This window comes from Durio zibethinus, chromosome 22 (genome assembly GCF_047325235.1).
Source record: "Durio zibethinus cultivar Kanyao isolate XHJ-2024 chromosome 22, ASM4732523v1, whole genome shotgun sequence".
Classification (NCBI taxonomy): Eukaryota; Viridiplantae; Streptophyta; class Magnoliopsida; order Malvales; family Malvaceae; genus Durio; species Durio zibethinus.
The window spans coordinates 19,502,478-19,574,566 of NC_143183.1; the positions used below are offsets into that span (position 1 = coordinate 19,502,478).

The window sequence follows — 72,089 nt, forward strand, 5'->3', positions numbered from 1 at the left end:
TATCCTTAAATCTCCTTATTAGGATGAAGATAATTTCTTTTGGTGATCTGTGTCACATCTTTCTTCCGATTATCTGTTTTCATCAGAATAAGGATTATCTTTCTTAACCTAATGTAATGCGTGTAAAACACAAAACACATTTTTTTTTCCATGTCACTTTTGTTTTTTGTTTTGTTTTCATGTTGCCACGTGTTCAAAATTGCCAGGGGCCTTAAAGAAGCAATTCCACTCTGTCCTAGAGTCTAGAGATTGAACTTTGCTGGGATATATCAAACATCTAACTGATTTGTATCGCCCTGTACATTTTTACCGGCCAATTTTGAGCTGTTTAATTTCTATACAGTACAAATTTGAGAAGACACATTGTTTCTATTCGTATCGATAAATCAGCCATACATTTGCGATTTATTTGTAAAAAAGTTTCTGTATATATACACTAACCTTATATCTAATTACTACTTTCTCTATGATCTTTGAGCAAGTTCCTATATTTCATAACTTGTAAAACCATTGCTACAAAGTGAATAAGCAAGAAAGTTCCTATACCTCAAGTTGTGCAACAAAGTCTGCAGGAAAAGATTCATACTGTCTTACTCGCAGGTTATCTACAATTGTACTAATCATTGTGCAGGGTCCATGCCCAAAATTTTCAAATCCAGTACAAAAAACTATCTAAAATACCTTCCTATTACCCTTGTAATCTTTCTTAGTATCGAATTATACATTCAAATTGATTTCTAATAAAAAAAATTTTCTTGGTACTCTTGTTGTTTCAGATAAGAAGCAGCAGCAGGCAATGTGAATTACTGCTACCAAAAGTGCATCAAGAAATTTTAAGCTGCATTGCTATTAGATTTCCTATAATGTCTGAAATTTGTAGCAAAATAAAATAATCCTGAGATTGATCTTCTCATTGGTTTATTGACTATTTCCACCAATCAGTAAAATATATGAGATTAATAATGTTCATTGACAAGTGAGTACATCAGCCAGGACTAATGGATTTATCTTGATTTTTATCTGTTATCTACAGCAGTTTTGATTTTCTCTTGAAGCCTTAAAGCTCCATTGAGGTTGTTACTAACTTTAAGAGATCTTTCAATTCGTGCGTGAAAGCTGCCATTAATCTGAGAAATGTGGATTGACAGGTCTACGGCATTCCCTTAACAGAAGGGATCACAAAACAAATGACCTGCTAAGCTAAACCATTCTAAAACTTAGAAAAATTAAAAATTAAAAAACCCTTAGCTTAGCTTAATTGATTCATGCAATCACTTTAAGAGGTGTCATCCATCAAGTCTGGGTTTAAATTCCAACAACTACAATCTCTTTCCCTATACATAGGTTGCGGCCTCTTTTATTAAGAAAAAAAAAAAAAAAGAAAAAAGCTTAAACATCTGCATTGAATGACGTATCAGATTCCTATTCGTAACGGATCCGAGCCTATAAACTAGTTTTGATTGTGTTTAGCTTCCCAAACAGAGAAAAAAAATTGTGAACGCGAGAATAAGAGAAAAACAACAATAATGAAAACAATTAGTTTGAAGAAGCGATTAATTGTGTTAACCAAGGCAGTCTCCATTATGTTTCTGCTCATTGCTGTCCAAGCTCAAGATATCTTCCCCCCTAATGACTTTCCTATGGTTCCTGATGCTCCTGAAGGACCCATTTTGCATCTGGATACAGAATCTCATCCTGAAACGCTTTTACCAACTTCAGAAACTTATGTTAAATGTTATATCTCAGAAACTAATGTTGTATGTAATTGTTATCATTCAGATGGTTCTGTTGAATGTTATAGAACAACTCTGCCTTCACCTTTGGATACCTCATCAAAACCAGATGATGAACATTTGCTCGTAAAAGCCCTGCGGCCTCCGAAAGTTCCTTCTTCTCCTAAAAGTCCTTTGAACAGTCCTTGGTAAAGAAAGGCTCTATCCTTGGTAATTTGTGCAACAACATCTGTAAGCAAAAATGCTTGATTTCCTACTCTTATCACTCCATCTACATTTGCACTCACCATTGTGCAAGGTTATGCTCCATGGTTCCAAATCTGGTATATGAACCTTCCCTTCACTGATCTCCATCATTGCAAAATTTTCATTTTTTTTTTCATTTTAATGTCTGAAAATTTTTTTTATGTGATGTTAATCCTGCTTTTGCAGATAAAGAAGAAAGCAGCAAGCTATGTGAAAGACTGCTACAAAAAGTGCAGCAGGAAATCCTAGTTTACCTATATAATTTGCTCCTATTTTCATGTGATGGAAAAATGCTCTTGGCTTTATGTGAGAATAAAAGATCAATGAGATTGATCTTAACTTGATGTTCATTTCAGACTTATGATCTGTTACTTTTAAAAAACTTTGACTTCATCTAAATTATATTAAACGTCTCTAGTTAGAGAGTCTACCATGAAAATTTGCATCCAAAGACACTCCTCAAAGAAGCAAAAACGCATCAGTAAGAGGATTTTTTTTCCCCCCCTTAAATACGCTGTACGCACCAGTTAGAGTCATAGGTCTCATGAGCCAACGTTTTTGGACTCCTAATATAGTCAGGAAACTTTGCTAAGTTTTTGTAAGGATTTGGTTTTTACTTAAAAAGATATATTATCTAATTCACTTTTAATAGAGTTCTTAAGATTTACAAGTAAAATTAGCATCGCAGCATAAATTTTACTAATTAAAATAAATAAAACATGTGATAATTTTTTAATTTGTGGAATTAAAAAAAAATAGTGTTCGATTTTTCAAAACATTTACCATTTTTTATTTTTTTAAAATACTTTTCATTTTTTATTTTTTTTATTTCATTGAAAACATGTTTGGTTAATACAAATAAATAAGTTTTATTATTTTTAATATAAGTCAAATTATAAGTTTGTGAAAGTAGTAAAAATTTACATATACGAGATCTTATTTTCAATAAAAATTCAAAGATAAATATGATCAGATGAGCTAACCTATATCTGAAACACTCACAAGAAATTAAAAATGACTAAATTTTAAAGATACACCAAATAGCATATTAAAAAAAAGAATAAAAGAATAATACTTTTTTATTATCACTCTCAATAGCGTAACCATTGCTCAAGCACATACCCTCTGTCATATTTATAACTATAATATATATTTATTAAGTTAAAAAAAATCATACAAATTTTAACTTAAATCGCTTGATTAATATAAAAATCAACCATAAAAATAGAAAAAGCAAAGTTAATATCCACTTATATGTAAATGCTAAGTCATATGTAAATAAAAATGATTAATACCAACTCCTACATCAACATAATCCGAATTTAAATCCTATACCAAGACGTTTTAAACATTGGAACAACCATATTTTTTGTATTTAAAAGTCACTTTTGGAATATTTGAATTTTAGGATTATGCTAATACTTATTTAAAATTCAAATAATTCTACACATATAAGAATGTGTTGGCATTTAAAAGTCTCTCTTGGAGTATTGAGACATTCTTTTACTTGTATAAGAAACATGGTTTAGGATTATCCTACTCCCAATCTCAGCAAACACCCAGCATAGAGATATAATATATTATCTAAGTCTGACTATTTCTAAAAATATTAATAAAATATGCAGCAATTGAACCTAAAGTCTATTTCAATATTAAGTTTCCTCTAAATTAAGTGTTAACCATAATGGTCAGATACAGTCTGCATATGTATGTAGGGCTGCACTGTTATGATCAAAGATAACATTTTTCAAATAACTTAGTATTTAAATTTAAAGCGATTGCACTCATCAATATTAAAGTGGAAAGAAAATAACTATAAAATCAACCCACTGACTTTGAGGATAGAAAAAATGAACTATATAAAATCAAATCTATCGACATTTTAAGACAACATATATAAATAATGTCTTCTCAAAAAAGGACCAATGAAACAAAATAGAAGCTGCTTAACAATAACAAACTAAGTCTTGTATTCCATTACTCTGAAGTCGGCTATTAACAACAACCGGTATAAAAAACAAAGCTGGATCTGCCTTTAGATTTATTGTAAAAAAGCAACCTCAATTCCCATTATATGGTCAAGCTTGCACCAAAGAAACATGCAAGCTTTAGAAAAAAATTATTATCATTTTCACCAATCACAAATCACAAAAGCAAAATCTCAAAAGATCACCTAAAATTAAGAATACCAAGATTTTTCAACATATATCAAAGACAAATAGGTTAAAACAACCTAATAATCTGTCCTACTTTTTCTCTTTTCTACAGTTATGGAGTTAGTAAAATCATACTAAGTAGCAAAGGTTTCAGTAAAATCATGCTAACTAGAACAGATACTCCTTACCCTCCACACGCATGGCTTCCAACTTTCTCAGCTTATGTTTAATAATCAGCGCATCCTACAAAAGCCCATTGTAATACATAATTTCCTCCATTTTTTTTAAATGAATACAACTTCCGATCGTTAAACAAAAGCAAGACCTGAAAATAATAAAAATCAGCTCAAAGTACTAACTCTTAATAGAATAGGGTAATCATGACTCATACTTTGTTTTACTTAGGTAGAATAATTTCCTACATCGAGAGTTATTCTTTTCTTCATAAACGCAAGAAAATAGAAGAAAACAACTAAAAAACATCTTATCCTAAGTATATTAACTCCGAATCTTTCTATCATTTTAAACCTATTCTACCTATAAGTCTACTTTTTAGGAAATTCAATAAACCACAAACAACATTCAAGATACAACCACATAGAGAATCATCACACGAAAGGTCAATCATTGGCTTCTTTAATACAACTTTCATTGAAAATTGAAAAGAAACAGGCATGTAAGATTTTTTTTTTTTTTTTCAAATTGTATACAACTCATAAAGTCAAACCTTGGCTTTTTTTATACAATTTTCATTGAAAATTGAAGAGCAACAAGCATGAAAATTTTCTTTTCAAATTGTATACAACTCATAATCATCACCAAAAATAAAATTACCCATCACACCTTAACCATTGTTCAAATTGCAATCTAATCTACCTAATGCTAGCTCTTCCCTAGCACTTACATTAGATGCAAAAACATCAACACATCTCACTCTAATTTTGGACTTGCTAAAAACGGTCTTCAAAGAGATAAAACCAATGTATCAAATCATGTGATTGGTAATGGTTAGTAAGCTTTAACAAAGAGGAGATGCTTGTTTAAGTTTGCCACTTACCCCTACCTTCTCTGTTTTATATCCCATCAACTTTATCCTTAACAATTAGAAGGTGTGCAAGGTAGCTTTTTAGCCTTGTTTGTGCACAAACTGTATGTTTTTTCTTTGCATTCAGTAACATGCAATATCTCTCTTTATTGTGGATAAACAGGATTCTATAGTTATTTCTACAAATATAACTCTCAAAATGGAAGTTAAAAATGAATGTTCCACGACTTTTTTAATTAATCTTTTGAATAGATTTCTATTAGTTTTTACCCTTTCTTTTACCTATGACAAATGAATGTTTAAATTTATGAAGCATGTTTCGATGCTTTCCAACAAATGATATGAGTATGAGACACTTGGGCACATGCTAGACTTAGTAGAGCGTAGGTTTTCTTCTTCCTTTGGTCTCATTCTCAAATCTATGATTATTATTGGGTTCTCTATATCTTAACTTTTCTAGGGGCCACTGTTGAGTGCAGTAGTAAAAATTTAAAGGTTGCAAGTGTAACTTTGTGTATTCAAATCCTTACCTCTTTGAGATAGACTATTAAAAAAATTTTGGAAACTTTGTTCTCGATGCAGATACCTTTTGCAATATCTTGCTTTGGTTGATGAACACCAAACTATTTTGCTATATAACTGCTAGTAGAATGCCTTTGCACCCTCTTTAAATGGAATCACAGGCTGCAGGTATTCTGTTTAATAAAAAGAAAAAAAAATTAAACACTTACCCTTTACATAAACAAAGAGAGCAAAATTGCACAAGCTCCTATTGATCTCAAAGTTAAGTACTTTACTGTTGATAGACTTGACAATTTATGTATTCGTATGATGTAAAATATTAAAATTCGCATATTTATATCATGTTTAATATGAAAATTATGTATTACAATTCGTATTTATATGAAAATATAAAATACATTTTTTTATTGTCTTAAATCATATATAATTATTTTTAAAATTTTAAGTTATGTCACCTGTGTTTCTTATTTCGTATGATATTTGTGTCATATATTATCGTGTCGTGTTTTAAATTATTAGGTCTGAATTTAGCATAGGGAAATTTTATTTAACAAAATTGGATCAGTTAGTTCTCATTTCAAGCATCATTTAGATATTTTTCTGTAACAACTCATTCAAAATAGAACAATTCAAATATAAAAGGGTGATAACTGGCAAACAATGAATCGGACACATTTGAAAGGTAACAGTACCAACGATGCTAACTGACACTTATAGGTTTGACACCCATAATACCCAGGAGAGGTTTTTGTCCCAAATATAAAGAATTTAGCTTGAAGCAGGCATTGAGCCAAGAGTTAATACTGTTATGCTGAAGGGATATGATTTTTGCCCTTTTTCACTTCAACATTTTAAGTTTTGCTAGTAATCACAATCAAAACAAATCATCATAAAAGGAAAACAAAGATAACGTTTAAGTAGAATAAAATTCTTACCTGTTTATGATTCTTCAAGTGAAAAAAGGGAACAATTTTTGGGCTACCTAAATAGTCAAAGACAGCCTTCCTTTTTTTTTTTTTTTCAGCGGCTGCAGATAAGAAATTGAATTAGAAAGTGTATGGATCGTTTAAGAACTCAACGAAAGCAAGAACATTCCTCCAGTGCTTGGGCAAGGAAAGTGAAACGCTCGAAACAAAAACTGGAAACAAAAATCATTCTTCTTTTTCTCGATAGGAGAAGTTGATACGACAACAATAGATCATAACCTCAAACCAACTTAATGGGTCAGGAGAAATAGAGTAAAGAGTCAAATTTCAAAAGCTTGAATGACAAAGACGAAAAGATTGTAAATTGTTAAGCTTGGGTATGAAAAAAAAAAAAAAAACAAAACAAAACAAAAAACTTAAGGTTAGAAAAGGTGTTACCATCTATCCCCCATTTCCCTTACTCCTGCCTGACTTAGGGATGATCAGAGCTTAGTCAAACTGAGTTAAATTTATCTTATGGATTTTTAAAAATGAAAAATGAAAAAATGTTTGATATGTTGTACCTTTTTTTGTTATAAGAGGCTAAAATTTTAGTATAAATAAAAAAAAATTAATTCGAAATTAGATTTTTAATGTCTTTTTAAATGTTTTTAATCACTAAGTAAAATGCTAAAAGCTTGTACTTACTTCTTGAGAACATCGAACTTGGGACAAAAAGGCCATTCGTACGCGGGAGTTGTGCGCCTGTCTTTTCACCATTTTCTTAAGTTTCTTTTATTTTGCTGGAAAACAATAAAAGAACTTTTTTTTCTCTCAAATTTGAATGTTTTTTCATTTTTATTTTGTAAAAGAAATATTTTTTTAATACTTATCAAACATTTTTTTATTAATAATTAGTAATTAGTAAATACTACTATATACCTATGTAATTAGTAAATACCCTTGCATTAGAAATCTAGAAAAAATTTATCAAGAAGACATGACAATGGCAACAGTGCCTCAAAATATGTAGAAGAAGTATTCCTAAAATCGCCTGTCAAAGCTCTGGTGAGATTCAAGTGTTTGCCAAAGTCATGCAATTCATTCATCTCAGGAACTTTATTTACTAGATTGCACTACCAACAACAATCAATCCGAGATCCCAAAACCAGTGCTGTTGTTCATATTAGAATAAGGATAGCTCTAATACTAATTATTAAGTAAAAAATAATTAATTAATTACATAAAAAATAATAATTTAACGTAATTTAATTTAATTGATCTACATCTACAAATAAAAAAAAGAGATTTATTAATTATAAAGAATTACAAATAAACATGAAATTAAAATATTCATAATTAATGCTCATAGACTCTTTTATTTTCTTCTAATCTTATAGAGTATTATAATCTAAACAAACATATATCCATATATACCAATACACCATATCAATGTCAAATCTTTCATTTTTCTCTAATTCATTCAAATATGCACACTCATAAAAATCTTCTTAATCTCCTTTGGTTGTCGAGGTATCTATCTATTCTATAAAACCTTACAATTTTTTATATATTTTTTTCGTACTTAACCCTATAGAGACTTTACCTATTTATAGGCATACTAACTTATTAATAATCCCTTTCTACTTAGAATTTTCTTTTTTAAGTTTTCTTATTCATCAAACAATATATAGCCAATCTTAAACAAATCTTATATGAGATTTGAGCCATTATTTCTAACAATTTTCACTTTAACTCGAATTCTATCAAATCATCAATTTTCACACTAGATATATTGGTTGTACATATAATAAAAGTCTCATAACAGTCTTCTCTTATGTCTTCATGCTTCACACAAACCGATTTAGCAAAATATAAACTCAAACTCTTTTTTTGAATCGAGCCCTTATAGGCTTACCTCTACTCATGTCTCGAACCGATACTCTAATACTAGTTGTTAGGTTCAATGTAGTTCTGATACTAGTTGTTAAATAAAAAAACCGTTAATTAATTAATCATCCAAGCCAATGAAAGCTAAGCCAAACAATCAATTAATCATATAAGAAATAGCAATTTACCATGGTTCAGTTTAACCAGCGTATGTGCACAAATAAGAAAAAAAAATCCACTAATTGTAAATGATTACAAACAAATATCAAATCAAACAATTACAATCAATACCCATGAATCCTTTTATTCTTCTATAATTTTATAAAGTATTCTCAATCCAAACAAATATATACTTATATGTACCCATGCACCATACCTATGGACTCATTCATTTTTCTTTAGTCCACTCAAAGATACACACCTATAAAGGCCATTTCAATCTTCTCTAGTCACATTGGATATTTATCCTATAAAATCCTATAATTTTCTTATATCATTTTCTCAAATCTAATCTTATAGAGATTTTATCTATTTATAAGCATACTAATTTACCTATCACGAATCTATTTTCTCTTAAAAAAAAATTTTGCAAGTTTTCTTATTAGTCAAACAATATCTAACTAATCTTAAATAAATCTTTTATGAAATTTGAATGATTGTTCCCAACACATTAAAAGATTTTTATATCCACATCTATTGACCTCTAAGTTCTTTTATTATGAAACATCTTTTAGTGATGAAACTACTTTACTACACCTCGATTTTCCACTGAAAAGACAAAACCATCGAGTTAAAACTATAGGCTCATGCAATGGCTTGGTAGTTATAGCTTTTAACAACAACAAGGATTTCTTTTTGTGAAACATGTTAATCGAAGAATACCAGAAGTTGCCTGATCTTTGTATTTTATTAACTGGACTCTATAACAAGTTGTTAGATTATGATTTTAATCCTTAAAAAAATAGTTTTTAATAGCTTTGGTTAAGTCTTATCCTCTAATGATTACAAAGTGTTTTTTGGAATCCGACAATGAAATGTTATAGATTTTTTGGAAACGATAGTTGCTATTTTTTCAGTAAAAAGAAATTCATGGAGAATCATTAAACCACCCATTGACAAGCCTTAGCTTTCAAGGTAAACAATATATTCCAAGGCCTTTTGTTAATGGAACCTTCCATTAGGAGTTTGAGTTTAAACCTCCTTACTTTTGATTTAAAAATTGAGAGATTTAGAAAAGTGCCACTGCCAATTCAAATTTACCATATGTCTTTGGATTGCTTTGTGGGGATTCTTGATGGAAAACTATGCTTGACAGTGTATGATGAATGTTCATTCTATTTGGCCTGAAGCAATAAACACAATAACACAAAAGTAATATATCATAATAAACATATAGTAAATAGATAACAATTAATAATCAATAATGTAAGAAAACTAAAATACAATAAAATTTATGTGAAAAACCTTTCAGTGTAGAAGAAAAAAATCACGTCCTGATAGAAAAATCTTTACTATCAAACAATAGATATACAAAGTTCTTCTCTACTTAAAATTAAAGCTAAATAATAATTAAAGTGATAATTGAAAAAATCTCACCAAATAAATGACTCAACAAATAAATATTTGATTTGTTTTTATAAAGTTTTAAACCTAATCTCTACCATTTAGAATATAGAATACTGAGTTATGAATATGCTAACAAAATTTCAACTAAATTGGATTATAGATTGACCTCTGTTCAACCTTTTAATCAAATTGCTTACTTTTCCCTTTTTTTCTTTTTTTTTCTTCTTTCTTTCTTTTCTGGTTTCTCTTTGTCTTTTGGTTTTTGTATCACTTACTCTTTTTTTTTTCTTTTTTTCACACTTAAAAACCCTTACTTCTTGTTTTAAAGTTAGGCTTGGTTAAAGACAAAAGACTCATGGCCTTTACTTAAGAAAAACACAAAGGGCTGGACACCATACATAACAATCTCCCCCTCTAGTCCCATTAAGAAAAGATTCATCATCACAAAAATCTCGATTAGAACTTAACTTGACCAATGAATCCATTTCACATAAGTTACTACAGAGCTCCAACTTTTTCTTAAGAAATATCTTAATTAACATATCTACTGTGTTTTCATGAATAAGGACTTTTTTCAACTATATCTGTTACTCTTTAATTATCAAATGCAGCTAGTAATATCTAACATCAATATGCATTATTCTAATATGGTACATGATATTCTTACTCAAATTTAAACTACTCTAACTGTTACAAAACACTACATATTCTATTTGATTCAACCTTAATTCAAGAAGAAAATGTTTCATCCAAAATATTTCTTGACTTGCTTTAGTTATTGCAATATACCCAACCTTTATAATTGGCAAGATAGCACACCTCTATAACTTAGACTGTTAAAACATAGCTCATCTTGTAAAAGTGAATAAATATCTTGAAGTAGATTTTTTATCATCAAGATCACCTATTATATCAGCATTAGTAAACCTTTCTGAAACTAGTTATAAAGCTTCATAACTTAAGCACATTTTTCAAGTTCCTCTCAAATATCTAAAAATTCATTTCACTACTTTTTAGTAAACTTTTCCTGAGTTAGAAAAAAATCTACTTACTACACCAATTGTATGAGTAATATCAAGCCATGTAAGATACATCAAAGAATTGGCTACAAAAGAATAAAAAATACTAGACATAGCTAGTTGTTCTTCCTTAATCACAGGATAATATATCTTACTCAAATTAAAGTGGTTGACAAATAAAGTGTCAACAGATTTAGCATACTTATGTTAAATCTATTAAGCACCCGTTCAATATACTTTTCCTATGATAACCGTAACTTTTTAGCTTTTTTATCCTGATTAATATCCATAATGAGAATCTGTTTTACTCAACCTAAATCATTCATATCAAAGTACTTAAACAATTGTTCTTTTAACCTATAAACTATACTAGTATCTTATCTCACAATCAATATATCATTAACATATAATAAGAAAATAATAAAGTTACCATCAAAATTTTTTTGACATATACATAAGGATCTATTATTATTCTTTTATAGCTATGATTTACCATAAAATAATCAAATTTTTTGTACCATTATTACAGAGCTTGTTTCAAGTCATACAAGTATTTTTTGAGTTTATAAACTAGATGCTCTTTTCCTTTCACTTCAAAACCTTAAGTTGATCCATATAAATCTCCTCTTGCAAGTCACCATTCAAAAATACAATATTGACATCAAGTTGTTCAAACTCAAGATTCAAACTAATTGTTCATCCTAGTACCACTCGAATGGGACTCATATTTACAACTAGAGAGAAAATCTCATCAAAATTGATGTCGAGTTTTTGAGAAAAATCTTTTACCATCAATCTAGCTTTGCACCTCACTAGCTTGTCATCATCTTTTTTTAACTTGAACACCTATTTATTCTTTAACGACTTTTTTTCTTTTGAAAGTTTAACAAGATCATATATACCATTATTTCGTAATGACTTTATTTTTTCTTTCATTACTTTTAATTAGTGTTCTCTATTTGAAATAGTTTACACATCTTAAAAGCTCTTTGGCTCTCTTTCACTGGTAACTAAAATAAAATTTAAACTTGTATACTTTATGGATAACTGATGCTCTCGGATAGATCTTTTAGGTTAAGACTCTACAGACCTAATAATGAAGGTAGCTCCCCTTACCCAACACTTTTTAGTGGAAATGATTGCTCACCTTATTCAACATTCTTTAGTGAAAAAAACTGTTCACCTTATTCAACATTCTTTACTGAAAAAGATTACTCTTTTTGCTTAAAACTGGTTTTATTTAGCTCACTACTAACTGTAATTGGCTTATCCATATTCTCAAGTTCTATATCTTGCTCATTTTCACCATTTATGACTCTTTCAGGTAAAATCTTGTTGGTGTTGAAATATCACACTCAACAGTAACTTGTGTAATCTTTTTCATTTTTTTTCAAAATTTGTTATGATTTTTTTCATGAAAGATCATATCTCTACTTCTTACCATATTTTTTTTCATTGGATCCTATATCTTGTAACCAAATTTCTCATTACCATATCTTATAAACACATATTATTTGACTTTACTGTCAAATTTTGACCTTTGTTATTTTAATATATATATGAGTACTTTACACATGAAAACTTTTAAGTGAGAGTATAAAGCTTTTCTTTGTCCATACTCTTTCTGAAATGTTAAAGCTCAAAAGAACTAATGGTGATCTATTAAACAAATAGCCAGTTATATTGATTATTTCACTCCAGAATGGCTTTAGTAATTTTACTATTCTTAGCATACATCTAACTTTTTTCATAATAATGCAATTCATCCTTTTAGCTACACCATTATACTGTGATGTTTCAGGTTCTGTTATCTCATACCTTATCCTATACTTTGAATAATATTCTTCAAAGTCTTTAGATGTGTATTTTCCACTATTATCAATTTGAATACACTTCAAAGATAACTTTGTCATCTTTTCTACCATAGCATGAAATTTATAAAAATATTACAATACCTAACTTTTATTTTTCAACATATAAACCCAAGTTTTATATGAAGCATCATTAGTAAAAGTAATAAAATACCTATTATCACACAATAACTCAGCTTCAATTAGACCACATACATCAGAATGAATCAATTCAAATATGTTTTTTTTCTTCTTTGAATATTTACAAAAAGAAACTCTATGACGCTTACCATGTAAATAATAATTATACGAATTGAAAAACATACATTTGGTCAAAAAATGAAAGACTATCTTGCCAAAACCTGTAACCTATTTTTGCTCATGTGTGCTAGCTTTTTATGTCATAAATTTAGTAAAACATCATCTTCAACAGCATTTATCAAGTTGTCATTTAATTGCTTCCATGTTTTGTACATTTGCAGCATAATTTTCTTTTTGTAACTATCAAAGATCTTTTAAAAAGCTTCCATTACCCATTCTTTTGTTAACTTTGATACATTTCCTTATTAAGGACATTAATCATAAATAAATTCATTCTCATATCCAAAATATGTTTGATATCTCTCAAAATCAGTAAGCAACTATACTAGTTTATATAACAATATTATCGATCTCAATAATCTACAACACATTTTTTTTCTTATCTTGGTGCAAATAAAGTCTCTTCTTTATAAGTTGTAAACAACTCCCTCTTAAGAACACAATTATATATCACTCCTATATCAACTATCTACTCAATGTTGGGATCACTAATATAATTAAAATCATCATATGTACAAATCAAAATAACTAAATCATTATATAAATTCACTATTACAATACCACCATTATCTGAACTTTTACCTTTCTTATCTTTTTGCTCTTGCTTCAAGATTTTATAGTTTCGTTTTGTGTAACTTTGGTTTACCATAATGGTAACATTTTATTTTATCTCTAGATTTAGATTTATGTTTAGACTTACTGTAGCCTTTTAAATTTTGATTTTTGTTGATGTTTCTATCCCTATACTCTGTGACAAGAGCTTCATTCCGAAAGTCTGAATCTTTTCACCTTACTTCTATATTAAACATATTATTTTTTATCATCTCTAATTTCACGTTGTAGTCAATAGCTAAATTAAGAACAACCATAACTAGAATATTCTAGCTGGTTTGTAATGAACCTAAAAGAAATAACGCCTTCATTTCATCATCTATTTTAAGCTTCATGATAGTTTTTCTATTGAATATAACTTGAAAATCACTTAAGTGTTCTATAATCGATCGTCTATCCTTGTATTATAAAGTTGCAAGCTTTTTAACAACCATAACTTTATTCATACTTGTCTTTCTCTCATACAATACTACTAATTTTTTTCAAAAAGTATAGACATCTATCTTCTGTTCTATATGATGGAACACGTTAATATCAATCAATTTTCTAATTGTGGCCAGCCTCTTTCTACCGAGCTTCATCCAACTTTCATTTTTCATATCTGTTACTTTAGTTGAATCACCTAATACAGCTCATACAAATCTTTGTAATATAAATGATCTTCCATTATTGACTTCTAAATTTAATAATTTGATACTGTCAATTTTATTATAAAATCTGTGTCACCTTACACGATCTCAAATAAAATTTACTACTATTCTAGATTGGTGTTGTATAGATGTCTAAAAAATAACTAGTGCTCTGATACTATTTGTTAAGTCTAAAGCAATAAACATAATAACGGACAAATAATGTATCGAATAACTCACAGTAAATAGACAATAATCAATAATCAATAATATACAAAAAATAAAATATATTAAGATTTACATGAAAAACTCTCTAATGTAAATAAAAAAATTACGGACCACTTGAAAAATCTCTACTAACAAATAATAAATATACAAAAAAATTTTCTCATTAAAACTAGAGCTAGATAATAATTAAAGTTATAATTAAAAAAATTTTATCAAATAAATAATTCAATAAATATAATTTAAATTTTTTTCTAAAAACCTTTAAACCTAATTTTTAGATTCAAAATATAAAATACTAATTTATACATATATTAATAAAATTTTAACTCAATCAAAATATAAATCAATCTTTGTTCAATCTCTTAATCTAACCGACAACTCCCTTTTCTTTTTTTCCTTTTTTTCATTTTTTTCTTTTTGGATTCTCTTTTTATCTTGGTTTTTGAGCCTCACTCCTTTCTAATTTTTTTTTCACGCTTAAAAATCCGTTCTTCTTGTTTGAAAGTTAGGCGTGATTAAGGACAAAAATGCCCATGACCTTTAATTTGCAAAAAGCAAATTAGGCTTGAACCCACACATAACACCTTCTACTCCTACTCCCACTGCTACTCCTCTGAGTTTTAGGTAATGAAGCAGTACGGTGTCCAGAAATCTGGGACTAAATTATCCACTTTGCGATACAATTTTAATTCTCATTATTTGCCATTATGCATTTCAAAAGGCAATGAAGTTTTTTTAATCAATGACAAAAGATCGATTCAAAAGGTATAATTTTGAACAAACAAAATTAATTGAGCAATTTAGAGTTTGCAAGAACTGTGATCCCATAAAGTTTCAATGAGAAGATGAGATTGTTTATGCAGAGAGTCTACTTTCACATAATTGTTGGGAATATTGACTCAAATCTCATAAGAAATTTGTTTGAGATTTGTTAGAGATTTGTTTGGGATTTGTCAGATATTGCTTGATGGACAAGAAGACTTGCAAAAGAAGAATTTCAAGAGAAAGAAGATTCTTAATAGGTAAGTTTGACTTGCAAGCGAAGAATTCTAAAAGGAAATGGATTCTTAATAGGTAAGTTTGACTTACAAGAGAAGAATTCTAAGATGAGAGGGATTCTTAATGGGCAAGTTTGTATGGTTATAAATAGGTGAAGTCTTTACAGGGTTTGATATGAGAAAAAGATGTAAGAGAGTTGTAGGGTTTTGTGGGATAAACACCCAATAAGAGTATTGGGGCTCTACGTCTTATGGGTGTGTATGTTTGTTTGTGAGTGGACTAGAAGAGATTGAGAGGGTCCACATAGGTATGATGTATGGAAACATATGGGTATGTGTTTGGTTGTGTTGAAAGGGTGCACAAGAGTTTGGATTTGTGTTTGTTTGGATTGAGAATACTTCATAGGACTAGAGGAGATTGAGAGTGTCTTATGAGTATTGATTGTTGAGTGAGGTTGATGATATGATGTATGTTTGTAATTCTCTACAACTAGTGGATCTTGTTTCTCATCCATGGATGTAGGTCAGTTAGATCGAACCACGTTAAATTGTTGTCTCTTGTGTGTTTGATTTATTATTTGATTTCGCTTCCGCTTGTGTGATTGGATTAGAGGCTTTTAGCCCAACAAATGGTATCAGAGCTGCGATGATCCTCAACAAATAGTATCAGAGCTGTGGTGATCCCCAACAAATGGTATCAGAGCTGAAGGTTCAAAACGTGAGAAGAGTTGAAGATTCAAGATGTGGAAAGAGTCGAAGGTTCGAGACGTGAAAGAGCTGAAAGTTTAAGGTTTGGGAAGTGCATGGTTTGAGTCATGGGAAGAAGCAAGTTCAAAAGAGCTCGATTCAAGAGAAGAGTTCGAGTTTAAGATTGATGATTAGTTTTTATGAAACGTTAAGACACAAGAGAAGATGATTGTGAGACTTTCATTACAGGTGGAGCCAAGCATGTCTAGCATGAAGACAGATGATTAATGAAATTTGAGTCAAGGTGGAGATTATTGGGAATATTGACTCAAATCTCATAAGATTTGTTTGGGATTTGTTTGAGATTTGTTTGAGATTTGTCAGATATTGCTTGATGGACAAGAAGACTTGTAAAAGAAGAATTTCAAAGAGAAAGATAATTCTTAATAGGTAAGTTTAACTTGCAAGAAAAGAATTCTAAAAGAAAAGGGATTCTTAATAGGCAAGTTTGACTTACAAGAGAAGAATTCTAAGAGGAGAGGATTCTTAATGGGCAAGTTTGTATGGTTATAAATAGATGAAATCTCTATAGGGTTAGGTATGAGAAAAAGATGTAAGAGAGTTTTAGGGTTTTATGGGATAGAACCGCATAGGAGTATTGAGACTCTATGTCTTATGGGTGTGTATGTTTGTTTGTTTGTGAGTGGACTAGAGGAGACTGAGAGAGTCCACATAGGTATGATGTATGGGAGCATATGGGTATGTATTTGGTTATATTGAAAGAGTGCACAAGGGTTTGGGTTTGTGTTTGTTCGGATTGAGAATACTCTATAAGACTAGAGAAGATTGAGAGTGTCTTATGAGTATTGATTGTTGAATGAGGTTAATGATTTGATGTATGTTTGTAATTCTCTACAACTAGTGGATCTTATTTCTCATTCGTGGATGTAGGTCAGTTAGACCGAACCACGTTAAATTATTGTCTCTTGTTTGTTTGATTTATTGTTTGATTTCGTTTCCGCTGGTGTGATTGAATTGGAGGCTTTTAGCCCAACAAATGGTATCAGAGCTGTGGTGATCCTCAACAAATAGTATCAGAGCTGTGGTGTTCCCCAACAAGTGGTATCAAAGCTGAAGGTTCGAAACGTGAGAAGAGTTGAAGATTCAAGATGTGGGAAGAGCCGATGGTTCGAGACATGGGAATAGTTGATAGTTTGAGATATGGGAAAAGCTTGGTTTAAGACATGGGAAGAAATAAACTTAGAGGAGCTCAATTCAAGAGAAGAGTTCGAGTTCGAGTTTTGAAGATTGAAGATTATTTGTATGAAGCGTGAAGACACAAAAGAAGAAAAGATGATTATAAGACTTTCATTGCAGGTGGAGCCAAGCATGTCTAGCATGAAGACAGATGATTGATGAAATTTGAGTCAAGGTGGAGATTGTTGGGAATATTGACTCAAATCTTATAAGAAATTTGTTTGAGATTTGTTAGAGATTTATTTGGGATTTGTCAGATATTGCTTGATGGACAAGAAGACTTGCAAAAGAAGAATTTCAAGAGAAAGAGGATTCTTAATAGGTAAGTTTGACTTGCAAGAGAAGAATTCTAAAAGAAAATGGATTCTTAATAGGTAAGTTTGACTTACAAGAGAAGAATTCTAAGAGGAGAGGGATTCTTAATGGGCAAGTTTGTATGGTTATAAATATGTGAAGTCTCTACAGGGTTTGATATGAGAAAAAGATGTAAGAGAGTTGTAGGATTTTGTGGGATAAACACCCCATAGGAGTATTGGGGCTCTACGTCTTATGAGTGTGTATGTTTGTTTGTGAGTGGACTAGAAGAGATTGAGAGGGTCCACATAGGTATGATGTATGGAAACATATGGGTATGTGTTTGGTTGTGTTGAAAGGGTGCACAAGAGTTTTGATTTGTGTTTGTTTGGGTTGAGAATACTTCATAGGACTAGAGGAGATTGAGAGTGTCTTATGAGTATTGATTGTTGAGTGAGGTTGATGATATGATGTATGTTTGTAATTCTCTACAACTAGTGGATCTTGTTTCTCATCCGTGGATGTAGGTCAGTTAGATCGAACCACGTTAAATTGTTGTCTCTTGTGTGTTTGATTTATTATTTGATTTCGCTTCCGCTTGTGTGATTGGATTAGAGGCTTTTAGCCCAACAAATGGTATCAGAGCTGTGGTGATCCTCAACAAATAGTATCAGAGCTATGGTGATCCCCAACAAACGGTATCAGAGCTGAAGGTTCAAAACGTGAGAAGAGTTGAAGATTCAAGATGTGGAAAGAGCCGAAGGTTCGAGACGTGAAAGAGCTGAAAGTTCGAGGTTTGGGAAGTGCATGGTTTGAGTCATGGGAAGAAGCAAGTTCAAAAGAGCTCGATTCAAGAGAAGAGTTCGAGTTTAAGATTGATGATTAGTTTGTATGAAGCGTTAAGACACAAGAGAAGATGATTGTGAGACTTTCATTGCAGGTGGAGCCAAGCATGTCTAGCATGAAGACAGATGATTAATGGAATTTGAGTCAAGGTGGAGAATGTTGGGAATATTGACTCAAATCCCATAAGATTTGTTTGGGATTTGTTTGAGATTTGTTTGAGATTTGTCAGATATTACTTGATGGACAAGAAGACTTGCAAAAGAAGAATTCCAAGAGAAAGATGATTCTTAATAGGTAAGTTTAACTTGCAAGAAAAGAATTCTAAAAGAAAAGGGATTCTTAATAGGCAAGTTTGACTTACAAGAGAAGAATTCTAAGAGGAGAGGATTCTTAATGGGCAAGTTTGTATGGTTATAAATAGGTGAAATCTCTACAAGGTTAGGTATGAGAAAAAGATGTAAGAGAGTTGTAGGGTTTTATGAGATAGACACCCCATAGGAGTATTGAGACTCTATGTCTTATGGGTGTGTATGTTTGTTTGTGAGTGGACTAGAGGAGACTGAGAGAGTCCACATAGGTATGATGTATGGGAGCATATGGGTATGCATTTGGTTATGTTGAAAGAGTGCACAAGGGTTTGGGTTTGTGTTTGTTCGGGTTGAGAATACTCTATAGGACTAGAGAAGATTGAGAGTGTCTTATGAGTATTGATTGTTGAATGAGGTTAATGATTTGATGTATGTTTGTAATTCTCTACAACTAGTGGATCTTATTTCTCATTCGTGGATGTAGGTCAGTTAGACCGAACCACGTTAAATTATTGTCTCTTGTTTGTTTGATTTATTGTTTGATTTCGTTTCCGCTGGTGTGATTGAATTGGAGGCTTTTAGCCCAACAAATGGTATCAGAGCTGTGGTGATCCTCAACAAATAGTATCAGAGCTGTGGTGTTCCCCAACAAGTGGTATCAAAGCTGAAGGTTCGAAACGTGAGAAGAGTTGAAGATTCAAGATGTGGGAAGAGCCGATGGTTCGAGATATGGGAATAGTTGATAGTTTGAGATATGGGAAAAGCTTGGTTTAAGACATGGGAAGAAATAAACTTAGAGGAGCTCAATTCAAGAGAAGAGTTCGAGTTCGAGTTTTGAAGATTGAGGATTGTTTGTATGAAGCGTGAAGACACAAGAGAAGAAAAGATGATTGTAAGACTTCCATTGCAGGTGGAGCCAAGCATGTCTAGCATGAAGACAGATGATTGATGAAATTTGAGTCAAGGTGGAGATTGTTGGGAATATTGACTCAAATCTCATAAGAAATTTGTTTGAGATTTGTTAGAGATTTGTTTGGGATTTGTCAGATATTGCTTGATGGACAAGAAGACTTGCAAAAGAAGAATTTTAAGAGAAAGAGGATTCTTAATAGGTAAGTTTGACTTGCAAGAGAAGAATTCTAAAAGGAAATGGATTCTTAATAGGTAAGTTTGACTTACAAGCGAAGAATTCTAAGAGGAGAGGGATTCTTAATGGGCAAGTTTGTATGGTTATAAATAGGTGAAGTCTCTACAGGGTTTGATATGAGAAAAAGATGTAAGAGAGTTGTAGGGTTTTGTGGGATAAACACCCCATAGGAGTATTGGGGCTCTACGTCTTATGGGTGTGTATGTTTGTTTGTGAGTGGACTAGAGGAGATTGAGAGGGTCCACATAGGTATGATGTATGAAAACATATGGGTATGTGTTTGGTTGTGTTGAAAGGGTGCACAAGAGTTTTGATTTGTGTTTGTTTGGGTTGAGAATACTTCATAGGACTAGAGGAGATTGAGAGTGTCTTATGAGTATTGATTGTTGAGTGAGGTTGATGATATGATGTATGTTTGTAATTCTCTACAACTAGTGGATCTTGTTTCTCATCCGTGGATGTAGGTCAGTTAGATCGAACCACGTTAAATTGTTGTCTCTTGTGTGTTTGATTTATTATTTAATTTCGCTTCCGCTTGTGTGATTGGATTAGAAGCTTTTAGCCCAACAATAATATCACTAGCTTTGATCTAAGTGAACAGCATATGCAATGCTCGGAATAAGAAAAAGGATGAAGGTGTAATGAGCTGGTAGGTATCCTTAAATCCTTTTTTTTTTTTTTTACCATTGTTCGATTTATAGTTCGACTCTTTGCTGTAGCTGCATTCCCATATTAGTTTTATATGCAGAGATCTTATTAATAATTTTTGTAATAAATAGTTGATTGCCAGCAATTGTCTTTCAGGTGTTTAAGGTTTGAGAGTTTCCATCATTTTTGGGCTTTGAGCTACTGCTCAGACTTGCAGGGGACACATCAGACACTTGGATTTAAGTACTGGCTTTGCATTTACAGGCCAATTTTGCTTCATCATGTTTTGTGACTTCTGTATTGCTTTTATGGTTTGAAAGAGTTAGCATACAAATAGCATTTAAGTGTTTTTGTTGGTGGAAGGAACCACAGTAGATACATTGGATTCTTTGCTAGCTGGAACTAGGAGAAGAGACCCTTTATTTTTCATAAACTCTTGGGAGATTTTCCATACCTGGGCATGTCCTTGAGTTTGAATAAACAATAATTCATAGTTTTATTACTTTTACAATGTCTCAATGCAATTAGTATAAAATAAATAAAATAATATTACTTTTACAATATCTCTCTCTATTTTCTATTCTCTATTCTCTCTTCTCTGCGTGGTTTATTCTTCTTCTTCCTTCTTTTTTTATGTTTTTTGTTGTTTGATGTTTGTGTCTTGTTCATTTTCGTATTTTGCTTTCTTTTTCGTTTTTAATCTTTGGAGTTGTACTGGTTTTCTTGCTTTGTGGTATTTAAAAGAAAAGTTTATAAAATATTTGAAAACATGATAACCATCTAATAGCTCAAAGTACAACTTCCATTTACCCAAGGCCACAGTCTTAACGGCCATGAGAGGCAAATGATTCTGTAAATGTCAATGAAGGGTTGGAGTATCTTTCAGTTGACACATCAGGCGCTACACTTGGCTGATTAGAATTTTCCATCGAAGTATGAGCTTGAATAATTGAAGCACGAATGGTATCTGGCAACTGAGCTATGCCATCCAGATATTGCACCACGCTGGACATGCTAGGCCTAGCCGCGGCACATGGATGCGAGCAAAGCAAGCCAAGTTTCAACACCAACTCAACTTCTTGGGCTACGTATCTATTTTCTAATTTGCTATCAACAGTATCTAAGATTGTTCCTCTATCCCAACACTCTAGAATCCAATCGACAAGAAATTGTTGATCTTGGAGTTGACTTCGTGGCTCAATTAGCCGTCTACCACAAACAACTTCAAGCATAAATATCCCAAACGCGTACAGATCAGTGCTTGTATTTGCTCTTCCTGTTCGTGCAAGTTCAGGTGCTATGTACCCAAGGGTACCTGCTATATTTGATGTTTGAGGGTCATTTCCATGATCACAAAATCTGGCAAGCCCAAAATCTCCCAATTTACCATTCATATCGTTATCTAATAGCACATTAGCCGGCTTGATATCCCTGTGAATAACTACTTGCACCCACTGCTGGTGCAAGTAGAAAAGTCCAGATGCTACATCCTTGATGATTTTAAATCTTTGTGACCAATCTAGTGTGCAATTGGATTTGTTAGATAGGCACTTTTCTAGACTTCCATTTGGCATGTAGTCATAAACCAAAAACAATTCATGATGGCGCCTGCAATAGCCAAGGAGTCGAACCAAGTTTGGGTGCCTAAGGCGCCCAATAGTTGAGATTTCAGCTAGAAATTCCCTCATTCCTTGCCTCGAATCATGAGAAATTCTTTTCACAGCAATTTTTGTGTTTGATGACGGCAATGTGCCCCGGTATACTCGCCCAAATCCTCCGCTCCCGAGCAACTCGTTTTCCTTGAAGCCCTTTGTTGCAACGAATAGATCCTTGTAGGTGAACCTGTGTGGGCCGTACTGGACCTCCCAATCCTCAAGTATTTCCATGAATTTCTTCTTACGTGAAACGAACAGAGCACCCAAAACAACAAGCGAGATCAGAGTGAGTCCTGCTACAGACAATGTAACTCCCAAAATTATTTGCAATAATTTTTTGGACCCCTTTTTTTCTCCCAAGGATTGAGGGATCTTTGGAAGCTTGGATATTTCAAGGTCTTGCGCTTGACCATCCATTTTGAAATTCCACCCCAATATGTATTGAGATGATGCAAGTAAACCTGTAGCGGACGAGAAGCCAACATACATGAAGTCGAGGATATATGGAGAAAGATCGAATGTCATAGATAAGAGGGGACGAATGGGTCTAGTCTCCCCAACTGGATGAATTGTGACATTAAGTTGTTCCTTCGTTCCATTATATTCTATCCATATCTGCATTGGATCTCCACTTTTAAGATAGAGTTCATGAAAAGTGCCGGTTTGATCGTCAAAATAACCAGCAGTCTTTGATATGTTTGATATCAAGGTATTAATATCGATGCCAACATGGTTATCGTCCCTGTCATCGAACTCGAAGTCCTGAACCGTGTCAAGCTCAACCGCTATGATATGATTCGAACTGTTGCCGATATTAGTATCATTAAAGAGACCAAGATATTGACAGGGTAAAGCTCCAGGAATATCTTTAGATGGGGAGATTACAAAGGCAAGTCCATGGCCACCGAGTTTTGGGTACTCAGGGACCATTGCAAAAACAAAGGTGGTGGAGAAGGAGGAAATGCTACCGGCAGTGGAGTTCTTGAATTGGAGAGGAAGGTTGAAGAAGACATGGGCAACTCCACGTCCTAAGCCTGTGGTCAATGTCAATAGCCCATTTGGATCAGCCTCTGCTAAACCATCTAGCTTTAAGCAGCCATTGAAACTGAATTCATCTGGAACAGTGTTTGAAGATGCTAGTTTCAAAAGGACAAACAATATAACAATAATCGAGTTACACATTCTTAAATCTTAACCTAGCTACTTTCATGAATCAGGAATTGAGTGTGCCTTTTAATGGCCAAGGTCCAAGTATTTAAACTGAAATTCCATTTTTTTAATATATAAAAAAAAAAAAAGAAAGAACGAAGAAAATCACATGGAACGACGTGTACAATAATCACCTACTATAATTTTTTGTTCATATTTGATATGATTAGTATTTGAATTTGAAATTAAAAATTCAAAGCTTAAAAACAAAAATTCGCATGACTGATAGGCCACCAAACGTAATTTCGTTTCGACTCTGCGAATGACATCCCACCGTAAGAATCCAGAACTTTCCTGATTGAACTTGTCTTGTGGTCGGTCTCCTCATTATAAAATACTTGGATTCGAATTTCTCCGGTCATATTTCATTGACCCTTATCTTTAACTCGGTCCGAAGAATTGGAATAACTTACCTGCTCTCATATTTTATTTACCAAAAAAAAAAAATCTTTGAATGGGTCGTCTGAGTGTTCACACTCAAAAGGACAAAATTAAGACAATGGCACAGTTATGTTCTCACACATTGATACACTAATGGACTGTCGAGTCAGTATTCACCTGAGAAACCAGCTTTTGTATTTATGCTTATGTACAATGAAAACACTACCGACAATTGGAAAAGTAAATGCGATTGCGTTTACTTTTTTTTTTTATAAAATTTAATAGTCAAATAAATTATTTTGTTTTTAAAATTAAAATAAATCATCAACTCATAAAAAAATATAATTATTTTATTAATGATAGTCCTTAATCCATCAAATGTCATTCTCTATCTTTTCTACTTTTTAAAAAAATATTTAATAAATATTTTAAAAAATTATAAAGATATATATATTTTTAAAGTTTTATTTTTTTTACGTGTGATATTTGCTTACACTAAATTTTTTTTTTGCTTTTTTTTTTTTTACCATTTCTATTGTTTTTCTTTTTCAAAAAACATTTAGTTAATATTTTTAAAAGTTATAAATAATATAAAAAATTTTATAAATTTTTTTTTATGTGTGAAACTCACTTATATCAAATTTTCTTTTTTTTTTTACTTTTCTTTTTTTATCCTTTATGACTCTTTTTTTTTGTAAAAAAAAATATTTAATAATATTTTATAAATATAATTTATATATTTTTAAACATTTTATTTTTTTGTATGTGGGACTTCACTTATATCAATTTTTTATTTTTTACCCTTTTTAACATTTTTTGAAAATATTTAATAAAGAGTTTCTTTAGATATTTTAAACTTATAAAAATATATTTTTTAAAAAGATTTTTTTATGTGCCACACTCACTTATAACAAACTTTCTTTTTTTTTTTCTTTTTTACATTTCTTTTTTTAAAAAAATATTTAATAAATATTTTCTAAAATTTTAAAAAATATTTTAAAATATTTTATTTTTTATATGTGGGACTCATTTAAACTAAACTTTCTTTTTTGCTTTTTTACCCTTTTTTTAGATTTTGTTTTTCATGCATGAGATCCACTTATATCAAATTGTTTTTACTTTTTTGTTTACCTTTTTTAATTTTTTCCTTTTAAAAAAAATTTAATAAAGATTTTCTTTATTTTTTTTTTACACTCACTTGATACCAATGCCATGTCATTTGTTTGTTTTTCTAAAATTTTTTTATATTTAATAAATACTTTTTTTTAATTTTGATTTTTTAGTGCCATGTGTTAAGTCATTATAACTTTTTTTTGCTTTTGCTTTTTTTTTTTTTGCTATTTACTATTCCTTTTTTCTTTTTTAAAAATGTTAATTATTTTTTAAAAAATAATGTTAAAATTTCTTATATATGGGCCTATCTATTATATAATTTTGATTTATTTTATTTTTTACTCTCATTCGAAGTCTCAACATGCCATCTCTTTTTTTTTTCTTCTTTTTTCTTCCTTCAAATTTTTATAGATTTTTATTCTTTTTGTTTAGGTAAATTTTGTGAAAAAATAATATAAATGCCCAAGTGACACCCTAATATATATTTTTTTTTAATTTTTTATCAGTTAAATTTTGTAACAAAAAAGTTAATTCATAGCAATGACAAAATAATGTATTCGATAAATCCTCACTCAATTGTCATATCCATGTAATATCTCAACTAGCATTCTTTTCTTTTTTTTTTATTTTATTTATTTTCACTTTTTTCTTGATTGTTCCTTTTCTATTTTGTCTTTTTAATAAAAGTAATTTTGCAAAAAAAAAAGATGTGTCTACATGGCATCCAATTTAAGCTTTTTTACCTTGCATTTTTTTTTGTATTTTTTAATAAGACAAATTTTGTAATGCAAGGTACCAACTGATAAAGATGTTAAAATAATTACTTAAAAAAAAAGGAAATATTCAACTATTTTCATATATCTTGTAATGAAATGTACAATAAATTTATAAAGATGAATTTCCCAAATTCAAGTCATACTAATAATCGATTGACATATCTATAGCTTAGCAAATAATCTATAATAATAAAGAGATAGAAAGGGAAATTACCTAATTATCTAAAAATACATAATTATCAATCAATCAAGGAAATCTCAGCACTTCCCCTCAAGTTGGTGCATAAAAGTCGCACTTGCCCAAGCTGTCTAAATATCTAGAGAACACCCAATTTGAGACTGTTTTGGTAAGAATGTCAGCTAAATGATCCTCTTACCAAATCTTAGGCAACTCAAAAATTTTCCCATCTAAGTTCTTTTTAATAAAGAATCTATCCACCTTGACATGCTTTGTACGATCATGTTGAATCAAATTATGGGCAATGTCACATGCGGTTTTATTGTCATAATATAGCTGAATTGTTTGCCTAGATTGATGACCTAAATCTTTCATGAGATGCTTTAGCCATAATGCTTCACAAAGGTCAAGTGCCATACCTCTAAATTTAGCTTCTGTGCATGAGGGTGCAACAACATTTTGTTTCTTGCTTTTCCATGTAACAAGATTGCCACCTATAAAGGTAAATTAACCTAAAGTAGATCGCTTGTCATCTATTACTCTAGCCTAGTCAGCATTAGTATATACATCTATGCTTTGATAATCTATGTTTTTTGTGAACAAGATTCCTTCTCAAAGAGTAGACTTTAGATACCTAAAAATGCATATAACTGCATTCATATGTTATTCTCCAGGATAATGCATGTATTGACTAACAACACCTAATACATAAGCAAGATTTGGCCTTGAGTGAGTTAAGTACATCAATCTCCCTACAAGTCTTTAGTATCTCCTTTTATCAGTAGGTACTTTATTAGTCTCAGCACACAATTTCAAACCTTCTTCTATTAGTGCATAGATGGCATCCTGCCATTCAAGCCTTTATAAAAGATCTAAGGCATTTTTTTTTAGATAAAAAGATTTCAGCATCTGATTGAGAAACTTCAATCCCAAGAAAATATTTTAGAGTACCTAGATCTTTCATTTCAAATTCTCTAGTAAGTAATTCTGTAAAGTTTTTCTTTCTTCAAGACCATTTCTTATGATTATCATCTACATATACAATGAGTGTAGTAATCTTACATTATTGTTTTTTTAGGAACAAAATGTGATCTGAGTTGCTTTGATGGTAGGAAAAAGCTATCATTAACTTTGCGAATCTTTAAAACCATGCTTTTAAAGATTGATTCAACCCATACAATGACTTTTTCAATTTACACACTTTCTGACTAAACCTTCCTATGGCTATACATCCTGATGGGAGATTCATATAGAGTTTTTTAGATAATCACTATGTAGAAAGGCATTTTTCATGTTGAATTGTTGTAACAGCCAATCCAAGTTGAATTGTTGTAACAGCCAATCCAAGTTTGCAGCTACAAAAAACAATACCTGAAATGTTTTTGTGTAGTAAAGCCTATAAGTTTAAGTGTACTATTTTGCTACTAGTCTTGTTTTAAAACGTTCAATCATACCATCTGCTTTGTACTTCACAATATAAATCCATTGACTCTTACATTTCATTTTTTTTTTTTGGTAAAGATTTCATCTCCACGTTCATAGCAACTAAGGCATCATGCACACTATTAGGAATAGCAATTGTAGATAATTTATTTACAAATGACTGATTTGATTCTAATAAATGATGGTTAGACACATAATTACTCATGGAATATTTAACTTTACTAAAAAGTTCAAGTTCATATGTAGGATTAGGAATACCTTTAGTGTGGCGATGTGGTAACTATTTTTTGGATACCTCAAACACTAAATTAGGAACATCCTTAACAGTCGATTGTGTAGGCACCAATTTTATTCTTTATTATTATTATTATTATTATTATTATTATTATTATTATTATTATTATTAATCTTTTAAAAAAAGTCAAAAAAATCTTTGATTTCAACTCTAACAGTTGAAATCAAGTTGCCAAAAGGTTCATTTTTCTTCCTGACACTACCTAACATGGTAGCATAAAATCTAGTGACCAAAAGTCACTGAATAGACACCTAAAATTTTCACAAAAAAATCTTAAAAGATCTGGGATCTTAAATTTTAGAAGCTCTATAAATAGAGCTAATCTCTGTAAGGAACGAGGACATAAAGAAAAAAAAATGGGGGGGGAACACATAATAAAAAAAACCAATAGTAAACACTCTAAATTTTTTTTTTATTTTTAGAATGAAATTCTCGATCTAGAAAGTTGTAGACTTTTTTTTGAAAAATATGGGCTTGAAAAGGTGTTTAGAAAGTGAAAGGATCACTAGGGAATTTTTAAAAAAATTTTTGGATTTTTTTTGGGTAACTGGAATCTGAAAAATTTTGATTTTTTTTGCTATCGTTTGAATTTTTTGGTGATTGAAATCTGAGTTCATCGTCAGAATCTTGAAATTTTTGAATTTTTCGATGTCGGTTAAAGTTTTTGACCACTAGTGCACGACGGCACTAGCCGAAAATTGGGTTTTACGATGGTCAGCTAGGGGTGCTCAAATTTTAGAGAGAGAGGTTCTGGGATAGAGAAAGAGAAGAAAGAAAAAAATAAAGAAAAAAGCTGAAATAAGCCTTTTATAAGCACCCTAAAACGATGTCATTTTGGGTGTCTGAACCAAACCCAACCCGCACATGATCTACTCACCAACCCGACCCGTTTTGCAGGTTTTTCCTTTTTTTTTTCTTTTTCTTTTTATTTTTCGTTTTGATTTTGATTTTGATTTTTTATGTTGATTTTTATGTTATTATTATTATTATTATTATTATTATTATTATTATTGTTGTTGTTGTTGTTGTTGTTGTTGTTATTTTATATTATTACTGGTAATAATTTTTTTAAAAATAAATAAATAAATAGAATAAAAAATGAAACTGAAAAAAAATAAAGACCTATAAAAATATAAATAAAAAAATTTAATAATAATAACTACTTAAAGGAAATAAATTTTATTTATACGCAAAAATATTATTTAAATTTCACCAAAGTGTTGGGATAATTTAAAAAAATAATTTTTACTAAAAAGTAAATAAAAATTTATAAATAAAAGAATAAATTGTTTAAATGAATCTTTTAAATGTAATTGTTAGAGAAAACTAAAATAGTTTAGTTCTCTTTAATTATTGCAAGTAAAAATAATTTTTCAGATTTCACCATAGAGTTGGGATAATTTACAATTATTTTTACTAAAACAAAGATTGATTTAAACAATTTAAAATAATAATAATAAATAATAAAGAATGAAATTAATAATAATCGATATCTTAAATTTTTTAAATATATATATATAGAAAATCAAAAGAGTTTGATTTTTTTTAAACAAAAGATTAATACTTAGATTTAACCGTTAAGTCGAGATAATCTAAATTTTTTTAAAATATATATATATAATTAAAGAATAAATAATAAAATTTTTAAAAATAACCATAATAAAGATTAATTAATTAATTCCTTTAATTATAAAAAAAATGATTTTATTTGGGATCTTGCCAAAATTGAGATAATCTTAAAACTTATTCAAATTTTTTTAGAATTTCACCGAAGTGTCGGGATAATATTAAAATTTATTTAATAAATTTTGAGAACTCACCAAAAAGTCGGGATATTCCTAAAATCTTTTTTTAAAACAAATAATTAAAATCTTATGACGAAGTTTAGAGAATTTTGTAAATGGTCAATTTTCTTGAAATGTTTTCTAAATAATGATTTTTTATAAATTTCACTAAAGCGTTGGAGAATTTATAGAATACGAAATAATAATAATAATAATAATAATAATAATAATAATAATAATAATAATGTTAATTTTGTAACAGAGAAAAATATTTTAAAATAAATTTTAGGAAATTAAACTTAAATAAAAACAGACCACGTTATTAAAATTATAAGATTATGCATGTTTAAATGATATTGTTCTTCGAACGGGCAACGTGAAGGTGCTAATACATTCCTCACTTGTAACTGTACTCATGAATATTGCCTTAATTTCATAGACCTAAACTTCTTTTAGTAAGTTTTAATTAATTTTAAGATTTTTACTAAAAAATGATATTTTGGGTGATCAATCACACCTTATAAAAAGATTGATGACGACTCTAAAAATTTTCACCACGTCTAGCGATTGAGTTCTCCCAAACATAAAATCGTTATGACAGATTGGTTTGGTATACTGAAAAAAGAATCAAACTCAAATGCCATCACACCTTCAATTTCTAGGTGTTAATCACCACTTCAATCCAAAGTTATACCACTCAAATCCAAGTCACCCATATTTTAATTACTAGTATCCAAGTTAGCCATTTCTTGGTAACTAGTTTCTAGAGATTTATCCACTTAAAAAATGTGGTGATGATCTAAACAATCATAATTTAAAGTCTGAAGTTCCTAAAGATATTCGTCTTAAAGTTTTGTAACGGATATAGAGCAGAGGAAGAAAAAAGAAAAATGAAAAAACTAATCTAGTATTACAATAAATTGTCTCACTCTGATCATGAGATTCATTTTATTAATTTATAAGCTTCAAAATACAAATGTTTGTTTAACTAATACAAAAGTTATTTGCCTAATAGTATGGATCACTATACATAGATTCATCATGCTACCTAAATTGATAAAATAGTTATAAATATGGTAGAACAAGTTGCATGAGTTACAGTAGAAATACCATACGTAGTTGCTTTAACCACTAACACTCCTCATTGGCATTTTTATTGGAAACACCAAGACTTTTCCTTAATGTTTCAAACCTTGCCTTTGGTAAAACCTTGGTCAAAATATTTATAATTTGATCTTCTGACTTACAATACACCATCTTCACTTCATTCTCAGCTTCAACTTCTATAATAAAGTGATATTTAATCTTAATGTGCTTAATTCTTCCATGAAACACAGAGTTCTTGACTATTGCAATTACAAACTAATTATCACAAAAAAATTTTATTGGATCATCTTACCTTTGACTTAAATCCATCAAATATTTCTTAGTCGAATTACTTGATTAACAATAGCTACAGTAGCTATATACTTTGCTTTTGCTATTAATTAAGCCACAATTCATTATTTCTTTGAGTTCCAATTGAACATATTTAATCCAATGAAAAACACATAACTTAAAGTACTTTTCATGTCTTTATAAGAGCCAGACCAATCATTGTCTATGAATCCAACCAGTCTTAAACTTCATTCTTCTTAAACCAAATTTCAAGTTCATTGGTTCCTTTGATATATCTCAACACTCTTTTAACAATCTTAAAATGCAACTTACTAGGACTTTGCATAAACCTAGAGAGTAAATTTGCAACACATATGATGTCTAGCCTTGTTGTTATCAAATACAATAAACAACCAACCAAGCTTCTATAAATAAAACCATTAATTGTGTCAACTTCATTTTCCTTAATGAGTTTTTCATTTTGAGTGAAAAGGGTGTGTTGACTGATTTACAATTTTTCATCTTAAACTTATTCAGGATTTCATTTGCATATTTTTTTTGACAAATGAAAATTCTTTGCTGGCCTTGATAAATCATCATTCCAAGAAAATAAGACATTTTTCTTATATCTGTCATATCAAAAACTTCTTACATTTGGTGTTTAAAATCTTTTACAATAGTTGATTTGCTACTTATCACCAAAAAATTATCAACATACAAAAAAACAATCAATAAATCATTACTGTTAGAAACCTTAATTTACAATGTTGCTTCACTAAAGCTTTTCTTAAATCCTAACTTCAGTAAATGATCATCAATTTTGGAATTCCAAGCTCTTGGAGCTTATTCTAATCCAAACAAAACCTTCTTGAGTAGATAAACTTTGCCCTTATCTCTTTTGGTAACAAAATCGTTAAATCATTCAATGTAAATCTCTTCCTCAAGATAACCATTTAAGAAGGTAAATTTGACATCAAATTGGTATATTTTTTTAACTTTTCTTAATTACTAAGGATAATAGCCTTATGGTTCCAACCTTGTAATTGAAGCAAACGTTTTTTAAAAATTAACACCACGTTATTGGGAATAGCCTTTAGCTATCAAACTAGCTTTAAGTTTATTGATGGAACCATCTACATTCAATTTCATTTTGAAAATCCATTTAACACCAATGATGTTTTTATTGCTTAGTCTATCAACCAACATCCAAGTTTGATTCTTCTCAATCATATGAGTATTTTCTTTTATGCCATTCTTTCACTCTAAAAATTTGATAGCTTTTTTAAAGTTTACAGGTTCAATAATGATAGCATTTGATCTTTGATAAATATCTATAAGTGGTCAGATTTCTCTCACTGGTTCATGATCAATGGTTTCATTTTCAAACATATAATCTTCTTAATCTTGAAAACTTTTTAATCAGTAACTGGTTTAATTCCTCTCATGGTTTCATTATCATGTCTGAAATAGTTTGCTTGATTGATTTTTCCTTTGACTTTTATTAATTCTAAGCAAGTTGCTCATTAAATCTCACATTCCTACCTACAATCACCTTACCTGTAAATGGATTGTAAATATTACAGCCTTTAATGATGTTGTTATAGCCCAAAAAAATACAAATTTGTATTTTTTTATCAAGTTTGTCCCTTTTGATTTCAAGAACAAACATATAATAAATGCTGCCAAAAACTTTAAGATGTTGCACTGATGGTTTACTTTTATACCAGGCCTCAAATGGTGTTTTTCCCTTCAAAGCTTTTGTAGGCAACCTGTTGAGCAAGTAGACAGAAGTATTGACTACCTTTGCCTAAAACTTCTTTGAAATATTTTTCTTAAATAGCATGTACACCAGCAAGTACCTACATTATATGTTAGGTCTATACCAGTAATATTTCTTTAAGTGAGTGATCTTTTTGTAATGAAAGCAAGGTAAAAAATTTTCTTTCTTTTCATTATTTTCAGAACTGTTGTTTCTTTGATCTTCTTTTTTTTTCTTTTGCTTTTTGTTTGTATCTTACTTTTCTCTTTGGCTACAAAAGCACCATCTATTAAATATTCTTGTTTGATAGCCATTATTTGCTCTTGAGCTTGCAAAGCATTAAACAACTCTGTTGAAGTTATCTTAGTTAGGTTCTTGAAGTTTTCAAGGAAAAAAATTTTTAACTCAATCCTCTCTAGTAAGCTGATAAGAACCTTCTCCACAATTCTTTTATTCGATAACTTCTCACCAAGTAATCTAATCTTATTTACTATCTTCATGATAGTGTCATTATACTTTTTAAAATTTTTAAACTCTTTCATCTCTAAGACTTCAAACTCTTTTCTAAGTTCAACACTACTATTTGTCTTATCTTGTCACTACCTTGGAATTTCTAATTGAGCATATCCCAAGCTTGTTTTACAATATCACAAGTCATGATTTTAATGAATATGTCATCAGAAATAAATGACTCAATACAGCTTTCAGCCTTATACCTTTTTATTTTTTCTTCACTATAATTTTTTATTTAAGTTACTGTTGGATTTGTAAGAATTTATGGTGGTTCTTTCTTTTTTTTCACTATTTTTCTCAAATCAAAAGTACTCAAATAAGACATTATTTGACAACCCATATCTAATAGTTCTCACTAGAAAATATAAAATGTGGAGGTAAGAAATAATTATTTAAGGCCAATTAAGGTTGATAAAAGCTAGCTGATAAGTGTTTGATGGCTTTTCATTTAATTTCAGTAGCTGACAGGCCCTCTAAGACTTTATAGAATGCTTTGATACCAATTAAAGGATATAAAAAAAAGGAAAAACAAAGGAACAATGAAGAAACTAATCTAGTATTGCAATAAATTGCCTCACTCTGATCATGAGTTTGATTTCATTAATTTATAAGCTTCAAAATATAAAAGTTCGTTTAACTACTACAAAAGTTATTTGCCTAACAGTATGAATCACCATACATAGATTCATCATGCTACCTAAACTGATAAAGTAGTTATAAAAATAGTAAAACAAGTTGCACAAGTTGCAATAAAAATGCCATATCTAGTTACTTCAACCACTAACATTGTAGCCCAAAAGAAAAATACGTTAAATTTTTATGAAAAACCACATCCAGTATGATAAACATTCATCGAGTTAGAGGATGATAACATCAGTATCCTTTTTTACCTATAACATATCCTTAAAATACATACTATGCTTGAAGAGTGAACTTGCTTCATTGATGCTTATAAAAGTGTACAAATGCTACATAACCAAGAACATGAAAAGGTGAATTTAGGACTATTGGGGCAATAATTGCATCATTAAAAACCTAAAATGATGTCTGAAAGTTAAGAGAATCGGTAGGTACGTAATTCATTAAATTTGCTACAGAGGTGAATGCTTCTGCTCAACAGGGTAATGGCATATAAGCTTATATTAATGAAGATCGAGCAATATTCAATAAGTGTTAATTTTTTTAACAGCCTCATTCTACTAAGATGTATTGGAACAAGTAGTTTGATGGATGATTCCATGGGCTTCTAAATACCATTACAGATCAAAACTCTGATATTCTCCACCATTGTCACTACATAGAACCTATACTTGTGCATTGTCTTGAGTTTTAAACATTTTATGAAAATTTTGAAATAAGATGTTCACTTCCCCAAACATAACCAGGTCATCCTAGTACAATCATCATTAAAAGTAACAAACCAACGTGATCCACCCAAAGTTGATACTTTTGATAAACTTCAAACATTAGAATGTATAACCATAAAAGAGACAGAATTTTTATTTAATATTAACAAAAAAGAAGCACGATGGCTCTTTGCTCATAAACCTCACATTGAAAACTATAAACATCAAACTTTGGAAACAAATTAGGTAATATCTTTAAATAACCAAAAAAAGTATGCCCTAAGCGTCAATGTCTTAACCAAATTTTAGATTTCTTCTCTCCTTTAGAGCCATCCATTGTCAAAGCTTGTTGTAGCTTGTCAAAACTTTTAACATCGAGTCCAAGTAATATAGTTTCCCTCACCTAATACCATACCCAATCGTTTGTCTTGTTTGGGTATCCTTAAACATATAAGATTCAAGCCAAAATATTATAACACAAGATAAGACTGTAATTATTTATGAAACTAACAAAAAATTATTATCTAAAGATGGAACAACTAAAGTAGAATCTAAATTCAAAGTGTCAATAAGGGTTACGGATCTTTCCTGAATAACTGAGGTTAGGTTATCATTGGAAGTTGAAACAATTTTTTGTGAAGATGATTTAAAAGATGAGACCTGTCTAGAATAAAATGTCATATGGTTTGTAATATCAAAATCAATTATCCATGTACTATTAGAAACATGTGTAAAAATATTTAAAACTTTACCTCTATTACATATAGTTACTATTAATGATAAGGCCTTTTCAATAACATCCTTTTTATTTTTTATTTCAACAACAATCGTAATTAGGTTTTTCTTAGAGCTCTTTTTTCAATTATAATCCTACCATTCTGGGTAGCCCATAAGTTCAAAGCAACAATTTTTTGTATGACCAGTTTTATCTTAATAGGTACATTTATAAATGGATTATTGTCATTATTAGTGGCCTTAAGAGATTGGTTTCTAGCAACCATGGCTAAGATGTTAAAGTTTTCAAATTCCCCTTTTAAATTTACTTGATGCACCGTTTCTCGTTGAACCAAAGCATAACATTCTTCTAAATAAAAAAATGTTCCTTTGCTTGGAATTTTTCTTTGAACTTATTCCAAATAACCATCCAATTCGTATGAGATATGTGCAATCTCAGTTGTTCAATGGACTTTCAATATGTTACAATGTCATTCAATTCTTTCATGATCACCTTATCACGATGGTCTAATTCATGAAAAATCTTAGTCAATTCTCTATAATATTCTAAGAGAGACTTGCCATTTCATTTGGCAATGAAAGCTTTTGGATTCAAGGTGAAAATTTGCAACTCATCACTCTTATCATAAAGACTTTTAACAGAGTATTCCAAATTTCACAAGCAATAGGTAAGCATAAGTAACATTTCATAATTTCTGGACTCATGGACATCAATAGTCAACTCTTTACTTTCTAATTTTCGGCATACCACTTTTCATATCCATCTTCTTTTTCTGTTAGTGGCTTCATCTTGTCACGAACATAGGTTATTTCTCCTGTGCAACAATATACATCTCCATTATCTATGATCATATGTCATAATTTGATTCTAAAATGATGATTCTTGCATATTTTCAAATTGAACAATAATATAAACTAATCTTTCTCAAATGATTTTGTCTCAGACATTTTAAAAGTTTCAGAGAATAGCTCTAATACCTACTTAAAATAGGATGAAATATTCCACTATTTTCATATATCTTGTAATGAAATTGTATAAGCAATTTATAAAGATGAATTTCCTAAAATCAAGTCCTGCTATCGATAAATTGACCTGTTTATAGCTAATCAATTAATTTATAATAATAAAGACACAAAAAAAAATTACCTAATGATTTAAAATTACATAATTATCATCTGATCATGGAAATTCCAACATAATCTGTACCTTACGAGTTTTGATCCATCTTAATATGATAAAAGGGTGATTTTAAAAAAATTCATATTTAATTAAGATAGGCCAAAATTTTTTTTTTAAAAAAAAAGGTAAGATTGGGTCATAAACATGTTTATAGTGCCTTATTCCAACCAAATGTATATAAATATATTTTTTATTATTTATTTAATTTTATACATATACATGCATTATGTTAATAAAGTAAAATTTTTAACTTAATTTAAGAATTTTTTATTTTAAGTTCAATATTAAATGCCCATTTAGCAGCCTCTATCTATTATTGTTTTATCCTTTTTAACACTTTTCAAAATTTTTTAAAATTCTTTTCACTTACTCTTTTTTCACTTTTTACATTTTTTTGTATTTTTTATATTAATATTATGAAAAATGTAGGACAATTAAGATATACATGTTTTATCATGTTTGTTTTTTCTTTTCTTTTATTTTAAATTGGATAAATTTTACAAAAAAAAAATGATAAATAGATATGACAAAACAAAATATTTTTACCAACTAAATCAAATAATTTAAAAGCACAATACAGTGCCACAATATAAAAATAATACAAAAAAATAACACATGTAGAAATTTTAGCTAAAAATATATATGAATTTATTATAAACAAAAAATCAATTTCATGTTTTTAAAATTTACAAAAATTATAACTCATAAATTTTATATAAAATATAATATAAATACATAAGTTTTCACTATTTAATTAAAAAATAAATTATTAAATTATTAAATGTACCTTTCTAGTTACCAACTTATTATAAACGTTGCAGTTACGAGACATCATGCGCGACATCATGCTCTGTAGTTAAGTTTGTTTCAAATTTGACAAATGTTCAACTTTTTCCTGCACGTCAACTGTACTATTTATTACTTTTCCAATAGAAGTTATAAAACTTGCGAAAATTATTCATGGAAAAGACATTGATAATTTGTTTTAGAAAATCTTTAAAATGAAAAGAACTTTCCTCGTACTTTCCTGCGAACCTTGGTTCCACCGACAGATTTGAAATTTTTAATTAATAAAATTTATAATGATAATCGTATATACTTTTTAAATTTAAAATTTATATGCTTTATTTATTTTTTTTTGAAAATTTTAATTTATCTTTAAATTTTTTATTTTATTACTTTTTTTAATTAAAAAATATTATATATATATATATAAAAATTCTTTCAAACTCACGTCTTTCTAATATTATTTTCTATATTATATCAATAAATCCAAAAATCAATTCGATGTGTTGTATTTATTTATTTCACCTCAAATGGATAAGTTCTAGCACTAGTGACTTTCACGGTGCTTCTCCATTACTTACGATAATATAACTGTTGTTTATATGTTCTATTGTTTCTGAATCTACAATCCAATAAAAGAGAGAATAAGCAACAGCAAATATAAATAATAGCAAAACGCTTCGGTTATATTTTTATAATTGCTTGAGTTGTAGTGCAGTCAGTAACTCAGTTTCAGATTCTCCTTTTAAAGTTACTGGATGCACCACCTCTCATTGAACCAAAGCGTAAGATTCATCTAAATCAGAAAATGTTTCTTCGCTTGGAATTTCTCTTTGAACTTATTCAAAGTAACCATCCAATTTGCAAGAGATATGTGCAATCTTAGTCGTTCAATGGACTTTCAATACGTTACAATGTCATTCAATTCCTTTATGACCACCTTGTCACGATGGTCCAATTCATGAAAAACCTTAAGTCAATTCTCCATAATATTTTAAGAGAGACTTGCCATTTTGTTTGGCGATGAAAGCCTTTTGATTCAAGGAGAAAATTTGCAACTCATCACTCTTACCGTAAAGACTTTTCACAGAACATTCCAGATTTCACAAGCAATAGATAAGCGTAAATAACGCTTCATAATTTCTGACTCATGGACGTCATAGTCAACTCTTTACTTTTTGATTTTCGGCATATCATTTTTCATATCCATCTTCTTTTTTTTGCAAGTGGCTTCGTACGTCTTGCCATGATTCAAGGAGAAAGTTTGGAACTCATCACTCTTATCATAAAGACTTTTCATAGAGCATTCCAGATTTCACAAGCAATGGGTAAGTGTAAATAACGCTTCATAATTTCTAACTCATGTACATCATAGTCAACTCTTTACTTTCTGATTTTTAGCATATCACTTTTCATAGTCATCTTCTTTTTTTGCAAGTGGCTTCGTACATCTTGCCATGAATATAGGTTAGTTTCTCCTGTGCAGCAATGTGCATCTCCATTATCTATGATCAAATGTCATAATTTGATTTTAAAAGGATGATTCATGCATTAAAAACACTTTCAGATTGAACAATAATATAAAATAATCTTTCTCATATAATTTTGTCTTAGACATTTTAGAAGTTTCAAAGAATGGCCTGATACCAACTCAAAATAAGAGGAAATATTCTACTATTTTCATATATCTCGTAATGAAATTGTATAATTAATTTATAAAGATGAATTTCCTAAAATCAATTCTCCATAAATTGACCTATTTACAACTAATCAATTAATTTATAATAGTAGAGAGACAGAAAGGAAAATTACCTAATTATCTAAAATTACATAATTATCATCCAATCATGGAAATTCCAACATAATTTTTATCCTATGAATTTTGATCCATCTTAATATGATAAAAGGGTGATTTTTAAAAAATTTATATTTAATTAAGACAAGTCGAATTTTTAAAAAAAAAGGCAAGATCGGGTCCTAAACATGTTTATAGTGCCTTATTCCAGCCAAGTGTATATAAAAATAATTTTTATTATTTATTTAATTTTATACATATATATGTATTATGTTAACAAAATAAATTTTTTACCTTAATTTAAAAATTTTTTATTTTAAGTTCAATATTAAATGCCTATTTAGCACCCTCTATCTATTATTTTTTTATCCTTTTTAACTCTTTTTAAAAATTTTTAAAATTCTTTTCACTTACTCTTTTTTCACTTTTTACATTTTTTTTATATTTTTAATATTAATATTATGAAAAAAGTAGGACTATTAATATTTACACGTTTCATCATTTTTTTTCTTTTCTTTTATTTTAAATTTGATAAATTTTACAAAAAAAATGATAAATAAATATGACAAAACAAAACATTTTTACTAATTAAATCAAATAATTTAAAACACAAATACAGTAACATAATATAAAAAATAATATGAAAAAAATAACATATGTAAAAGTTTTAACAAAAAATATATATAAGTTTAAAATAAATAAAAAATAAATTTCATCTTTTTTAAGTCGAAAAAAATTATAACACAAATTTTATATAAAATAAAATGTAAATACATAAATTCTCACTACTTTATTAAAAAATAAATATATAAATTATTAAATGTAACCGACTGTTACCTTTCTAGTCGCTAACTTATTACAAACGTTGTAGTTGCTCGACATTATGCTCGACATCGTGCTCTGTGGTTAAAAGTTTGTGTTTTAGTTACGAGACATTATGCTCGACATCATGCTCTGTAGTTAAAAGTTTGTTTCAAATTTGACAAAAACACGGTTTTCAACTTTTTCCTGCACGTCAAAGGTACTATTTATCACTTTTCCAATGGAAGTTATGAAACTTGCGAAAATTATTCATGGAAAGGCCATTGATTATTTGTCCAAGAAAATCTTTAAAATGAAAAGAACTTTCCTCGTACTTTCCTGCGAACCTTGGTTCCTTCGACAGATTTGAAATCTTTAATTAATAAAATTTTTAATGATAATTGTATATACTTTTTAAATTTTATATTTATATGCTTTATTTATTTTTAAAAAATTTTTAATTTATCTTTAATTTTTTTTATTTTATTACATTTTTTTAATTAAAAAATATTATATATATATATATATAAATTCTTTCAAACTCACGTCTTTCTAATATTACTTTCTATATTATATCAATAAATCCAAAAATCAATTCGATGGGTTGTATTTATTTATTTTACCTCTAATGAATAAGTTCTAGTGTCACACCCTGGGCGGGCGCGCCAGGCACATCAGGCGCACTAGTAGGCGAGCCAGAGGTTGAGGCCCATAGACTAGACATGTTGGCGGGTATCTGCGCACAAAGCCTAGCAAACGAGTTCAGAACGCCCGCCCAGCTTGCAGGCCAGCCCGTGAGACCAAGGGCTGGCATACAAGTTGCCCGCACTACATCCAGAAGGGTCCAAGGTGCTAGATACGCAAGTGAAGCTTCTAGAAGCAAGCAGGATCAGCAGGAGCATCCTGGCAGATTTGATTGACCTTGAAAATCAGGAGTTAGCATCCTGATTGATTGTAATATGTATAATCCCTTGATTTTAGCCTTTATTCTAGGGATATTGCCATCAAGTGTAGCTGGAGCCTCAACTATAAATAGAGGGCTGCTTCACCCTCATTTGTACACCATCAAACACTTCTGTTTCAGTGAATACAAGAGCATTTTCACAATTTTGCTTTGTTCATCATGTTTCTCTTTAACTTATGTAATCAGCCCTTCCCATTGTTCTAGTGCCCGCACGCTTGTGTTTTAGGCTGACTTAGGCATAAAGGAGGAGATTCCAAGCTTAAGGTCACACGGATTCTGAGTTTAAGGTCGGAGCCCATAACAGTTGGTATCAGAGCAAGTTCGATTTTGCGTGTTTGTGTTGTGCAGGTTAGATTGTGATTGAGAAGATGGCATCCCAAAGCGACGTTGCTAGCCAACAACCAGAGGTCCAGGAGCATAGGCATGGAAGAGGCAAGAAAACCAATTCCAGAGATATCTGGTCTACCATAGACGGTAGGCTGGCCAAGGTGGAGGTGACCATGAGCGACATGGGGGAGAAGCTTGAGGAGGTAGAGACTCACATTGCATCGTTAGACTCCTGGGGGAAGAGATCCAAAGTGAGCTACAAGCTGCTCTCAACAAAGGCTTGGACGTGTTCATCCAAAAGAATCAGACCTTGGAGGCTGAAGTGCTGACCTTACGTGATGGCATGGAGGCCATGCGCCAGCTGATGGAAGAGCTTACCAGTGAGCTCATTGCTTGCAAGACTGCCATTGGGAATGGCATGTTTGCTGAAGTGTCCAAGTCCAGATTTGATGTCCCCAAGCCTAAGGAGTTCAAGGGGACTAGGGCAGCCAAGGAAGTAGACAACTACCTATGGGATATGGAGTAGTACTTCCAGGCTATGGGCATGCAAGACGAGGCGATAAAGGTAAGCACCGCTGCTATGTATCTCACTGATGTAGCCTTATTGTGGTGGAGGCGCAGGTGTGATGATGTCAGGGGTAGGAGCGCCAAGATTGGAACCTGGACAGAGTTTCAAAAAGAGTTTAGAGAATAATTTTACTCGGAGTATACCGATGATGAGGCGCGGACAAAGTTACGTCGGCTTAGCCAGCAAGGGGACATAAGGGAGTATGTCTAAAAATTCTCTGAACTGATGCTACAGATCTCGGATCTAGGCGAGAATGACGCCTTATTTACTTTCATGGATGGGCTGAAGCCGTGGGTGAAGCATGAGCTACAACGGAGAGGAGTTAATGACTTGGCTAAAGCCATAACTACTACTGAGGCCTTGATAGAGTTCAAGCCTCTAAACAAGTTTGAGTCTACCAAGCCCAAGGGTAAGGGCAGAGACGATAGGGATCGAAAGAAGCAGTCTAAGGGGAAAGATCGTGATCGAGAGTTCAAGGATGAAGACCGAGATCGTTCAACCAAGGATGGCGAGAAGAAGCCACCAGCAGGCAAATGGAAAGCAAAGGGGGACCGAGAGCCACTAGCATGCTACCTATGTGGAGGGAGCCACATAGCACGTAATTGCCCGTAAAAGGTCAAGCTAGCTGCTATAGACAAGGAGTCTGACGATGAGCTAAAGTCAGAGGCAGCAAAGCTTGGGTCGTTGGTGCTCAATGCTGTCCAGAGTAAGGGTGCCGTAAGCCAAAGGGCCTGATATTTATGGATCTGATGGTTACGGGTCAAAAGGTGAGCGCACTGATGGACATAGGTGCCTCACATCTTTTTATTTCAGGTGATGGAGCCCGGAAGCTCGGACTAAAGGTGCAGAAAGGGACTGGTACCATCAAAATGGTGAACTCCAAAAAAGTTCCAACCATTGAAGTAGCACAAAGAGTGGAGTTACAGCTTGGAGACTGGAAAGGCAAGGAGACCATAGAGGTAATGCCCCTTGACGACTATGAGTTTGTGAATGGGTTGGATTTTCTTGTTCGGATTAACACCCTTCTTGTACCTTTTACCGATTGTGTTTGCATTTTGGATGCATGGTGCCAATGCCTAGTGCCATTGAGGAGAGGGTCTGGAGTTGGGTCAAAGGTGGTGTCAACCATCCAATTTGCCAAGACGGTAAGCAGACAAGAAGACACCTTCTTAGCAGCCCTGAAATATGATGAGCTAAGAGAGAAGGAGATCGAGTCACCCTTGAAGGTGCTAAAAGTACTGAAGACCTTTAGTGATGTGATGCCCGTAAAGTTGCCTAGCCAGCTACCACCTAAGAAGGAGGTGGACCATAAGATCGAGCTGGTGTCCGAGGCCAAGCCACCAGCTAGAGCCTCTTACCGAATGTCTCCACCAAAGTTGGAGGAGTTGAGGAAGTAGCTCAAAGAGTTAGTTGATGCTGGCTTCATCAGGCCATCGAAGGCACCCTATGATGCACTAGTTTTATTCCAGCACATGGGTCGTTGTGACTGTACATAGACTATCGGGCTTTGAACAAGCTGACCATCAAGAACAAGTACCCCATCCCATTCATTGCGGACTTGTTCGACCAACTTGGGAGTGCAAGGTGGTTCACCAAGTTAGATTTGAGGTCGAGCTACTATCAAGTAAGGATCACGGAAGGAGATGAGCTAAAAATAGCATGTGTCACTCTGTATGGTTCGTATGAGTTCTTGGTGATACCTTTCGAACTCACGAATGTCGCAGTAACATTCTGCACCCTTATGAATAAGGTACTTCAATCGTTCCTTGATCAGTTTATTGTGGTTTATTTGGATGACATTGTAATCTATAGCCAGACTTTGAGAGAGCATGTAGACCACTTGAGATAGGTGTTCGAGGTGTTACAGGCGAACAAGCTGTTTGTCAAAAGAGAGAAGTGCTCATTCGCCTAGCAGGAGATCTCGTTCCTTGGTCACATAGTGAGAAATGACAGGATACGCATGGATGAAGGCAAGATACACGCCATCCTAGAGTGGCAACCGCCAGCCAAGGTCACTGAGTTGAGAATGTTCCTTGTGCTGGTTAACTACTACAGACGCTTCATCAAAGGTCACTCAGCAATAGCCACGCCATTGATTGACTTGCTCAAGAAAGAAAGAGCATGGGAGTGGAGCGCAAGGTGCCAGGAAGCCTTTGATAGGTTGAAGCGGGCTGTGATCGAGGAGCCAGTCTTGGCCTTGCCAGACCATGCCAAGTCGTATGAGGTGCATACGAATGCATCAGACTTTGCCATAAAGGGCGTGTTGATGCAAGAGGGACATCCAGTCATGTTTTCGAGCAGGAAGCTGAACGAGACTGAGCGTAAGTACACGGTCCAAGAGAAAGAGAAGACTGCAGTGGTGCACTGCTTGCGCACTTGGCGCCATTACCTGTTGGGGTCGAGGTTCGTGGTGAGGACGGACAATGTGGCGACCAGCTACTTCCAGACGCAGAAGAAGTTGTCCCCCAAGCAGGCGAGATGGTAAGATTTTCTTACAGAATTTGATTTCCAGATAGCAGACGCCCTGAGCAGAAAGGCTAACCTTATTACCATTAGCCAACCAGAGGGGTCACTGGTGCTGCGCATCAAGAAGCGCATGATCCTATAGCCAAGGCTTTGATGGAGTACGCCCAGCAAGGTAAGACTAGGCGATTTTGGTTGCAGGATGGCTTGCTGCACACCAGGGGTAATAGACTGTTTGTGCCGCAGCACGAGAAACTTCGCAAGTAAATTTTGTAAGAATGCCATGATTCAAGGTGGGCTAGACACCCCGGAGTGAGCTGCACCTTGGCGCTGATCGAGGATCGATACTACTGGCCGCACATAAGGGACGATGTGGAGGCCTATGTGAAGACTTGTCTTGTGTGCCAACAGGACAAGGTGGAGCTCAAGAAACCAGGCGATCTCTTGGAGCCATTGCCAGTGTTAGAGTGACAATGGGAGAGTGTTTCTCTGGACTTTATAGTCAGTCTACCCAAAGCAGAAGGGTTTGAAAGCATCATGGTAGTGGTGGACAGGTTTTCCAAGTATGGAATCTTCATTCCAGCAACCAAGGAGTGCCCAGCCGAGGAGGCAGCTCTATTGTTCCTGAAAAACATGGTTAAGTACTGGGGAGTGCCGAGGACCATTGTTAGTGATCGGGACGAGCGTTTCACGGGCAAGTTCTAGACTGAGTTGTTCAAGCTGTTGGGGTCAGACTTAAATTTTTCCACCAGTATGCATCCGCAGACCGATGGGCAGACAGAACGAGTGAATGGACTATTGGAGGTCTATCTCAGGCACTATGTGAGTGCCACACAAAGGGACTGACCAAAGCTGCTAGATGTTGCGCAGTTTTCCTACAACTTGCAAAGGAGCGAGGCAACAAACCAGAGCCCATTTAAGGTTGTGACAGGGCAACAACCACTAACACCCGGTTCGATTGCTGCAGGTTATACAGGGCTGAATCCAGCAACATACAAGTTTGCCAAGGCATGGCAGGAGTAAACTGACTTGGCCAGAGTTTGTCTACACAAGGCAGCCAAGAGGTCGAAGAAGTGGGCAGACCAGAATAGGCGGGACATGCAGTTCCAGGTTGGAGACTTGGTGTTGGTGAAGCTGCATCCCATTGTGCGCCACAGGGGGCTGCATAAAGGCCTAGTCCGGAGGTATAAAGGACCTTTTCGAGTAGTCAAAAGGATAAGCAAGGTTGCCTACAAGCTGGATATGCCATCCAAGCTGAGGGTACACCCAGTGTTCCATGTGAGCATGCTCAAGCCGTTTCATGAGGATGAGGGAGATCCAAGATGGGCAGAGTCAAAGCGTGCGCCATTGGGAGCAAGGACCTCATATGAGAAGCAGGTCCACAGCATCATAGCTGACCAGAAGGTGAGACGGAAGAACTATCAACCAAGACAAGAGTACTTGGTGCGCTGGAAGGGACTTCCAGACAGTGAGGCGAGCTGGGAACCAACAGATGACTTATGGCAGTTCAGGGACCAGATCAGGCAATACCATGCAGAAAACGCAACGAAGGCGTTGTGCAATCAGGTGGGGGAGAATGTCACGCCCTGGGCGGGCGCGCCAGGCACATCAGGCGCACCAGCAGGCGAGCCAGAGGTTGAGGCCCGCAGACCAGGCGTGCTGGCGGGTATCTACGCGCAAAGCCTAGCAAACGAGTTCAGAACGCCCTCCTAGCTTGCAAGCCAGCCCGTGAGACCAAAGCCTGGTATACAAGCTGCCCGCACCACATCCAAAAGGGCCCAAGGTGCTAGATATGCAAGTGAAGCTTCTGGAAGCAGGCAGGATCAGCAGGAGCATCCTGACAGATTTGATTGACCCTGAAAATCAGGAGTTAGCATCCTGATTGATTGTAATCTAATAATCCCTTGATTTTAGCCTTTATTCTAAGGATATTGCCATCAAGTGTAGCTGGAGCCTCAACTATAAATAGAGGGCTGCTCCACCCTCATTTGTACACCATCAAACACTTCTGTTTCAGTGAATACAAGAGCATTTCCAAAATTTTGCTTTGTTCATCCTATTTCTCTTTAACTTGCGTAATCAGCCTTTTTCATTGTTCTAGTGTCCGCACGTTTGTGTTTTAGGCTGACTTAGGCATAAAGGAGGAGATTTCAAGCTTAAAGCCGCCCGGATTCTAAGTCTAAGATTGAAACCCGTGACAGCAGCACTAGTGACTTTAACGGTGCTCCTCGATTACTTACGATAATATAACTGTTGTTTATATGTTTTATTGTTTCTGAATCTACGATCCAATAAAAGAGAAAATAAGCAACAGAAAATATAAATAATAGCGAAACGGCTAGGGTTATATTTTTATAATTGCTTGAGTTGTAGTGCAGTCAGTAACTCAATTTTCTTGATGTTCTTTTCATATTTAGCTTTTAGAAAACTTGACCACATTACCATCCTTTGATGCTAAATTCTTAGCATTCTTCGACGAGATCCAAAATCAAACGCATGGCATAATGTTTTATTAAAACCAAGAGTAATTGCAGCCCAAAATAATGCTCACATGTCCGAAATTGTGGTTGGAAAATCGTAACATTAACAACTCAAATATATAATAATATCCAACATCTAACATAAAATGAAAGTTGTCTACATAATTTAGTATAATAACATGTGCGTTTAGAAAAATTCAAGGTGAAGGTAGTATTGAGTAATTGCAATTTGAAGTTATAGATCAAGGTGAGAGTTTTTATATGTAGATAAGTAGATTTTTTTTTTTTTTAATATAATTTAAGGTAAGTTTGGATTTAACTGCATCTCTAATGGAGGAGCGATTGTCAAAAATTTTTGTGTCGATCGACGTTCAACACTCATTTGAATTTCAATGTAGTAGCAAATTTGAAGAATTTAAGTTGTTTTTGTCCACTGATGATTTTAGCTCAGATGAAGAAGCGTTGGTCTTCATCTCTTTCTTTTTTTCATTTTTAACCTTCATTTTTTATATAGTTTAACTTTTCCTTTTTTCTAATTTTTATTTAAAAATTATTAAATAATTTTATGTATTTATTATTATACAATAAATTAATAAAGAAATAAATTTTATTAGATTATGAATTAATAAATAAACAAAAATGTATTATTACATAATATATTTTTAATTTTTAATTATTTATTAACAACATTATTATTTTCATAAAAATAGGTTAGTAATTTATTAATTTTATAAATATTAAATAATTTAATTTTTTTATTACATATAAATTTTAATTTAATATTTTTAATGATCATTTTTATTTTCATCAGAATGCATCTTGCTATCACCATTACGTTTGCATCCAAATATATATTCTCATTATTAATTTAATCTAATTGCTACAGTAATTAATCTTACATTTATCGTTTTTTTTAATTTTACCAGAATCAAATTTACTATTCATCCAATGTTTGAAAAAAAAGGTGACGGTATATTTTTGGAATTGTATTTTAAAGTTAAGAATTGATGTGAGAGTTTTTGTGTGTAGATATGTAGATTTTTTTGGTAAAACTTAATTTAATATTAAATTTTTTTATTTAATTTTGGATTTTGATTTATGGATTTATAGTTGAGTTATGTATATATATATATATATATATATTGATTATATAAACCCTAGACAAATTAAATACTTTTGCTAAAAATGAAATCATGAAATACTCTTTGCTTGCTATGTCAGAAGAGGAATAAGGAAAGGATTAACTATTTTTTGCGAGTGATTTCTCCAGATAGGTTTGGTAGAGGGAGCTCCAAACTTCTTCTGTTAGAAAAAATACATAAGAGAAGAGAACTAATAGAAAATAATTTTGGCTTTGAGGTGTAAAAATTATTTTTTAAATGTAATTATATTTTTAAGATACAATAAAGTTTCAAATTTTTTAATAAAAAATAATAAAAATGATTATATTAAAATATTTATTTATAATGAATTATCAGACATAAATTTTTATTCAAATGATTATAATATTTTATACAATTATGATCTTTACGAATAATAATCTATTTATATTCAAATAATTATAATTATTTATCATATGTTAATTATTTTTATTTAAACATAATTATTTAAAATATGAATAAAATTTATACAAAAATTAATTTTATTAATCAATAATTAAATATTATTATCTTATGTAAGATGCATTATATTTTAAACTACAAACATCCTTTTCTAACAAGACTTTTTAGAAGTTGGAATTATGACTTTCAATGGGCTATCATTACTGTTTTAAGGCTATCTTGTTGCGTTTTGTTTGGGCTGCTACAATCTACTATCTGGTGGTAAAGGAACTCTAGAAAGCACTCAACAAAAAGATCTCAAATTTCCAACTTATTGGTGCTATTGAGCTTGATTCTGTTTTGCTTCAAATGTTTGTGTTTGTAATAGTGACGTTAATAGAAAGCTTTGTGAATAGTGGGATATAAGCCACCATAACTAAATATGTATAGGCTGTACTCTTAATTTATTTCATGTGGCAGACTGTATCTGCTTTTTTTTATTTAAATACAAATTTCAATTATCCAAAAATAAAAAATAAAAGTCTTCTCACTAAATTAATTATATTAATTATTTTCTAAATATCCAATATTCTTTTACAAGTTAATTTACTTAAATCACTTTCAGTTTTATATATATATATATATATATATATTCTTGCCCTGTTTGATCAGGGACACTTTTTTCTTTAAACACTTAATTTTTTAAATTGAATTGACATTAAAAAATAATTTTAAATTAAATCATAAATAATAATAAGTTTTTATTTCAATAAATTTTTAACGATAACAATGTAATTGTGAAATAAAATCATCATTTAAAATATAATCTCAAAAATAATATTCTTGTTATTAATTATTATTATTATTATTATTATTATTATTATTATTATTATTATTATTATTAAGATTTCTATGATACTTATTCATATTCATTTAAAGTGCTCTATCTAAACTTAACGCAAAACAAATAGAACTTTGTCCTTACTCTTTCTTTTCCTAGTTTGCTTTCTTAATTTAATTCAGTCAAATAATATTTTAATTTTTATCATTTTTATTATTCTTTACTTCTTAAAGTAATTTTATAAATTATATACAAAAATTAGAAAATAAGTAGACAAAATATAAATTATAAAAAATGAGCAATGAGCTGAAAAATTATTGAGTTTGATTCACTTTGACGGATCTAAGACCAATTCACGTTAGGCTTGGGGTGAATCTGGGCCGGTTTGAATTGGATCCAAGTCAACCCGCCCCTACTTTCTTTTCTTTCTTGCTTTATCATTTGCATAAAGACATGGTTTTGTGAAAATTAAAAAAAAAGCTAATTCTAAACCCTTAAATTTAAAACCATATTTTCTCCCATTTTCTTCTTCATCTTCTTTTATAGATTTTCCACTAACAAAACTTTCTCCCAAAATGGGTCCAATGATTCTAGTTTGTTGGTGGAAAATCTAGAGAGAAGATTATCCTTTAAACAAAAAGTGTATTAACATAGGTTAATATTCATGTTATAAAAAAGTATTACTTTTTAAGTTGACATTTTTTTTTGATGATAGCAAAGTAATTTTGAAATAAAATTATATATAATTTTTAAACTTAAATTATGTCGTAACGATTTTGGGATCGTCAGACATAAAATGGTGAGTTTTAAAATCGAGAAAAATAAAAATGGGAGAGTCACCACCAATCTTTGTTAGGATGTGATTGGTCACCCAAAAGTTTATCTTTTTAATAAAACTATAAAAACAGGTTTAAAGTTTATCAAAAAGATAAATTTTGATCTACGAAAAATCAGGTTGGGTCCGAGAGTTGGTTACGTATTGGAAAGGATTATCACCCTCACAACGCCCATAAATTAGTACCATTTAATTATGCGCTATTTTTATGTTGGATAAAAATAGTTTTAATTTAAAATTTAACACTAATTCCCTTCATTTGAAAAAATAAAATTTTGCTAAAAATTTTTATTTAAAAATATTGAAAAAATCTTTAAGTTAAAGAATTATCTTAAAATTCTCCAACATCTAGGCAGAATTTAAAATAACTTTTTTTACTTAAGATTTAACACAATAATCCATAAAATAAAATAACAATCTTTATAGAAAATAATTGTTAGTGACTCTCCAACGTCTAGGCAAAGTACTAAAAATTATTTCTTTCGGAATATTATTTTTATTTTATTTTATAATATCATAAAAAGATTTTTTTTTTAGTATTATTCTTTTTTTAGTATAAAATATTTTATCATTAAATAGTAAATTAAAGAGAGAATAATACAGATAATTATCGATGATAAAATGCTAACGTATGTATACTAATGAATGTCATACGAAATGAAATGCAACTTAATAGTTGGATTCTTAAGTATAATGAGACCACCCCGACTCTTCAATATCTAGGCAGAGCTTAGGTGCAACTGTTTATATTTAAGATCCTAATTTTTTATTATACTTTTTATTCATTAATCTTATTATTAATGCAACTTAAGAAATCGTGTGAAAAAACTTAACGAAGTAAAATTTCCTAAATACCCCATCATCTAGGCGGCATTCAGAAACAAATTGCTTCAAATAGAATTTTCACACGTGTCTTTAAGATTTTTAGGACTTTGGATTTTGAGTAAGGGCTTGAGTAAAGGTTTTGAAGGTTTGGTTTTAAGGTTTAGAGGGTTTTAAGGCTTGAATTTTAGGATATGGAAGGTTTAGGGTTTTGATTTTAGAGTTTAGAGTTTAGAGATTTTAGGGTTTGGGTTTTGTGGTTTGGGGTTTTGATTTAAGAGTTTGGATTTTAAGGATTTTGGATTTTAAAGTTTGGATTTAAGAGTTTAAAGGTTTGGGGATTTTGGATTTTTGAAGGTTTTGGATTTTATGAGTTTCGGATTTTATGGGGTTTTGGATTTTTATGAGTTTTAGAAACTTAAGATTTAAAAAATTAAAAATTAGTGTTTAAGGTTTAGGTAAAACGCGAACATCTCTAAAAATCTCGATCATCTAGGCGAACTTTCGAAACAGGTTCAATTTTTTATAATTTTTGAAAACTAATTAAAAATTTCTTATGTGTTTTTTTTTTATGAAAATTTATTAATAATAATTTTTCAACATCTAGACGGAATTATTTTTTAGAAAAATATTTTTTATTCCCTCCAACATCTAGGCAGGGACAATAATAAAAATTATTATCACTTCTTTGAGTATTTTTAATACATATTTTTAGTTATTACTTATTTTTAATTTTATTATTATTAAAATAATTAAATATTTATTCTAATAAATTTAAAAATTTATCATGCATAAATATAAAAATATACTTAAAATAACAAAAATAATAATATATATAAAAAATTAGAAAATTAAAAAAAAAATTTTACCTAAACCGGACCGGTCAACGGTCCGATCAACAATCGATTCGGTTGGACCGAAAAGGGGTCGGTTCGACGCGCGGTTCAGTTGAACCGACTGAGGAGCGGTTCAGTCTGGTTCAAAATCGATTCAATTGGACCGGTCAACAGCTGTTGAAGAACGGGTCCACGGGTCGGGCTGCGCGGATCCCGGGTTGGATCCGGGTCTATGCGCGGATCTCTCTAGCCTAAAACGGTGTCGTTTTGGCTTGTTGCTTCCTATATAAAGTCAAATTTTTTTTTTCAGCTCATTTTGTTTGTTTCAGAGAAAAAAAATAGGGAGAGAAGGGGAGAGAGCTCTGGTGGAGGGGTACGACCGTCTCGCTGTCTGAACGTCAGAACACCGCACCGGCTGTCACCTGGTCCACCATCGGTGGTGGTCATCGACGGTTGAAAACACCAAAAAGCTTCCAGAGGTTTCTTTCAACGAGATCTTCTCAGATCTGACGTTCGTTTTACCAGAAACAGCCTCGATCGGCGTAGATCGGGGCTTGAAGCTTTCAGTTTCCTTTCTTTCTTTTTTTCTTTTTTGTTTTTTTTTTTAGTAACTAACTTTTTGTTTTTTTTTTGTTTATTTTGTAGAGCTTGCTCGGCGCTGATGTTTATTTTTTTTGTTTCTATTTTTTTTGGTTTGCTGTTTGAGTATGAGTTTGGTGTAGTGTTTGAGTTTTTCTGAGTGTGGGAGGTTAAGATTTTGGGTATTCAAAAGCTTGTTGAAAGAGGGGCTATGTGTCCGAAAGAGCTTTTGAAAAGAGGGGGTTCCAGAAGGATGTTGAATGGGATTCCAGAGAGCTGTTGAAGGGGATTCTCGAGAAAAGTTGAAAGGAATTCGAGAGAGCTTCTTCCCCTCGCTTGAAGGGAAAATGACTGGAGATTTTTAAAGGCTTCAATTAGGGGGATCTAGGTGGCTGTAGGTGGGCTAAAAAAAGGCTATAGGGTGGCTGGTCGGGGACGGCAGCAGTGCCAGCCACCCTACTTTTTGTTTTTTCTCTTTTCGTTTTTTTTTGTTTTTGTTTTTTTTATATAATTAATAATTATTATTTTATTTTAAATTATTATTATTATTATTATTAAAATTAAAATAGTAAACCCGACAAAACCGGTGTCTACAAATTATAATTTATTATAAAAATTGTTTTTAATTATTTTTAGTAAATATCAAAAGTTACACAACACTTAATTTTATTTTATTTTGAATGATCTTATATAAGCATATTATAAAACAAATAGAGAAGTGATCACATAAAATATTAAAAAACTCATGAGTCCTGATCAAATAAAATTCCTATACTTATATAAAATTTTTATACTTATCTTATATAAATATATAAAAGTCAAAGTCTTTATTGAAAAAAAAACATATCCAATGTAAATAATTATTATTATTGACGTGTGGATAGTTTTAAAAATTATAATGTGTCCTCTAATAAATACATTTCACAATTTAAAAAGATTAAATTAAATATCTTTATTTTTATTATTTATTTTATATAACTCCCAATATATTTACAAAGAAGGCAATAAAAGTTTAAATACATTTATTTTTTATTATTTACTTTAAATAAATTTCAATTAAATTTAAAGAGAAAGTGATAAAAGTTTAATTTTCATCATTAATGCATAGAATAATTTTGTGTAACTTTTTCCAATTATAAATACTCAACTCTGAATTATATTTGAGTAAAAAAAATTCATTTTCTAACATTTACTTAGGGCGTCAAGTGGGTTAGACAGCACATAATATAGCATGATTTAGCATGGTATGGATCGTGTTTGGCATGAACTATAATGATGGGTTGTGCCAAAAAAAAACAAATATACTCATGCTGTGCTGGGCTAGAGATTTTGAGTACATTGGCTGGCATGGTACAACTCAGCAAAGTCCAGTGTCAACACATGGTACATGGGCTGGCAACACAGCACATCATACAAGAACTAATGTGCTATGTTATACCGGCCCACAATGTTATAAATGAATTTAGTCTGTTGGTTTTTTAAGTGTATTTTATGTTACTTGTATCATATGATAGATTTTTTTTACCCTTTTGATGCTTTATGTTAGCAGTTTATAAAAATTAAATTATATCAATAAATTTATTTATAGAACTATTAGTAGAGAAAATTACAATTTTTTTCATTTTGATTTATGATTTTCTAAAAAAAATAAGAAATGTACATTTCTTAAAGATTGATTATGAAAAAACCAACAATAAAACAAAACACATTATATAAATGAATCATCATATGGTAAAAATGAAAAATAAAATAATAATGTGATATACTTGTTTATTTTTAAATTTAGAGATGTAATATTAGTATTTGTTAATTTTCACATATTATTTTGTGAGTTCTTTTAACTTTTAATGGTAAACATAAATATTTTTGTTGAACCATATGAATTATATGCCTAACGTATTAATTTCATATATTAATTTTTAAATATAGATAAAAAATATTTTCTTAAAAAATGATAAAAACTTAAGAATCTAATAATGGATCATACTTGACCTGATAAGGCACGAAGAATAATACCGTGTTAGATATGGTATGATTCATGAAAGTTATAAATCATTTACTATATAGGGCCATGCTATTAATTTTCATGGATTGTATCGACATGAGATGTCAAATAATATTGCTGAATTAGTACGACCCATTAACATATAGACTAATTTTTTAATGAGCCGTGCCAACCCATTTTATACGTTTACGTTCACATAATTATTGGCTTCACTTTTTGAGATATGATTTTCATTATCAAATGCATTGACTTTCTAACTAACTGAATATAATAAATATTTAATAAAGTTATAAATTATATATATCAACCTAAATAAATATAAAAATAATTTAATGTCAAGAATTCAAATAAAAAATAAAAGACTAATTATTTTAAAACATATTTTTTCTACTTCTTCCTATATAGATATTATTTTTTAGAAATCTTCAAAGGATTAACTACCATATAAAACATCTTAATTTGTTAGCATAATTTTTTTTTTTTGGATAAGATGTAATTTATTTATTCAAACAAAATAGAATTATGCTATAATGCAACTATATCCCACAAAATCAACATCCAACATCTACATTAATATACACTAACATTCAGTATTGACATAGTAGTCAATGTATTGGTGTTAATGTTCCAAGTAGCATATAAATCTTTATTCACTGAGTCTGCAGCAATCGAACGCAGGCCATGTAATTGATTCTTAATAACATCATTTACTCGATCAAACACTTGTTCAATTGCCTCTTTTGTATCCTTGTACAACCTATGATTTTTTCTTTACAAGCACTCCAAGCAATACACAAGATGATTGAGATCAATACTTTTTTCTTTCATCTTGCTCTCTGCACATTGTATCTCTATAGCCCAATCCCTTATTCTTCATCCCATCCTACGTTCTAATGCTTTTTGCAGGCATAATTTACTCTTAATAACAAGTTTTCAAAATATAAAATGTAGGCATTTTGAAATAAAAGCTAAAAACATATAGATATCTTTTTGGTATAAATGAGTGGAAAGTACCACTTACAATCTTAAAGCTTTAGGCCTAGCTACCCCTAACATGTCTACTTACATGAACCGAACAACTCTAACATAAGGAACATCTATTACAAAGTTAGATATGTGCCTTTCAAAAGTCTAACCAAAAATATAATCAGCATAAAATTTTGTCTCTATAAATATGATGAATTCTACTGTCCTAGTCTTTGTCAATTAACTATTGCCATTGATAAATATTATGATATCGAGGATCAATCTTGCATACATTACAACTTGGCCAAGAGAATCCCTCTTCAAAATATGTTGGTATTTAAATAACCATTATAATTGATTTGGATAAATGACTCCAAATTTACACGAGCTTCCCTATTATAAAATAGAAAACCCTTTATGCCAAGATTGTTAAGAGATTACTCACCAAGACACTTTAAATGTATTTGAGTTGGTTTCAAATATATTTCATTTGGTTATCATAAACACAATGTTTGAATAATCCTAAAACCATATAATTAAAAAATCGTAATATTTGACAAATACGACATTTTGGTCATTATAAATGTCTTACTATTAAACAAGCATGATGTTTTGGTCATTGTAAAAGCAATGTTTGAAGCTATATTATTAATTACTTCAACTTGTTTCCTTCAAATTTATAAACTATCTACTGCTTACATCAGTGCATCCTTGTTTCAAGTTGTCTCACAATATTGTTACTTTTTTGCAAAGTTTTTTGTCCATCGCCGTCATGCTACCGCTTTATTGTTTCAGTGAACAAACCATCTCATTGATTTCAATATGAAACAAAAAAAATAATAGGGTTTTTGAAATCTTTTAATATGATTTCCATTTAATATTTGTTTCTAGTGTTATCAACTTATCGAGATATAATAGATTGTGAAAAACACGTGTTTCGCCCAAATGAACATAAAGAATAGCCTTAGTCTCTCACGACTGGACATGATAAGAAATTAAGTATCAATTTTGGTGAAACATCATCTTTGAAGAAAAAAAAGTTAAGAGATGATTTAAGTTGCAATGATCAAGTGGGAAGAAAATAGAGAATGAGTTCAATATCAATTGGTAACGTATATTAAGTGGTGCATTGAAGATGGCCAGTCATATTGAATATTTCATTCAAAAGTCGATATTCATTAACTATAACAATTGGAGGAAAGTTTCGTCAAAGAAAAATGACAAAATTTTAGGACTCAATTATGATAAGTTATATTAGTCAAATATTGTTTACGAAATGCAATAACCAGGTGATCATGCCATTACACTGTCAGGTGATCAATTACTGCATTTTATCAATTACTACATTTTCAAAATAAAAAAACATTGTTGATATAAAAAATATAAATTTATTTTGTTATTATTTTTTATGATCAACTACGTTTTATATGTATAAAGTGATCAGTGATAGGTAATCAATTAGTATGTTTTATATGTTTTAGAAAATATTAATTCAAATTTTTAAAATTTTCACTCTATATTTCCAACAACAACTCCATTTTTATATTAAAAAAATGTTGTTCTTTTATAATGAATTATTTTCAATATTATTTTATACAATATCAATTACGTTTTATATGTCAAAAACATAATGCTTTAGAAATTATAAAAAAATCAAAATTAAAATTTTTCAATCTTTATTTCCAACAACTACATTTTTCTTATAAAAATGTTATTTTTATTATAATTAATTATTTTCATAATATATTTATAATATATGATTACATTTCTAACATAACTAATGTTGGGTATATGAAAAATTTTGAATTTATTTGATACAAGATCAACTACATTTTATAATTATGAAACATTGTATTTCTAAAATTTTATCAGTTGAAAATAAATATTTAATATATAAAAATTCAATTAATCATGATCATTTTTAGGTGACCAATCATGGGGCTTGAAATGTAGCTTTGCATGTTAGAATAAGTCTTGATTTATCATATAATTATATTGATATTCAAGGGTAAAATTTATCGTAAAAAATTATTATTAAGGGTAAAAGTTAGATAGATTTTATATTCCATCAAAAATCTTATAAAACTTTATAAAGAAAAAGGTTTTTGATTCAAGATTGTCACCCTATTTTCTTGACACTGTTAAAAATCTTAAAAAACCTCAGGAATTGCATTTTGTTAACTAAATTAACAAATCAAATTATAAAAAATAAGATTCCAATTAAAACTCTTACTTTCCCTTGAATCAAACACCTCTTGAAGGGCTATTACCATAGGGGCAAAAAGGAATACCTATTCCCTTTTCATAGATAATAAAGGCTAAATAGCTATTATGTGGAATAGCCATTATGTGAACCAAAGTATGGCTTTATTGTTAACTTAAAAATAAGAGAATTGAAATGCTCATTTCCTTAACCAAACATGTTGTTATGGTAGGTTTGGTTTACAGAATGGAATAGAGGGAGAATAGAATTGGTATTTTATGGAATAGAAAATAGAGGGAATAGAATAGAATATGTATTATATTGATATCCAATATAGTCCAGGGTCTAAATCAAAGGTCCTGAAATCAATTGGGCTCAAATTTGATCTAAGCTTGATTGTCAAAATTATGTTTTTACTTTGTTTATCTATATATATTTTTTATTTATAATTTTTATTTTATTTTATTACTTATTATATCTTACTTATTTGTTGTTAATCTTTAATTGTATTTCCTTATATTTTAAAATTTATCTGGTTATTTCGAAAAAAAAAGATAATTGAAAAAAGAATGATGGCCATAAATTAAAAAAGTGACTAGTAATAACGTAATTTTATCATGATTAAATTTAAAGTTAAACTTTTTAAAGATAAATTTTATTTTTTCATTATAATCTTAATTTTTGGAGTTGGAATCAATATAAAATTCTTCTTATTGTGCCTTACATATAGACTTTTAAATCACAGAACAAAATGATACAACAATTAGAGAGCAATTAGAAAGAAAAATAGAGAAAAAAAGTGAGTGTAAGAGTTTGACAATAATTTCACATAAGATTCTGGCATAATTACCTACATTCCGGTAGCTAATCCTAAAATATAGCAACCTACACCTAAGCTAAGTTGAGCAATTTCCTAAGCTTTTCTAGTTAGTTTCGTGCCTGCAACCGAGCTTAACTCCAGCCATCAAGTCGAGCTATGGTGTTTTGGTATTATTTTTTTCTTTTTTTCCATTTTATTTATTTATTTTTTTATGAGTTCTGTTTATTTAAGTATTATTATTTATTTATTTGTGATATATTTCATTTATTTTTTTTTTAATTTTAGAAAAATTATTAGGGAAGTTAATTTTAAATTATAATAAATATAAAATAAAATTTTAATAAGGTTTTGAGAATAAATAATAATTATCCAATGATGTAATTTTAAAAATTACAAATGGTTAATTTTTAGAAATTTTCTAGGTGATAAATTTTTTTTTTTTTTTAAATTTGACCAAAATAAAAGAAAAATTTAGATAAAGTTTCAATAATAATAATTAATATTTACTTTCAAATTTAAATAAAAAATATAAATAAATTTAATAAAATTTTTGGAAATGAATTAACAATTATTCCAATAACTCTAAAATTTTCAAATAATAAATTTTTTAAGAAATCTCTAGATAAGAAATTTTTTAAAATTTAAGCCAAATTGTGGAATAATTTAGATAAAATTTTAATAAAAGTAATTGTATTTCTTTTTAAATTAAAAATTAAAAATAAAACTTAAAAATTTAGGTGAAAATATTTGATAATAAATCATGATGATGAAATTCTTAGTAATCACAAATTGATGATTATCTAAGAGATTTTTAGGTAAAAATATTTCTAATTTTGGCTCAAATAGTGAAAGAATTAGATATATTTTTTATAATATAATATTTTAACAAATAAATAAATGCTTAAATTTTTTGATGATAAAGCTTTTTCAAAAAATCAAATGAGATTCTTGAATATTCTTAAGATGAAAAAATATTATTAAAAATTTTACCAAATTAATGAAAAAATCTTAAAAATTATTTTCAATATTTAAACATTAAAATAAAGACCATTAAAACTAAGATGATTGTTAAGATAATTTAAAATTAAATAGTATCATCTTATGATGGGCATTATGAGAGTGTTATAACCTTATCTACACTTAATCAAACTCTCGAATTTAGTTTTGAAATATAGATCAGAACTTATTCTTTTAAAGATCCTTAATCAAGCTTAAAATATCTTTAAGATGATAGATTCACTTAAGTGACCAATCATACATATACAAAAAAAAAAAAATTTGGTGGTGACTTTTAAGTTTATATTTAGTGATAGATCTATGAATATATACTTTATGACATATTATGAAGTTTGATTCATTATAATGGAATAAATAAGGAATTAATGTTACTATGTTTGGTTAGTTTAAATACTATGAAAGGAATTAGTTTAAAATACCATTTTGCCTTTGTAATTTATTATCAAAATTATTAATTAATAAAATTAATAAAATAATAATAATAATTTAATATATTCAATATTAATATAATATTATCAAATAATATTAATTATTATTTAATAATATTAAATACTATTGAACAATATTAAATATTAATTTAATCAACTTAAATATTCAATTTAATAATATTAAAATTTAATTAAATAATATTCAACATTTTAATAATATTTTACACTAAATATTCATTTAATGATTTTTTGTATTTAATATTATTTTAATAATATTTCAATATTAAGTTTTAAATATTAATTTTAGCAATATTTTAATTAAATATTAATTTAACAATATTTCATATAAAATATTTTTTTCATATTTTTTTCATATTAAATATTAATTTAACAATATTTCACATAAAATATTATTTTGATAATATTTTAATATTAATATTAATTTAATAGTTTGTTAATATTATTTAATTAATTTTATAATATTTTAATTTTATTTTCATATTAATATTAAATTATTATTTTAAAAAAATTCTAATATTATTTTCTTAATGTATGAATACTAAATATTATTCAATATTAATTTAATATTAATAACCATTATTTAATAAAATTAAATATTTTGTAATATTTTATAATAAATATTAATTTAATAATATTTTAATAATAAATTTAAATTTAAAATATTTAATATTTTACTATTAAGTATTAATTTATTAATATTTTAAAATTATTTAATTAATTTTATAATATTTTATGTTGTTTGAAATTTAAATATTAAATTATTATTTTTAAAAATTTATATTATTTAAATAATATTTTATATAAAATATTATTTAAATAATTTTTTGATATTATTTATATTAAAATTTTTAATTTTTAAATTTAATATTTATTTAATATTATTTTTATATTTAATATATTTTAATAATTTAGAATATTACATATTATTCAATAGTGTTTTATTATTTAACATTAATTTAATAATATTTTAATTTTATTTAACTAATGTTATCATATTTTATCGTAGTTAGAACGAGTATAAAGTCGCTTTCTTTTTCTTTTTTTTTTAGTTTTAGCTTTTTTATTTTGTTTTTTAATTGTCTATTTTAATATTTTTAACTAAATAAATTTGAAAGAATAAATTTATATTTAATTTGTTATATAAGTTATGATAATTAAATGTATACATTATACATAAATTAGTTGATATATTTTTATTAAAAAATTAAAAATAAAATTATACTTACTAATTTATTAAATTTAATATTATTAATTACAAGTAAAAAATTTAAATCCGCAATAAGCGCGGGCATGTTGTTAGTATATGATCAATTTTCTAAATTAAAACTTTTGTTATCCAATCCATCACATGTCCCCAATAGATTATAATACGGACAGTTCAACAATGTAATAAAGGATGAGGATGATTGGTACGTTAATTTGGATAAAAACCCTTTCTTCCTTTGATATTCTCGATTGCTTTTTCATTGTTTTTTAAACTTTTTCTTTTAATTTTTCTTCTCTTTTCTTTTCTTCCGTGAGCAAAGATAAACATTTTTCTTTTTTATTTTTTTTCAAATATGAAAGAAGAAAGCAAGAGTGGTGCACAGGTGCAACAAGAGGTAACAGTTTTTTTTAGGTGAGTATTTGTTTTTTTTTTTTTTTTAATTTTATCGAATTGAGACATCAGATATTTGATTTTTTATGTTCTTTGCAAATTTTTTTGTTTGGTTTTGAGGTTTGATCTTTCTTGCATCGTTCCTGCAAATTCCAATTTGTTTTATTTTGTATGTTCTCTGCAAATTTCAGTTCTTTTTTGCTCTCTTTTTCATGAAATAAGTAGTATTATTATTTTACTTATTAAGAATTCTTAAAATTCAGGTTTTGGGTTTTTTTTTTTTAATCTTTCAGTTTAAAAAAGTAGGCAAAAATCAAAATTGAACTAAGATTTCTGTAATGACAGATTGAATTCTCTGTAAATGGGTAATTTTGCTGTCTCCTGTTAATTTTATTTGCATGTTTAGTATACTTATTTTATTTGCTTTACATGTAATTTTTTTAGAAAAAAAATTCATATGTGCAGAGATTATGATAAAAGACTTTTTAGGGTTTTAATCAGAATGTGAAGGATGAAAATCGATGGAAACTTTTCTCTAATTTTGCGCCATTGACGGTTGCTTTATTATTTATATAAAATTAAAACATAAATCCAAACCAAAAAAAAAGTCAAAAACAAAAAAAAAATCTAGCTTTAAATCTCACTTAAACTTTCAAAGGGAAATCGGGAATCTGTCGACGATCATGAATTTAGGGTTTTCTTATCAACATTGATCTGTAAGTTTTTTCTCCATTTTTTCCTTTTAATTTTTATTTTCAATTTGTCACCCATTTTTTTGACGATAGTAAAATTGGATTTCTCTTTTGGTTGTTGAGAAATTTCTGGAAAAAATAAGTGCCGATGACTGAGAAGTTTCCTTTGTTTTGAAATGCTATTTGGGGTTTCTTAGTTATAAATGTTAAATTGCACTTCACTTCGCTGCGTGAATGATAAAAAGGGGGAATTTTCTTTTACTTGGATTTTCCTTAATTTTCTCGGTAACCAAGCAGAATGTTAGAGTTTTTGGCTGAAATTGACCATTAAGAGTTACTATTGAGTTATGTCAAAGTGTTAGTGTTTAGTTTATATGAAATTAGTGCATCCATCAAAGTTTCGTTTCTTTTTTTCAATTTAATAAATTTGTTGAATCGCATATCACATTATTATTCTAAGGGAATTTACATAGAAAAACTATAAGCAGTTGATCTTTCGGCATTCCCACTGTCACTTGCTTAATTGAAGAAGTGTTTATGGTATAGTTTTAATGGATGTTGAATGTAGCTTTTTTATTCTTTCATCACAGATCTCATAAGAGAGTTACATAACGTAATTTGAATGTATTTTGGGGCATGAGATTAGTTGAATGTCATTCTCCTTTCAGGCTTGGTTCAAACTCTGTTGATTCTATGGGGTATGCTTCATTAACTGTATGGAACAAGAAAACATGGAAAGCTATGGTATGTAGTTGTATATACAGAGACTTCTTATTAATGATAAGTAGCTTTTCTTAAAAATTATCTATGCCTTAATGGACTTCAACTTTAATGAAGACAGTCCTTCCTCTTGATGAAGATCCACCTACAATTACTTTCCCATGCTTTAATCACAATGGGAAGATTTTAGCTTTCTCTACAACTGATGGAATGATTCATATGTTCAGTATCCTTTTCTTTATGGCCTCATATTTTGTGTGTATTATTTTTGGTTAAGTGATTATGATTTTCACATTAACTAAGCACGCCTATGTTTTACCTGCTACAAGGTCTACTATAATACCTTTCTAAGAAAACCCCCTTAGTTGATTGTGTCATTTCTGTTTCCTGATGGACTAGTCAACCCTTTAGCTGAAGGGCCCACCAATCAATAAGAAAGGAGAAGGGTGCCCATTTTATGCAGTTTTCCATTTGTGCTAAACCAAGAATGTAATATGCATGCACTTTAACTGATCAAAGACGTGTCTGCTGGTCTACAAATCACTAGGTGGCCAGCACCCGATTCTACAATTAGCTCACTTCTTTTTGGGCCAGATGAGCTAAACATTTTTAGCTTGGGCTCAGAATGAAAGGTAAGTTTTAATCTGAAATGCTCTGTTGAATTATTGGTTTCTTTCTTTTAGGCAAAAATCAAGTTATTCTGTGAACTTGGTTTTTTGTTTTTTCATTTCTTTAGTTGGTTTGCTATTTAAATTGTATTTATTCATTCAATTTGGATATGGTTTAATGGTGTTTGGTTTTGTTGTTTAAAGTGAAAGCCTGATAGTTAATAACTGAGAATTTAGGGCTTTAAGAGGCAAAACTGAATTATGATATGTTTTTGTTATTGAAGAAAATTTTGGAGGGATAAAATGATAAAAAGGACTTTGCTTGGTTGGAATTCAAAATTAAACAAAACTTGGTTGGAATTCAAAAATCCAAAAAAAAAAAAAAAACTTGGTTGGAATGCAAAAATCTTTTAAGAGGTTTTAGACAGTGAAATAAACCCACTTTGATTGTTTGATAATGTTGAAGCTTTGTCCTCATTTATAAAAAATAATTATTTTTGAAAATTTAATCCTTTGACTGTCTTAGGGAACTGGTAATACTGCTCTTTTAGCCAGTTGAGGAAGCAGGAAACGGTGCTAAGGGGATGAGTAGAGATGGGGCGCTGGAAAATGTCAAGGCCATTTTTGCAATCCATATCTCTCATGAACACCCCACAGCTATAATTGGCTCAAGGCCTGATCCTCTGCTTGCTCGGTGTGGCTTGTTTAGAGCTGTTATCAGTGGAAGAAAAGGCCTTGCTGGGAACCTTCACCACTCAGTTGACCCCATCTTGGCTACTTCAGTTGTTGTAATTAGCCCATAAGGAATTGTTTCTCATGAATCAAATCCATTGGACTCCCAGGTTTGTCTTTCTCCACTTTTAATGTTGTTTTTACTCTTTATCCTTTTGCATATTTCTAACTTGAGTTTCATCTTGTCTGTAATGAAGGTTATGTCTGTAACTTCATTCAATGGAGGCAGTAATTTTGATATGATCCTTGACACTGTGGTAATTTTGATATGATCCCTGACACGGTGATAATTGAAGGTACCTTCAGGGCTTTCTCCAATGCCAGCTTCTACATCCTCCTTCAAAGAATTGAATAGGTTTGTCATGCTTTTACTTTGGATTCTAATCCTAATTCAAGGATACAGTGACAGATTTAAGATTTTTCTTCAAATTTTGAAGGGTTTCATGAACACCTTACTTTTATATTTGCATCCACCACTGCAAGCCTGGTTTTCCCCTTCTAACACACGTGACATGGAACACAAGTGGAACAAGCCAGTGTTTTTAGATGCTCGGTAATGGTTGACTTCTTTGAAAAAGAGTATACAATCTTTCCCCCAACTGTGAATGATGACAGAATGTATAAGCATGTAAAGAAGGTGGCTACTAATTTGCTTGGACCACCAAATTTCAGGGTGCTCCCTCCAATGATGGGTGCTGAGGACTTCTCTTTTTATTCGGAGGTGGTTCCGGCAGCCTTTTACTACATTGGCATAAGGAATGAGACCTTGAGGTCTATACACACAGATCATTCACCATATTTTATGATCGATTAAGAAGTTCTTCCTTTTGGTGCTGTAGTTGCCACAATTGCAAAAAGATACCTCATTAAGCATGGTTAAAGTGAAGAGGCTGTCTCTAGTGTATTCCCCTACTCAACTGAGCACATCCCAGTGTGAAAAAAAACAGTCATTGATTTTAATGGTGTTATTGCTTCTTTTTTTTTTTTTTCATCTGCTCTTACTCTCTTTATGGGTTTCACATTTTGTGTTTTAGATTTGTCTTTTCCAGTGCTAGAATTCATTTTTGATGATCTTTTAATCTTCTCTGGTTGGAAGAAAATTTAGGCTATGGTTCTTAGATGCAAGAAATTTTGGTTTTTGGTTTTTGATTTTTTTTTCTTTTCTTTTTTTTTTTTGTTTAATATCCTTTTTTTAGGTATCTTTATTTGGTTCAGCTATATGATGTCTACCTTTTTGATGTTGCAATGAAATGGTAGAGTTGTTGCTTTTATTTTCTTTTTGTTTGATTAAGAGGTGACAGTGAGATTGATTAACTGAAAAGGTATGTTTTTTGTGTTTTCTATTTTTCCCTTTTTACTTTTGTTTAAACTTTAAAATTTGGTTGTTTTATGATTGGTTTTCAACTGGTTTCTTATTAAACTGATTTTGCATATAGATGGTTGAATTTTGTGAATTCATATGATAGTAGAGTTATTTGGTTTCTAAATTTAAAATTGGTGGCCTTTTTTAATGGAATAATTAGAAATGGACACATGGGTTTTTCAAAATTTTTTCTTTTTTCTTTTGAATGTAGAATGAATCAAGGGTTCTTTTGTAGCATTTGAATACTATATTTGGTCTGTCACTTAACATTATGTTGTATCTTATGTTCTTATGTTCTAGGAAGTGGGAATAATTTGTTGATGTCTTGTTTGTGGATTTTTCTAAATGTAGTCAAAAAAATTTCTACCATTTACAATGGTTACAAAAATTAAATTGTTTTTGAGGGATGCTATGGCATGTATGTGGTTCCTTGAGGTTTGTAATAGCAATAATTGCTGTTTTGCAGGATACCAATTCCAGCTAGGAAGTGAAAACGATTTGTTTATGTATGTTTACAATGCTGTTTTGCATGTATGTGGTTTTCAAACTTCGACACTACTAGGAAGTGAAAACGATTTGTTGGATTTTGGGTGCTATGGTGTGTATGTGGTTATCTAGATTTTTGTTTATATATGTATTCTACTGCCAAGCAAAAGGAATGAGAGATCCCTTTGTCTATGTATGTAGCTATTGCCATTCACAAAGCTCTTGAAGGAATTGAAACACAATTGGCAAAAATTGTGTCGCTTTCCATCATCAAATCGGATATAGCAAATTACCTTTTTGTATTACTTGTCATACATTGTTAAGTTTGTAAATGTCTACTATAGCTAGATATGTTTAAGTCATAAAGTTGCACTTTAATACTCAGTTCTTGAAGGGATTTGTAATGATGTATTTTTTTAATTGTCTCATTTTCTATATTAGCACTCTTTAAAACTCAAGTGATTATAATTTTATATTAATTATCATTATGTTTAGATTATAAATTTTAATTCTTTGACAACTCCCGCAGTGTAACGCAGGTTTTTGCACTAGTTTTATGCTAAGATCTTCACTTTATCTTTTCCTTCTTTTTTTTTTTTATTTCTAAATTGATATGTAAACAAACAAATATGCTTTAATTTCGCAAAATGTATCTCAATCAGGGATAAAGGCCCACGTCGAGGAATTTTGAATCAAGTGGAGTTTTAGAAGTTGGATTTTGGAGGTTTTTGCAGGTTTCGGCTCTACTGATTAGAAATTAAACTCCAAACTCCAGAGCAAAAAGAAGTCCACGGAATCTACTGTCAGTGCTTTGCACGCGCTAATGATATGGGCAGCGCGTGAAACTCACCAACCGGGTCCCTACAAGGAGCCTAACCATAAACTAAAGGAATAAAGCTCGAAGCTGATGATACTCAAAGAAACAAAGGAACAGGACTGAAAGAGAAAGAGAAAGAGAAAGAGAGAGAAACAAGGAGAAAGAAATGGAGATACAGCACTCATGGAGACTAATATTATCTTTCAAGAGTGCGACCATAGCTTTGAATATATTCAATGTCTTAGCTGCTCTCTTCTTACTTCAATGGATTCTTTCTTCTGCTTCTTCTCGTACCAAACTCTCCTCAAACCAACCCAATTCAGGTTCCGCTTTTCTTTTCTTTTTCTTTTTTTTCTTTATTTCTCGTTCTTCAGTTTGAACCATTGGTTTAATGACTTGGATATTTTGAATCAGATTTTTTTTCTAACATGGGTAGTTGTTAATTTTGCTTGTTGTGTTGAAGCTGCGTTTTTTGTTGTTTTAAGGGGGATTAGGGATCATGGGTATTTGTCTAATTTAGATTGTATTTAGTTCTTGTTGTTTATAAGTAGCTTTGATAGTTTTCTCTTTTTGGGGATTTAGGGTTTTGATTATGGAAGTAGAGTGGAAGATTTTGTTAGTGAATTGGGATTGTTTAGGGGTTTTGAATACTGAATTTGGTTTATATATGCATTCAGAAAGTAGTTTCGAAAGCTTTCCTGCTTCCAACTAGAATTTTGTTGCCTGTTGATGTTGATTAATGGATTTGGGAATTCTGTGGCTTTTGCATTGGAAGTTGCAGGTATTTGGTTGCAATCCATATTTTGGGAACCTTCTTTTCAATATTTTAGGGTTTTGATTTGGCATCAAAACCAAATGCTTCTTTAGTATTTACACCTTGGTTAGGATTAAGTGCCTTCTTTCACCTGTATGCTTCCTATTTTCAATGGTCCTTTTTTGCTGGATACATATCACCTCAAATGAAACAACTATCGACACAGATTTGAGCCGATACCCTTCATTCAGGTTTGAATTCTCTTATAAAGAAAAAACCATGCTGTATCATGTGAAATTGAATACTTATAAGTTCATAAATTGGCTTTAGAGGTCAGTATATTTGTTGTGATTTGGACCTTAAATGTTCAAACCACGTGGTTGCAGAAGAAGCCGATCAAAGTAACCCACTTAGAAATTAGACTACCTAGAGGAATACCTCTGTTGAAACAATTCAAAAACTTCTCTTTTTCTTTCCTTTCTTCATTTCATCTTACTCCCCCTGCCAAGCTCAAACTCTGAGCATCCCATTTATAGTGCAACATTGGCAATCTTAATTCTTGTCAGCCAACATCAAACCAACAAAGCCAGCCATCTTCCACATTTCCAATGTTGAACCAATTGTGTTGCAAATCAAATATGGGGTTGGTATGTTGAATATTTGGGCTCAAATTTTCAGCCAACTTACAACAAATTGGCTTCGTGATATTTTAAGCCAAGGTGGAGATTTGTTGGAAGTTGGAAATTTCAATCGTAGCTACAGTAAAGATTCAGCCCAAATAGTCAACAGTATTTACACCAGATCCATCCTCAGTTTAGTTTTGTCATTTTCTTGGCTTTTTCTATCAGAATAGATTCTTTCTCCTGTAATTTAACCATCTATAGGAAAATCAATCTTTTGTTGAGAGAATCCGTTGTCGGAAAGGACATCTTGCATCTCTCCCTTTTGGGTGGGCTTCTCTTTCCGTTTGGAAGATGCAAAGGGACATTTTTACTCTAAACAGGACAATATACGGGAGAAACAAAAATGCGCATTTTGTTTTCATGATTTTCTCTTTCTATTATTGTTTTTGTCAAAGGAGAGCATGTTGTTTAATGTTTCCAATGCAGTTGACTTCAATTATATTAAGGAATCTGAAGAGATACGCCTTGCTATGCAACCTTTGGAACTGATAAAAAGAGTAAGGATACAATAGATGCTAAACCTTGAATTTCTGTTAGAAACAAATAATAGTTGTGAATGTTTGTTAACTATGTGCACATGTAGAAAATGGTTTTCTTCATGGTTGAATCTTTCTTAATTTTAGGTGAAGGAGATTCAGCAAGAGGCATATGCAGAACCAGAAACGATCCAACCAAATGACGCAAAACAGACTGCTGCAGTTGATCTTTCTAAAAGATTAAAGGATTTCCGTTCTATAAATGATGCTGCCAGCTTGAAAGGTGACTGGCTGTTTCTCTTCTATAAATTTAGTATTTAGCAGCCAGCTGATGATATACCATCATCAGCCAGGATGATTGTCATTTTGTTCGCATTCAATTATTTCTTTGATATGTTAAATCTGGAATTCCATGTGGAGTCAATTATTTCTGCTAGTTACTCTGTTGCAATGTCCAGTTATATCTTGAGCTGTGAAGGTGGTTTGACTTGTATTTAAATTTTGCAGCTCTAGAAGAATGGCGAAAAAGGAAGATGGAGCGAGCTAGACAGAGGGAGCTGGAGAAAAATGGAACAGTCACCTCTCAAGCTTAACCCCCATTCATGTGTAAAATTTGGGGTTGTATTCATCAATTATAGGCAAATTGATATAGTTATAAGAGAACTACTCCTATACAAGTAGATGTATTCAACTGTTTTATGAAACACCATTGAACTAATCAAGATTGTGACTGGTGCTTCAGGAGATGGTGATAGTGCGTCTGGTTCTCATCTTACAATCTTAGCTTCCTTCTTGATAGATGCATGATGGCATGATGGCATGATACCATAGAAATTATAGTAAACAAACAAAAGTGCACCCTATCATCCTCCATGATAATGCTTGTTAACATTTATTCACTTCATTCTGAATTACTCATGACTAGAATATTTTCAAACTAATCTGCTGTACACAACCTATTTTCGTGAGGTATTCATCAACCTATGTGGTATATTTCATGCTAGAGTTGTAAATGATATATCAATGTTCCTAATCAAATTAGGTATAATACATCAATGTTCATAATCTAATTAGATTTGATTCAAATAAAATTTGAATTTGATCAATTATTGTCAAGTTGAACTTAAGCTTGAGCAATTTAATTTATCAAAAAGCTTGAATAAATCGAATTAGAGTAAATTAATATTCAGATTAAATAACTCACGAATTTAATTTAATTTTTTTATTTTAATATATATATAATCGAGTTCAAATAAAAATAATCGAATATAAAATTGAAATCAAGTGTTTTTTATTTGATAAATGAATTTAATTAAATGAATTAATCAATTTTATCTTAAATCAAATTTAAAACTTAAAAACTCATAAAGTTTAAATCAAAGTTCGAGCCAAGTTCCTGAAAATTAAAACTCATCAAATTCAAATCAAATTTTGAGTTCAACTTCACATTGTATCAACTCGATTAAACTCTAATTTCAGGCTTGGAAATATGAATCAAAACGAGTTTATCACACCAGTTATAACAGACCTTTGCCAAAAAGGTCAAAATAATAAAGATTAAAATCTGGCACATCTCCATCCACCTTTCTATCTTCAGGCAGGGGCTAAAGAAAAACGGGGCTATTACAATTAACTGTAATGAAACAGTAACAGTAGCAGATACACCAATTATAAGAAGGGTAGAAAGACAGAAACATTAGATAAACGTGGACTTGCTTCATTCAACTACAAATACACCGATACAATCTGTACAACCATGTCCATTCTGGACCTCATATATACAAAAAGGGTAGAGGGAAAAATTTTTAAAAAGAAAATTTTAAAGAGTTTAGGGTCATGAGTACAAGCTTACAAAAGCATAAGGTGATTTTTTGCCGCGAAAAGCATGTACAAAAAGGCTTCATTGCAAAGGTCCAGTAATAAGATCATAAACTGTTGTCAGATGTACACTGCAGGAGCAACCACAATCTCCCAAAAATTTCGTTCATCAATTTCCTTCTTTTGTAATCGCCAGAGAACTAATGCAAGAAAAACGTAAACTACGGTAGCACAAAGGCCAAATCTTATCTGATATCATTGTCATGTTTGCAGCAACATTCAAAGATAATGATGAGGACCAAAAAATTCAAGGAACCAGATGAAAAACTGTTGTAAATGCGTTGTCTAATCCCCACCTGCAGAAATTCATCGAAGTGAACAGCTGGACATAAACAATTACTTATTATGAGAAAACAGCTACAACAAATTTAGCCGTGTATTATAATGGCAGCAGAATATCCAAAAACTTTCACTCTTTTGCTCGTATTCTTGGCATGAATAAAAGTACCGGCTATGTAAAATAAATATTTTCAAACCCACGACCTTGCAGCATCAGAATCAAATAAACAAACATATCAAATTATCAAGCCAAAGATTATGAGCAAAGAACTACATAAAAGGATACTAAAAATATAACTTATACTTTCCTAGACGGGTCACTTGATGTGAATGCTGTACGTAATGGATTAGCTTATAGTAATCCAACTATATGGTATGAACTTTTATCATTTTTAAGCTAAAAAAGGGCAAAAGAATCAAATATGGGATATTTCCCATTAAATTATTCCATACCTCAGGTATCATACATTTTATGATCACTCACCTTCCAAAGTAACAGAACACGTGGAATTTGTCCAAGATGCAATACAATCACCTTCCCATGTAATTAAAATGTTGAATTTTTCCAAAACAAAATAATCATCTCCAAATAGCCTAGAAGCTTATATGGGAACAGTGCAATATAGAATTCGCCAGAGCATTTTTGGACAAGTAACCTAAGGCTTAATGGCCAGTACTCTTCATAATGATTTAGAAAGACAAGCAGTAGCTGTTTTAAAAGGCAAAGGTTGACAATAATTAGCAGGCTCAAGGTCAATATATTTTTGAGTTCACGGCCCAAGTCAAGGCGATGCAAACATGGAGATATATTTTGGTATATATTTGATAAAAAGTTATCAGAAACAATATACAACAAGAAGAAGCTAAACCTTATATCCCATAACTCTAGGGTCCGTTGTATGAAAGGCCAAAAAAGGAATCATGTTGGGTCTTTGCTTTGCATCTTCTTGCGCTACTCATTTCTATAAAAAACAATATTTTCATTTACTTCTTTAACCCTCATCATTTCTTATTACATGCATCCAAGTTTTTCATAGTCTACCTCTAGGAGGTTTGGTTTTTCCTAAATCCAGAAACTCATTTCTCTTAACTGGTGCACAAATAGGCCTACGTTCACATGTGTAAACCATCTCAAGCGGCACTCTCTCATCTTTTTTCTCAATTTGGACTACCCCTAATTTTCCTCGAATCTCTTCATTTATAATTTTGTCTCTTCTAGTCTTACCACACATCCATCTAAGCATCCTCATCTCAA

General features: G+C 30.4%; 2 protein-coding genes, 2 long non-coding RNA genes and 2 pseudogenes across 7 annotated transcripts in view; 2 read left to right on the top strand and 4 right to left on the bottom strand.

Annotated features, from left to right (window-relative positions):
• Positions 1–1,367: 1,367 nt before the first annotated feature.
• Positions 1,368–7,142, bottom strand: LOC149512667 (uncharacterized). Of its 2 annotated transcripts, XR_016332053.1 has the most exons (3): positions 7,067–7,142; positions 6,638–6,729; positions 1,368–5,875 (listed from the first exon to the last, which is right to left on the bottom strand). It is a non-coding gene; the product is annotated as an uncharacterized LOC149512667 (long non-coding RNA). The 2 variants fall into 2 exon arrangements; XR_016332052.1 differs by lacking the exon at positions 7,067–7,142 and having other exon boundaries at positions 6,638–7,053.
• An 11,018-nt stretch (positions 7,143–18,160) lies between these two features.
• LOC149512668 (uncharacterized) lies at positions 18,161–21,468 on the top strand. The gene is made up of 2 exons (XR_016332001.1): positions 18,161–20,908; positions 21,064–21,468. It is a non-coding gene; the product is annotated as an uncharacterized LOC149512668 (long non-coding RNA).
• Positions 21,469–21,643: 175 nt separating this feature from the next.
• On the bottom strand, positions 21,644–24,278 carry LOC111307427 (L-type lectin-domain containing receptor kinase V.9 pseudogene; annotated as a pseudogene). Its single transcript, XR_016331981.1, has one exon. The product of XR_016331981.1 is annotated as an L-type lectin-domain containing receptor kinase V.9 pseudogene (transcript).
• An 11,542-nt stretch (positions 24,279–35,820) lies between these two features.
• On the bottom strand, positions 35,821–38,939 carry LOC149512669 (uncharacterized; annotated as a pseudogene).
• A 22,268-nt stretch (positions 38,940–61,207) lies between these two features.
• Positions 61,208–69,423, top strand: LOC111306769 (uncharacterized). Its single transcript, XM_022904665.2, has 8 exons — positions 61,208–61,367; positions 62,707–62,782; positions 63,306–63,390; positions 63,893–64,208; positions 64,296–67,087; positions 68,628–68,698; positions 68,825–68,960; positions 69,185–69,423. Exons 5-8 carry the CDS (start codon positions 66,931–66,933, stop codon positions 69,268–69,270), a joined length of 450 nt encoding a protein of 149 aa, XP_022760400.2. The 5' UTR covers positions 61,208–61,367; positions 62,707–62,782; positions 63,306–63,390; positions 63,893–64,208; positions 64,296–66,930; the 3' UTR covers positions 69,271–69,423.
• Positions 69,424–70,373: 950 nt separating this feature from the next.
• LOC111306770 (histone-lysine N-methyltransferase family member SUVH9-like) overlaps positions 70,374–72,089 on the bottom strand; it is a 6,684-nt gene continuing 4,968 nt past the window's right edge. Inside the window, exon 2 of one of the 2 annotated variants that reach the window (XM_022904667.2) lies at positions 70,374–70,851. The gene's annotated coding sequence lies outside the window, so the exon portion shown is untranslated. Of the gene's footprint in view, positions 70,878–72,089 lie in introns of both variants that reach the window. The other variant, XM_022904668.2, reaches the window with a different exon arrangement.

What these genes read in the sequence shown, in the direction of transcription:
- LOC111306769 (XM_022904665.2), top strand. Translation starts at nt 66,931, where the DNA reads ATGGAGATACAGCACTCATGGAGACTAATATTATCTTTCAAGAGTGCG. An exon ending in CTCAAACCAACCCAATTCAG is followed by an intron (nt 67,088 to 68,627) that starts GTTCCGCTTTTC and finishes TTTCCAATGCAG; the next exon opens with TTGACTTCAATTATATTAAG. An exon ending in TGATGCTGCCAGCTTGAAAG is followed by an intron (nt 68,961 to 69,184) that starts GTGACTGGCTGT and finishes TAAATTTTGCAG; the next exon opens with CTCTAGAAGAATGGCGAAAA.